At 43.2% G+C, this 72,089-nt stretch overlaps 1 protein-coding gene and 2 long non-coding RNA genes across 3 annotated transcripts in view; 2 read left to right on the plus strand and 1 right to left on the minus strand.

Annotated features, from left to right (window-relative positions):
* Positions 1-15,458: 15,458 nt before the first annotated feature.
* LOC144688583 (uncharacterized) lies at positions 15,459-34,369 on the minus strand. The gene is made up of 6 exons (XR_013578440.1): positions 33,713-34,369; positions 33,579-33,632; positions 32,282-33,504; positions 26,609-26,706; positions 23,320-23,520; positions 15,459-16,982 (listed from the first exon to the last, which is right to left on the minus strand). It is a non-coding gene; the product is annotated as an uncharacterized LOC144688583 (long non-coding RNA).
* A 620-nt stretch (positions 34,370-34,989) lies between these two features.
* Positions 34,990-37,399, plus strand: LOC144688579 (CCAAT/enhancer-binding protein beta-like). Its single transcript, XM_078555321.1, has one exon. It carries the CDS (start codon positions 35,187-35,189, stop codon positions 36,084-36,086), a length of 900 nt encoding a protein of 299 aa, XP_078411447.1. The 5' UTR covers positions 34,990-35,186; the 3' UTR covers positions 36,087-37,399.
* Positions 37,400-70,043: 32,644 nt separating this feature from the next.
* LOC144688585 (uncharacterized) overlaps positions 70,044-72,089 on the plus strand; it is an 11,802-nt gene continuing 9,756 nt past the window's right edge. The window contains exon 1 of the long non-coding RNA XR_013578443.1: positions 70,044-70,218. This is a non-coding gene — a long non-coding RNA (uncharacterized LOC144688585). The remainder of the gene's footprint in view (positions 70,219-72,089) is intronic.

The raw sequence follows: 72,089 nt of genomic DNA on the forward strand, positions 1-72,089 counted from the left end.
AAAGCATATAGTATCTTAGACTTTATTAATAGGGACATTGAGTACAAGAGTAAGGAGGTCATGTTGAACTTGTATAAGACACTAGTTAAGCCTAATCTGGAGTACTGCATCCAGTTCTGGGTGCCATACTTGATGGATGTAAAGGCATTGGCAAAAGTACAGAGGAGGTTCACAAGAATGATTCCAGGGATAAAGAACTGTAGCTATGAGGATAGATTGGAGAGGTTGGGACTGTTTTCCTTGGAGAAAAGAGGGCTGAGAGGAGACTTGATAGAGGTATTCAAGATCCTGAAGGGTGTGGACAGGGTAAATAGTGAGAAACTGTTCCCACTCGAGAGAACATCAAGAACTAGAGGGCACAGATTCAAAATAATTGGCAAAGGGAGTAAATGTGATGTGAGGAAAATTTTTTTCACCCTGAGGATGGTTGGAATCTGGAACAAAGTTCCTGAAAGGGTGGTGGACGCAGGTTCAGTCGAGGTATTCAAAAGGGAATTGGATTGCTACCCGAAAAGAAATAACGTGCAAGGTTATGGGGATAAGGCAGGGGAGTGGGACAAGGTGGAATGCTCTTTCAGAGAGCCAGTGCAGACCCGATGGACTGAATAGCCTCCTTCTGCACTGTAAAGATTCTGGGCAGAATTTTTCCGTCGGCGAGCTGGGGGCGGGGCCCGTTCACCGATGTGAAAATGACGCGGGATGACATTGGGCAGAACACCCAACGTCATCCCGCCCCATTTAAATGTTCAGGATGGCAGGCGGACAGCGCGATCAGCTGTCTGCCCGCCGACCTGTCAATGGCCAATTGAGGCCATTGACAGGATCATTAAGCCAATTAAAGTCTCTGCCCGTCCAACCTTAAGGCTGGCGGGCAGGCCAGGAGCCCCAGTGGGCTTCTGAAAAAACATGAAACCTCATCCACTGGCGGGATGAGGTTTCATGTCTGTTTTAAAAAAGTTTAATGAAGTTTTTGTGATATCTATTAACATGTCCCATCTTGTGTGACATTGTCACATGAAGGGGACATGTTAATAATTTTTAAAATATTCTATTTTTGAAGTTTGAAACGGTGTCAGCGATCTCCATGAGGCAGCACTTAATCTCAGGGAGATGTGCATGCGCGCGAAAGAGCTCACTCTGACAGTTGGGGAATCCCTCCCCCCCCGCACAGGAAGCGCATAGCGCTTCCCGTCGGGCGGCCCGCTGGGCGGGCCTTAATTGGCCCGCCCACTTAAAATGGCGGCCGGGCCCATTTCGGCGGCAGCGATTGGCTGCCCGCCCGCCGCCTAGCCGGTGGGGCCCGCCCGCCCATCAAGGGCAAAACTTTGCCCACTGTGATTCTGTGAAAAGCCTCCATTGCGGCCAGCAGGTAAAATGTTCTTTTTCCCACCCGTTACCGCACTTAGTGCAAACCTGGGGCAATTCTGCCGAGGGTTTTGTTGGAGGAAGTCTCATTTTCCTCTGAATCTCCGACTCCATGTCATTTTCCTTTGACATTTCTGAGTGTCAGAAATGCCTAGTGTGCAAAATGCATACCCAACAACAGTGAGGTGGGGCTCCCCATTTTAAACATGGGACATAAGTCAGATTTACTCCCACACATCACTTTCATCTGGTGGTTCAGAGTTTTGGAAGCCCATTAAAAGCATGCCAGATTTGAGAGTTCATGAAGAAAATGGAAAGCCTGCAGAGAAGTCTGGAACATTCTGAAAGGTAAGTGTAAAGTGTTTTCACATCCTCAAATGTCAAATGCCGCAGATGTATGTATCCATGACAGTATCGGTAGGAGTGACCTCTGCACAGCCCTCGTGAAGACGAAGTCCCATCTTCACATTGAGGATACCCTCCAACATGCTGTGTAGCACTACCACGCTAAATGAGATAGATTTCAAACAGATCTAGCAACTCAAGACTGGGCAACCATGAGGCGCTGTGGGCCATCAGCAGCAGCAAAATTGTATTCAACCACAAGCTGTAATCTCATGGCCTGCCATATACCCCACTCTCCCATTACCATCAAGCCAGGGGATCAACACTGGTTCAATGAAAAGTGCAGGAGGGCATGCCTGGAGCAGCATCAGGCATAGCTAAAAATGAGATGTCAACTTGGTGAAGCTACAACACAGGACTACTCGCACTCGAAACAACATTAGCAGCAAGCAATAGACAGAGCTAAGCAATTCCACAACCAATGGATCAGAACAAACCTCTGCAGTCCTCCCACATTCAGTCGTGAATGGTGGTGGACAATTAAACAATTCACTGGAGAAGAAGGCTCCATAAATATCCCCATCCTCAATGATGGGGGAGCCAAGCACATCAGTGAAAAAGATAAGGCTGAAGCATTTGCTACAATCTTCAGACAGAAGTGTCGAGTGGACGATCCATCTCAGCCTCTTCCGGAGGTCGCCAGCATCACAGATGCCTATATTCAGCCAATTTGATTCATTCCATTTGATATCAAGAAACATCTGAAGGTACTGGATATTTCAAAGGCTATGGGCCCTGACAATATTCCAGCAATAGTACTGAAGACTTGTGCTCCGGAACTTGCTACGCCCCTAGCCAAGCTTTTCCAGTACAGCTACAACACTGGCATCTACCTGGCAATCTGGAAAGTTGACCAAGTATGTCTTGCACACAAAAAGCAGGACAAGTTCAACCTGGCCAATTACCGCCCCATCAGTCTGTTCTCCATCATCAGTAAAGTAATGGAAGTGGTCATCAACAGGGCTATCAAGCAGCATATGCTTAGCAATAACTTTCTCACTGAAGCTCAGTTTGGATTCCGCCAGGGCCACTCAGCTCCTGACCTCATTATAGCTTGGTTCAAACATGGACAAAAGAGTTGAACTCCAGAAATGAAGTGAGAGTGACTGCCCTTGACATCAAAGCAGCATTTGACCGAGTGTGGCATCAAGGAGCACCCAGCAAGACTGAGGTCAAAGGGAATTGGGGGAAAACTCTACAATGGTTGGAGCCATACCTAGCACAAACAAAGATGGTTGTGGTTGTTGGAGGTCAATCATCTCAGTTCCAGGACATCGCTGCAGGAGTTCCTCAGGGTAGTGTCCTAGGCCCAACCATCTTAAGCTACTTCATCAATGACCTTCCATCCATCATATGGTCAGTAGTGGGATTGTTCGCTGATGATTGCACAATGTTCAGCACCATTCATGACTCCTCAAATGCTGAAGGCAGTCCATGTCCAAATGCAGCAAGACCTGTCCAACCTTCAGGCTGACTAGCGGCAAGTAATATTCGCGCCACACAAGTGTCATGCAATGGCCATCTCCACCAAGAGAGAACCTAACTATCGCACCTCGACATTCAATGGCATTATCATCACTGAATGCCCCATTATCAATATCCTGGGGGTTACCATTGACCAGAAACTGAATTGGATTAGCCATATAAATACTGTGGCTACAAGAGCAGGTCAGAGTCTAGGAATTGTGCAATGAGTTATTCACCTCCTGACTCCCCAAAGCCTGTCTACCATCTACAAGTCACAAGTCAGGAGTGTGATGGAATACTCCCCACTTGCCTGGATGAGTGCAGCTCCCACAACACTCAAAAAGCTTGACACCATCCTGGAACTCCTTTCTTAACAGCACTGTGGGTGTACCTACACCACATGGACTGTAGTGGTTCAAGAAGGCAGCTCACTACCATTTTCTCAAGGGTAACTAGGGATGGGCAATAAATGCTGGCCTAGCCAGCAAAGCCCACATCCCATGAATAAATAAAAAAAATGATGTGCCCAGGCAGGTATGTTATACCTCATTGAGCAAATTTAGGGAAACAACAACAAAAGCTTGCATTTATACAGTAGAATGTAGCAAAAGGTCCCAAGCTACTTCACAACAGCATTATCAACTAAAACCTGATGTCAAACCACATAAGGAGATATTAGGACAGTTGACCAAAAACTTGGTCAGGAGGTAGGTTTTAAGGAATATCTTAAAGGACGAGGAGGAGGTAGAGAGGTGGAGAGATATAGAGATGGAATTCCAGAGCTTAGAGCCTAGGCCATGGCTACCAATGATGGAGCAATTATAATTGGAGATGCTTAAGAGGCCAGAATTGGGAGAACGCAGAGACTTCAGATGGTTGTGAGGCTGGGGTAGGTTATAGCTGGTGAACGAAGGGGAAGGTGGAAGTAGGTTTTTTTTAGCTATTTTATATTAGTTCATCCTACCCTTAGTTCTTTATTCTAGTGGTACATGGAGGTTGGCTAGGAAAATTCAATAATTTGAGAGACAAGTAACAACACATTACAACAGTATTAGGTAAAATGTTACTTTAGTATTTATTCGGCACCAGTAGAATTCTCTTCATGTTACTTAGACACATGCTAAACGAGTGCTGAGTTACTTAAGAGTGTTTCAGGACAAGGAGTTCAGTTTCAATGGAACTTGTATATAAATATACAATAGTAGAAACACTGATTAAAAGCACAGTTGAAGAGGAAAGTTTTACAGAGGCTTTTGAAGGTTGGCGGAGAGATAGTAATGCAGGAGGAGACATAATAAGCTGAAAGGTCTGTTTCCAAAGCTGGGGTAGAGGAAATAAAGGAACACAGAACATGTTAGCATGTAGGGTAGGAGAAGGTTTACAGCAGTAGGATGGAGTTAGGTAATGGAGGAATTTAAAAACAAGAACAGGCAGTTTTAAAGGGTGAAGGAACAGCAGCTAAGGGAATGAAGTATTAATAATGTAATTGAGTACATTGTTTAATTCAATGGTAATTGGGTAGTTAGGTCTTGCATTGGGTGAGGGTTAAAGATGCTGGAGGTAGGTCTCACAGAGATGATGGATCCACTTTTCCTTCTGGGGTTGGGAAACTGACGTCAGGACTTTTTCAGGGTTTCGAGTTTCAATCCTGCCCCAGTGGGGAAGCAGTTACGGCCCCTGACTTTCACAGAGGCAGGCTGCTAATTAGCCAAAGGTTGGGTTAGGTAGCCAATTAGTGTCCTTGGGGGAGAAATGGAGGCAGGATTGAGTGTAGGCCCAGCTTAAATGATGCACGGCAGCCACTAATGTGACTGTTGTTTTACCAAGCAAATTGAAGAAGCAGTAATGGGAGAGGCAAAGGGTCAGCACCTGGGCAGGACTGCCCTTCACTTTGCCAACACTGACCTAGAGGTCCTCCTACAGTCAGTGAGGGAGAGTGGGGAGGTCCTCTTTCCACAGGGTAGTAGGAGAAGGCCATCTTCCCAGACCAAGCAAACATGGATTGAGGGGTTGCTGAGAATTTTTAAAAATTATTTGTTCACAGGACATGGGCCTCACTGACTGGGCCAGCATTTATTGCCCATCCCTAGTTGCCCTTGAGAAGGTGGTGGTGAGCTGCCTTCTTGAAGTGCTGCAGTACATGTGGTGTAGGTACACCCACAGTGCTGTTAGGAAGGGAGTTCCAAGATTTTGACTAAGCAACAATGAAGGAACAGTGATGTATTTCCAAGTCAGGATGGTGAGTGACTTGGAGGGGAACATCCAGGTGATGGTGCTCCCATCTATCTGCTGCCCTTGTCCTTCTAGATAGTAGTGGTCGTTGGTTTGGAAGGTGCTGTTGAAGGAGCCTTGTTAATATAAAGGAGTGCATCTTGTAGATGGTACACACTGCTAATACTGTGCGTCGGTGGTGGAGGGAGTGAATGTTTGTGGATGTGGTGCCAATCAAGCGGGCTGCTTTGTCCTGGACGGTGTCAAGCTTCTTGAGTGTTTTGGTAGTTGCACTCATCCAGGCAAGTAGAGAGTATTCCATCACATTCCTGACCTGTGCTTTGTAGATGGTGGACAGGCTTTGGGGAGTTAGGGGGTGAGTTACTCGTTGCACCATTACTAGCCTCTGATCTGCTCTTGGAGCCACAGTATTTATATGGCTAGTCCAGTTGAGTTTCTGGTCAATGATAACCCCCAGGATGTTGATAGTGGGGGATTCAGTGATGGTAATGCCATTGAACATCAAGGGGCGATGATTGGATTCTCTCCTGTTGGAGATGGTCATTGCCTGATACTTCTGTGGCGTGAATGTTACTTGCCACTTGTCAGCCCAAGCCTGGATATTGTCCAGGTTTGCTGCATTTGGACATGGACTGCTTCAGTGTCTGAGGAGTCGCGAATGGTGCTGAACATTGTGCCATCATCAATGAACATCCCTACTTCTGGCCTTATGATGGATGGAAGGTCATTGATGAAGCAACTTAAGTTGTTTGGGTCAAGGACACTACCCTAAGGAACTCCTGCAGTGATGTCCTGGAGCTGAGATGACTGACCTCCAACAACCACAATCATCTTCCTTTGTGCTAGGTATGACTCAAACCAGCAGAGAGTTTTCCCCCTGATTCCCAGTGACTCCAGCTTTGCTCGTGCTCCTTGATGCCACATTTGGTCAAATGCTGCCTTGATGTCAAGGGCAGTTACTCTTACCTCACCTCAGGGGTTCAGCTCTTATGTCCCTGTTTGAACCAAGGCCACAATGAGGTCAGGAGCTGAGTGGCCCTGGCGGAACCCAAACTGGGTCTCAGTGAGCAGGTTATTACTAAGCAAGTGCTGCTTGATAGCACTGTTGATTACCCCTTCCATTACTTTACTGATGATCGAGAGTAGACTGATGGGGCAATAATTGGCCAGGTTAGATTTGTCCTGCTTTTTGTGTACAGGACATTCCTGGGCAATTTTCCACATAGCCGGGTAGATGCCAGTGTTATAGCTGCACTGGAACAGCTTGCCTAGGGGTGCGGCAAGTTCTGGAGCATAAGTCTTCAATCTTATTGCTGGAATATTGTTAGGCCCCATAGCCTTTGCAGTATCCAGTGCCTTCAGCCTTGATATCACGTGGAGTGAATTGAATTGGCTGAAGACTGGCATCTGTGATGCTGGGGACCTCTGGCACTTCTGACTGGAAATTGTAGCAAATGCTTCAGCCTTATCTTTTGCGCTGATGTGCTGGGCTCTCCCATCATCGAGGATGGGGATATTTGTGGAATCTCCTCCTCCAATGAGTTGTTTAATTGTCCACCACCATTCACGACTGGATGTGGCAGGACTGCAGAGCTTAGATCTGATCAATTGGTTGTGGGGTCACTTAGCTCTGTCTATCACTGGCTGCTTATGCTGTTTGCCATGCAAGTTGTCCTGTGTTATAGCTTCACCAAGTTGACACCTCATTTTTTAGGTATGCCTGGTGCAGTTCCTGATGTGCCCTCCTGCACTCTTCATTGAACCAGGGTTGATCCCCTGGCTTGATGGTAATGATAGAATGGGGGATATGCCGGGCCATGAGGTTACAAATTGTGTTCGAGTACAGTTCTGCTGCTGCTAATGACCCACAGTGCCTCATGGATGCCCAGTCTTGAGTTGCTAGATCTGTTTGAAATCTATCCCATTTAGCATGGTGGTAGCACCAGACAACATGATGGAGGGTATCCTCAAAGTGAAGGCGGGACAACATCTCCACAAGGACTGTGTGGCAGTCACTCCTACCGATACTTTCATGGATGCATCAGATGCATCTGCGGCAGGCAGGTTGCTGAGGACGAGGTCAAGTATGTTTTTCCCTCTTGTTGGTTCCCTCACCACCTGCCACAGACCCAGTCTAGCAGCCATGTCCTTTAGGACTCGGCGAGCTCAGACAGAGGTTATGATTCCGAACCATTCTTGGTGATGGACATTGAAATCCCCCATCTAGAGTACATTCTGCGCCCTTGCCACCCTCAGTGCTTCCTCCAAATGGTGTTCAACATGGAGGAGCACTGATTCATCAGCTGAGGGAGGGCAGTACGTGGTAATCAGCAGGAAGTTTCCTTGCCCATGTTTGACCTGATGCTATGAGACTTCATGGGGTCCAGAGTCAATGTTGAGGACTCCCAGGGCAACTCCCTCCCGATTGTATTCCACTGTGCCACCACTTCTGCTGGTTCTGTCCTGCAGTTGGGACAGGACATTCCCAGAGATGGTGATGATGGTGTCTGGGACATTATCTGTTAGATATGATTCTGTGAGGATGACTATGTCAGGCTGTTGCTTGACTAGTCTGTGAAACAGCTCTCCCAATTTTGACACTAGCGCCCAGATGTTAGTAAGGAGGACTTTGCAGGGTCGACAGGGCTGAGAATGCCATTGTCATTTCTGGTGCCTAGGTCAATGCCAGGAGGTCCGTCTGGTTTCAATATTTTTTGTGACTTTGTTGCAGTTTTGATACAACCGAGTGGCTTGCTAGGCAAGAGTCAACCACATTGCTGTGGGTCAGGACTCACATGTAGGCTAGACCAGGCAAGGACGACAGATTTCCTTCCCTAAAGGACATTAGTGAACCAGATGGGGTTTTACGACAATCGACAATGGTTCCATGGTCATCATTAGACTTTTAATTTCAGATTTTTATTGAATTCAAATTTCACCATCTGCCTGTTATGACACAGTGGTTGGCAAAGGCTGAGTTATTTAAAATCCCAGAGGGAAACTTTAAACAACTCTCATAACCTATATTTTCAATTGGCATGTTTGAGAAGCAGCTCTTAATTCAGAAATGAAACCACCAAGCTCCAGAGGTTTTTTATATAAATCAAATTAAAATTTTATTAAGTTAACAGCAAATTTATACACATGCACTGGACTACAAATTACTACCATAATAACTTTTAAACAAATCCCCAAATTAATCACTCCCAGGTAATCTTCCCCAAGGCAACAATAACCTATAGGGAAGAATTTTTCCCCTGTTGGAGGGTAAGTGCAGGAGTGAACGCATGCAGGCGCTCCTCTGATCAGCGCCCCCAATCGGGGGCACGCCACCATTTTATGTGGGTGGGCTAATTAAGGCCTGCCCATCGTGACGTCCACCAGGAAGCGCTATGCGCTCCCTGTGTGGGCAGGAGGGGATTCCCTCAGCCGGGAGTGCGGTCTTTCGAGCATGCTCACGAAAGGGCGCACTCATTTCCCTGAGGCTAAGTGCTGCCCAGGGAGATCGGTGCCAAATTCAAAAATGGTCAATGCACAAAATTAAAATTTCCCTGACATGTCCCCTCATGTGACACTGTCCCATGAGTTAGGACATGTCCATCACTTTCATTCAAACTTTTATTACATTTTTAAAAACCTACATGAAACCTCATCCTGCCTGTGGATGAGGTTTCATGCTTTTTCTGAAGCCCGCCGGGGCTCCCAGCCTGCCTGCCAACCTTAAGGTTGGACAGGCAGGTCCATTAACTAATTCAATTACTTTTTAAATGGCCTCAATTGGCCATTGACAGGTTGGCGGGCGCACAGCTGATTTGGGTGCGCCCCCACTGACCTGAAAATTGAAATGACGAGGGGTGGCATCGGGAGTTCTGCCCGACGTCATCCCACGGTAATTTTATGTGTCTGCGAGTGGGCCCTGCTCCCCGCTCGCCGACCTCAATATCTTGGCCATAGACTTAAACAGACACCAGGCAAAGCACACTTTATCTTACGAATTCAAAATGAGGTTCCTTTCAATTTGTTCCTTCACAGACACATGGATAGGGCTTACAGGCTGCTTAGATCTCACATGCCTCTGACCCACACACACAACTCTTTTGTGTACATACCTAGCCTTCTCTTTGAATGCAAATTCTCATTGTATTACCAAGCCCTTTGAGCTCCACCTCTTCTAACAATAAAACCCCTTTCACAGTATCAATTTTATTAGTAATATAAACACATTGCTTGGTGTCTCCTAGCTAGGTGCAAGATTTCACCCCCGGTCTTTGAATGGTTTATTCAACAAAATGCAAGTGTACCCTTTACCTTACTGTTTAACATCTCAAAACTACAATACGTCAAAGCACTAGACTAGCTGCTTTAATCCAATTAAGACAAACACACTCGCACCCTGAACACAGACCTTACTACAAGTCCAATTTAAAATAATTTCCAATAACATTATATACATTAATAACTTCATGACACCACCATGGCAGGAATCAAACCCAGGTCCCCAGAGCATTATGCTGGGTCTCAGGATTACTAGTCCAGCAACAATACCACTACACCATCACCTCCCCATGTTAGAATGTTAGTAAATGAAGTGTGGTGAACAGGAATTTGGCCCAATGTTGGAAAAAGTTCAAGGACCTTTTTCACTCTGGCAAGATGAGTGCAATGCTAAACACACATGGCAGGCCTCTGGGTATTCAACCTCCAGCAGACACTTCAGTTGAGGGACCATCTGTGCTGCATAGCCCTGTGACATAGTCTGTCCCTACATTGACGCTGGTGCAGCAGCCGCTGGAGGTGCCTCCACTGCCACCTCCACATTGAGGACAGCTTCCACAAGCAGCTCTGCTGCAAGCAGAGACAAGCAAGCAGGCTGCCTCCAACTGACCCAAGGCCACAATGGGAGCTCCACATAGAAGTGAGAGCAAATGGGAGTTAGTGGGAATTATGTCAGCATTCAATGTCATTTTCAGTGACAATATCTTAGAACGATTTTAAACAATACAGTGGCACCTGGAATGAGTGATGATACCAGTAACGCCTGCATCTATCCCCATGCCGGAAAAACCTCTAGAAAAATCACTGTATCCAAAATGGTTGCTTTGACCACTGCCATTCAAGTGTTTGGTCGGGGGGTTGGGGAAATTTGGAGTGAATTATGTATATATAAATATTATGAGAATTTGTATAGGACACCGGTTAGGCCTTATCTGGAGTACTGCGTCCAGTTCTGGACACCATACAGGAGGAAGGATGTGAAGGTATTGGAGAAAATACAAAGGAAATTCACAAGAATGTTTCCCAGTGTGAAGTACTGTAGCTATGAGGATAGATTGGAGAGGTTGGGACTGTTTTCCATGGAGAAAAAAAGGCTGAAATGAGACTTGGTAGAGGTATTCAAGATCCAGAGGGGTATGGACAGGGTAAATAGTGCAAAACTGTTCATACTGAAGAGAACATCAAGAACTAAAGGGTACAGGTTCAAAATAAGTGGCAAAAAGGAGTAATAATGATGTGAGAAAAAACATTTTCACCCATAGGGTGGTTGGAGTCTGGAACAAATTTCCTGAGAGGGTGGCGGAGGCAGGTTTGATTGAGGTATTCACAAGGGACTCAGATTGCTACCTGAAAAAAAAGAATGTGCAAGGTTACGGGGATAAGGCAGGAGAGTGGAACTAGGTAAAATTCTCCTTCAGAGAGCCAGTGCACTTGATGGACTGAATGGCCTCCTTCTGCACTGTAAAGATTCTGTGATTTTGTGATGCATAACAGTTTCTGATAGTTTGGGGTCCTATCCTCTCTTCCTGGTGATAGCTTATGTGATCTTTCTGGTCATCATTTATTTTGCACATTTATTTTGGTGGCATGAAACAGGACTTGATTGTTCAATCATCTTCAGTGGTGATACATCCTACTGGAGTCCTTCTGGGACTCAGATCCCTGAGTGTCATGAAAGTATAATAATTTTCATAATATTTTTCTGGTCTATTGTGAAGTATGTTTATGGGGGTAAGTATAGTTGGGTTTGTGTGTGATTTAATTACATTTGGAGTCAAGTAGACTGCAAGTTTAAATCATCAAAAGAAGCTAGGTTCTTGACATGCTAATAAGTAAACATGGATGCTGGCTTAGCATGTAAGGTGTGAAGAGAATTTGCATTTTTAGATAAATGAAGGCATATTTGGATTTCAAAGGGATTTTAGTCTGTTTACAACTAGCCAGATAAGCAAGGTTAAAGGAATGTGTTTATTTTTCCCAAAGGTTACTGACAATACATAGTGACAACATGAAAGTTTTTATATTATGGGGAAGATACAGTTTCAAAGACGTATGGAACAATAGAATTTACATATTAAAAAGAGAGAAACATATTTAAAGGAGAATGAAAGGCTATGTATCAGGGGAAGACCATGTAAGATCTAACAAGAATGTGTGAAATAGCCTTAATGAAGCCGCCTGCATTTGTGATTAAGTCTGCTGTCTAACTAAACAGAAGCTGGAGAAAAGCCATTTGGAATTCCACTGTCCAGGGTATTGTGTTAACTTGCTGAGTTTGTTTTAAATCTAAAATCTATCTCAGACCGTTGCCTTAAAGGTAGTGTAACTGGGGGTCAGGTTAATTAGGAATTTTAGGAGTTATTATGGTAATAATTGTGGCCTTATGAAGGTGCTTGACATCTTTTATTTTGTTAATAAATATTTTAATTTTATTTTCTAAAAATCTCTAAAGGTCTTGGTGGACTTATTACTTCTGAATCCAGTACACACATTTCGTAATAAATACAAATTGCAAAACTGTTGTGATAGTGTGACCAAGTTTCCTTCGTGGATTTGGTTGGCCTGGCACACATCTTCTGCCACGTCATAACACTGAAGCTTATGACACCACAGCGCAGACAAATACCACTGGTACCCCTGGTCCTCAGATGGCATCGTGGCACAAAACCAAATTAAGTTTAATAACACCACAGAGAGGAACCAGTGGTAGGCATGGTGGTAAAAAGGACATTTTCTGAAAACATGAGCACAGTAAAGCCACTTTGTAATATGAAATCCTGTGCTCCAAGGTATGTGTGCTTTTTTGTGTGGTTGAGTGTTGATATGGAAGTCAGTTTGCAATGGGAGACAGAGTTCCTTGTGTAACTCCATACTGAGCTGTTGTTTCCCTAAACTACTTCTTCTAAGACATCATTAAGGGAACGGTGTAGCTTGTGAACTGTACCTCTTAGTTGCTCTTTCTCTCTTTAGGTAGTGCCTCAGGCGGAGTCTGGGCAGGGCTTCAATGAATGTAACAATAATGAGGTCCAGCCATTACGATAGGTTGGACCTCCCAGGTGCACTGCCTGTTGCAGGGCTCATATGAACTGTACCAGTCCCACTTAATACATCCCTTTGTCTGATTAAGCTAATTTGTACTTTATTCTTTCTTATTTTTCTTTTTCTGCCTTTCAGCCTTTCCAATAGCTGACGTTTCTTTGAGTTTCTGTTCCTCACCCTACTCCGTCCTTGTTCATTTTCCAACTTTCAAAAGGGCAAATTGTGCTTTTATTTTAAACATTTTGTGATAACTTTAGTTGGATCTGGACAGCAGCATATAAATTCCTTCTGATCCATGCTCTGCTGTCTATCATCAACAGCTGCTCTCAAACTCTTGTTCACAAACTGCTTCTTACTGCATTTAAAATAGTTTACAAGAGTGACCATTTAGCTCTAGTGGCTGTGAGTTGGAGTCTACTCAAAGGGCATAAATTTGAATTCCTTTCAATAGTCAAAATTTTCCAGCTAGAATGATGGAATTTTGCTGAATAGGAGGCAAGTCGACCCACCCTGGGCGCATTCCTTCTCTGAAAGAACAATTCATTTAATCTCATTTCCATGTGGTGGATTTTACAGCCCACCTGCTAGGCATGTTTCAGGTGGGGGGGGTGCGGGCACGTGAAATACGTGGGTGGCTAGCCCACTGTCTTCCTGCCAATCCCCGACCGGGACCCCATAAAACGAAAGGTGGGCTGGCGCCGATATTGGCAGCCTGCACGCTATATTTTTAAAAAATACTTAACAGACAATTGAGCTTGTTAACAAGCTAATTGACCTGAATATTTTGCAGTCCATGCCATTATATGTTTGGCATCAGCAGGCAGACCGCCTTTTTAGTCCAACTAGTTAAAAGGCAGGAAGGAAGGTGGGGGATTATTCTTTGGCGGGGGCGGTGCCTTGTGTGCACCAGGGTCACCCCCCCACCACCAAGATGATAACATACCCACCTTTATACCTCCCCACCTGGCCTCCCAAACCTATCCCCAGCCCCTCCTCGCACCCCACCACCCACCTTCCTTAGGGTGCCTGATCCCTTCCTGGCCTAAAAGCCCAGTACTTATCTTAGTCCAGGATATCCATTGCTCCTGGGGCTTGCTTGCAGTTCTGACAGTGTCCACTACTGAGTTCTGGCACTGCTGGGACTGCCAGAGTTGCTGGCCAATCTGATTGGCCGTCAGCTCTCGAGGGCAGACTTCCTCCCACTGAGGGGTGGAAGTCCCATTATCGACTCCCTTAGGCCACACCAGCGTGCTGTTGTCACCTTTCTTTATGTCGGTCAGTTTGAAATAGACTTTTGTAATTGGGGTGGTTGTGGGGAGGGTGGTGGGGGAGGTTGTGATCCATTCGCCGCCCCATAAAATTCAGCCCCATGTCTTTTCTCTTTTAGACTTTTCTCCTGCAGGTATTTATTTTCCAGAGAGCTACTCTGCCATTGTGGATGAGGACTACTTCTGAATCCAATCAAAAGCAGAGTATTACTTAAACGGAGAAAAGTGAGGGGTGATTTAATTGAAGTATATAAGATCCTGAATGGTTTTGACAAAGTGGACACGGAAAGGGTGTTTCATCTTGTGGGTGAGTCCAGAACTAGGGGGCACTGTTTTAAAATCAGGGGTTGCGGTTTTAGGACAGAGATGAGGAGAATTTTTTTTCTTTCAGAGGGTTGTGTGACCTTGGAATTTCCTGCCCCAAAAGGTGGTAAAGGCGTGGTCATTGAATATTTTTAAGGCGGAGGTAGGTAGATTCTTGTTAGGCAAGGGAATCAAAGGTTACTGGGGGTAGATGGGAATGTGGAACTCCAAACACAAACAGATCAGCTGTTATATTATTGAATGGCGGAGCAGGCTTGAGGGGCTAAATGGCCTACTTCTGCTCCTATTTTCGTATGTTCGTATAGGATTTTAAGGCCCCAATAGGGCCAGGATCAGTTCAGGTGAGCGCTAAAAATAGTACCGCTGGCCAGAGTACCAGTTCCCAAGCTCCATCTCGCCCCTGGACTATTTTCCCAGAGGTGGAATGGGCAAGGGCGGGGCGGGGGGGGGCGTCATCAGTTGGGTTACACACCTACAGGCAGCCAACTCAGCTAATTAATTGTCACTTAAGGCCAATTGACTGGGAATTTCCAGTTGGCCTTCAGACCCCACAGGCGCCGGGAGACGGTCCAGCTGCCTGGAGGTGGCCTCCCGGTCGCAGACAGGGGTAGGGTGGTCAGCACTCCAGGCAGGTTTCAAGGCCCTCCCTGTCTGCCAGCGTTCAACAGCAGCTGCAGGTCACCCTGTGAAGGGGCTCCCCTCTACCCATTGTTGGCCAGGGAGCTGAATATATTTAACACTTTAACTTTGAAAAGGTCAAGAAAGGGTGCCTTCATTTTGGGGCACCCTCACTCTCCCTCATCTACCATAGGGCATCCTGCTGCTGCTTTCAAGCTAGAGGGCCTCTGATTGGCCCTTCAGCTTCGAGGGCTACCTGATGTCCTTCATTGGATGGCAAGCCCGTCCGCTGGCCATTGATTAGCCGATCAGGGAAAATTACAGGTGCGTCTCTGTTTCTGACACAGTATCTGCTCATGACCCCCTTTTGACCCCGACAGCAGGGTCTGGAAGCCCATAGGAAAATCTTTCCTCAAGTAAATCCAAATGACGACAATTTGGAATTATTTTGAGAAATTGACACAATTGAGATAATCTGAGTTTAATCACTCCCTTTGCTTTAGCAAACCAGTGCTATGCATGTTCAGTTTGACAATTTGTAAGGTGTTGTTTATTGTGTGTACACAGAATGCTGGCATGTTTGTGAGTCTCTATGGTAGCATTTTTATTATTGTCAGATTTTGATATGTCTGATCTATCTTTGTTTGTTTCCCACAGTGGATTAATGGTTATGCAATCAAAGTGTCTGTTTCTATGGTTGTGTCTGTGTGTATGGGAGGTGGCCAAGATCCCAGTTACTTCGTTGATCTTGGGGATTTAGGCATAAAACACCACAGGTTCCTTAATTAAATAATAGACGTTAGGGGCTATTTTCACATTGAGGGGGAATATTTACACTGTAAATACTCCCTCAGTATTCTATCTCCTTGAATTCTTAACCCACGGTAAAGAAATATTAATTAAAAGCGTTGCTAACAAGAAAATTGCAAGTGCCAGAGACAACTTCAAGATAGAACACAACAACTGTAGCAGATCTGTATTACATCACTGGGAGAATTGTACATCACTGGGAGAGCTGAATATCATGTTATTATAATGATTTCAGACACAAGCAATGCAATAATGTTTTGAACTGAATTAAGTCATTACGTTGTGTGCTCATAAATAGCACTGGAAAACTATACGAGTGACTTTCTGACAGCTATGAATGTCCCTTTGGGGCCTAATTGACTTAACAAACATACACTTACAAAACATTCTCTAAAGGTTATTGAAGCAGTGGCTCTAAATACAAATGACAATGAAGCCAGGTTACACTTAACTGGGGAATAACAAGAAATACCCCAAAGGGATTGTGTACATGTAGCACCTGCCAGATGGTTCCAGGGCTCTTGAGAGAATAGTTATTAACATTAAATTTATTAAACATTACAGCAGTGATAACACTTCAAAAAGTGCTTCAGTGGCTGTAAAGGGCTTTGAAATGTCCAGTTGCCAAGAAAAGCATTATATAAATGCAAGTCTTCCTTTCTTTTAAAAGGCAGCTCAAGAGGTTACTTTTTAACATGGAAAACCAAGGACATCATCAATGTTAGTAAAAAAAATATAGATGGGAAATAAAATAAGACCACTTTCTGTCTTCCTTTCCCTTTTTCATCATTCTTCCCTCTTCTCAGCCTTTATCCTGTTTGTCCTTGCTTCCTGTTGTCTTTTTGTGGTGTTGGTAGGAGTTGATCCTTGGTTTCAATGGCTTCTGCAGTTGATTAGTCGGTGTTTGTCTTTTTGGGTGGACTCAGCAGACCAAGCAGGTTCTGGGAGAGAGAAGATTTCTTGTTCCCACTAGTTCTGCAGTTAAAACACTCGAAGATTGCCTGGCTTCTTTCAGCAGAACAGCAGTTGATTTCTTAAACCCTTGTTCTTTGACTCCCAGTGGCAGAGAGAAAACCCCTCTGATGTCTGAGAGTTCTTCTTGGGGGGGTTCCTGGCTGTTTCCGCTGAGAGCTGTGTGCTGCTATTGTGTCTCACACACACAAGATGGCTTCTTACAGCCTCCTTTATACAGTTCAAAAAACACAAAAATTACTGCTATATTAATTTTCAGTCATTTTTTCACCAGGCAAAGTAGTTAATTACATTGTGGTCCTTTGAAGTCCCTTCCTGCCTCCTGTTCATTCAGAAGCCAAGGAGTTTTTACCCCTTTTAGAGAATACAATGGGGATCCCTGGAGAATGTTCATTGTATCCTCTAAAAAGCTGTGAAAACCCCATTTTAAATGACTCTTCATAGCCAGCTCTAAAGATATGAGGTTTGAAGATCGAAATGTATCTTTAAAACAGTTGCCCTTAAAATCTGTATTATCATAATTACATGTTCATGACAGGAGCAAATCTGGGACTTCAAAAAATTTGTCAACATTAAAGATAAAAATTCACCAAAATCAAATTTTCTCTAATCGTACATATGCCATTTACTGTTTTTAACAATCAGAACAGTGGAATCAACCAAAGCATAATAAAAAGACATTATATTTAACTTTTAAAGGCACCTACAACTGAGAGGAATAGGGAAATATTTGTTGATCATACAATGTCCTGTAAATTATGAATGTTATTGCTGGAAATGAAGCAGATAATGCAGAATGTATGGAAACAGCCCAAAACAGCCTTATTTTAAAAATATACTATAGATAAAATCTTGAAGTTAGCTCTGCCTCAGTATCATTTCATCCTTCTTCTGACATTAGTCTAGCACTACCTTAAATATTTCATGTTTTAGTTTGTCTTTTTGCAAAATGAAATGTCCAACATGCCACCCACAAAGTGGTTAACATTGAAATGTCACAATCTGACTTACGGGTCAGCAGGAAGCCTTCTGTTACCCGCACAAATATGACCGGATTATGAAATGTGAAACCCCATAATGGTTAAGAACCAATGGTTAAGATCCAAGAAATGAAGCTCAACAGAAAGAAATCATTCAAACAACTTGGATTTAGATAGCACATTTAATGTAGCAAATTATCCCAAGGTGTTTCACACCAGTGTAATCAGGCAAAAATGAACACCAAACCAAAGGAGGAGGTATCAGCAGCTGTGCTAACTTAACTGGTTTCAACCAGGGTGATGGTAAGAGATATAAAATTGAATATTGTCTGTTGAGTTCCCAGGTGGGGCTAGGGTTGAGAGAGAGAAAAATGATGTTGAAGTAGAAGATCAGTCATGATCTCATTCAATGTCTGAGTGGGCTCAAAGGGCTGAATGGCCTATTCCTGTTCCTATTTCTTATGTTCTTATGTTCATTATTTTGCTAATACACAACCATATATAACTGGCCCGTCTTTCCAAGTGCCATATAGAGTGAAGGTTGTTGGGGAGGTGGGGGTTGGGGTATTGGGGAGAAACTAGAATTGGGGCAGGTAGAGCAATTCAAACTCTGGATCAAAGACCAGAATAGATTAGAATTGAACAACATAGGCTACTTTGTAGGTAGATTGGCAACTGGAGCACTCAGATTGGGATGAAAGAAGAAAAATGACACAAGAAACCTGAAGAGCAGTAAGGAAGTACAGAATCAATAGTTAAATTATAATGATTATTGCTAGTGAAAATATAGGTTTCTAAACATTTCCTGATGAATTGTTTTATTTTTCTCCAGCACTGCTCTAGGGTCATCCTCGATGTCATTGCTAATGTTTGTTGTACAGAAAAGAATGCACTTCTTTCAACTTCAGGCCAGCACTTTCACACTGGCTGGTCGCTTTACATCAAGATTATAAAGAAAGAAAGGGTCTCAGTGCTTTCAGGAAAGGGCACAGGTCTGTGAATTATTAGCACTTACAAGCATTGCTCAGGTTTTATTGATTGTTTTTCATTATTGTTGGCTACAATACAAATGGGGTTAATAATAGTCTACTAGAGTCTGTTAGCTGTTTCTCCAAGGTACTGAAATACATATTATAATCCTACAGCTGAAGTCAATCACTATGCATTTCAGTTCTGGTTTCTGTCAAAAGGAATGGGTTAACATGGGATTAGAACCACTGCTTGTGTGGAGGATAACCACTAACAGGGGTTGGTTGGGCTGAGTTGCTCGTTTCCATATTGTAATTTCTATGTAATTCAACGTAAATGAGATTTTAACTATTGACCAAATGCACATGGGTTTGTGTTCTATTGGCATCTATTCAATGTGCTGATAATTATGAGAGTTTTTGGTAAAATAAATCTGAAAAATATCCACTGGTTCGTAACTGAAAGAGATAAACTTAAGACAGTCACCAAAGAACAAAACAAATAGTTAGATTTTTATTACACAGACAGTTGTTGACATGAAACAGTGGTGGAAGCAAATGCATAGCAGCTTTAAAGGGACAGCGGATAAATATTTTAAAATAAAACTTTTTGAAGGGTATGGGGAAAAAGCAGGTGAATGGCACTAAATGTGGAGCTCTCTGAGAGCTTGCCTAGGTGCGATGGGCTATGACCTTTTTCTCTACTGTAAAATCCTATGATACTATGAACAGTGCCTTTGGTAACTGGCTGGACAACCAGTTATCACAGGTAGTCAAAGTATTTGGCTCAGGTCTAATAAAGCTCTCATTTAATTCCAAACATGCTATGTAATTGGCAAAATATGATCAACCATTTAATATAGTTAAGGAAATTCAATTTATTTTTAAAGGAGGCTTGGCAACAGTACCTGCTTAGAAGATCTGAAATTATATTTTAGCTGGCATTAAATAATGCTCAAATTCAGCCAGGTTAAAGTTTATGAATTGAGTTGCCAGTGATAATGGGGTCAACTTTAAACCTCCCTGTCTGGCCAGTGCAGTATAAAATGAGCAGTTGCTCGCTTGCTTGGACTTGATTGCCCATCCCATGTTAGTTCACCCCAACAAACTACTTCAAGGTCCACATGCAAAGCATGGCCACTAGGGGGAGGCTGGACTTGGCTGCTGGTGCTCATGAAATCGTACACCAACATGAGTCACCAACATCATCAGAGGAAGGGGTGGAATCTTAGGACAGAGGTTTCTGGAATGCTTTAGTGTGTTCAAACTCAAAAACACATTTCCCTTCTACAGGCAGTCCTCATAATTACAACGTAATTGGTTCCTGAATATCGCGTCTTAATTCGAAACGTCGTAACTTGGAACCGATTTTCCCATAAGAACAATGTTATAAATGGGGAATTGGTGCCTGAACCAAGGCCCGATACCCAATTTTCACCTAAATAACCCAGAACTTTGTACTCAATCAATTATAGATGAGTAATAGAGCAACATTAATGTATTTATGTTGCAAATAGCAATCATATTGACATAAAAATCACATAATAAGCTAAAAATATATATAGAAATTTAGTGCAATACTGTAGTAATGGCATCAGAACAGCAACTGAGCATTTTGAGTCAGGGAGATGGGCGGCGCAGAATGTCAATGCGCACTTAGGAACATTTGAACTTGTTTGCTGGCGTGGCATTGTAAAGTCGAAACTGACATGGAAAGTCAAAACAGGTTGTCAATTTATAAATGTCGAAAGTGCCGTTCATCGTAAGTCCAACGTCGTAAAGTCAAGGACTGCCTGTATTAAAGATCTTGGATAGGAACAGACACATAATTAATCAGCATTTATATAGGGCCTCATCAAGTTAAATTACTGCATACAATTATTTAGTTTTGGAGTGGTTTTATGTAGACATGCATGATAGGCATCTTACAGTTACCAGCATACCAGAAAACAATGATATAAATGACCAGTTGATTAATATTTTGAGGGAAATGACCTTTTTGAGTGATACGCAGTCTTGAACATCAGGTAAACAGGGCCCCATTTAATGTTTCATCTGAAAGACATCAATGCTAATAATGCAGCAGTCCCATGGTGCCAAGCTGGAATGTCAGACCATATTATGTGCTTATGTCCTGATGTGGGACATGAACTCCTTCTGGCCCAAAAGGTCATAAATGCAACTAAATAACCCAAGCTGATATGCATACATGCTCACTGAATATATTGTGTATTTGCTCCATAAAGAATCAGACTTACATTGAACATATTTAACCATGTCAGAACATCCTACAGCACTTCATTTTTAAAAATTAATTCATAGGATGTAGGCATCGCTGGTCAGGCCAGCATTTACTACCCGCCTGTAGTTGCCCTAGTTCAGAGGGCATTTAAGAGCCAACCACATTGCTGTGGGTCTGGAATCACATGTAGGCCAGACTGATAAGGACAGCAAACATCCTTTCTTAAAGGACATTAGTGAACTAGATGGGTTTTTACAACAATCGATAATGGTTTCATGGTCATCATTAGACTTCTAATTCCAGATATTTATTGAATTCAAATTCCACCATCTACTGTGGCAGGATTCAAACCCAGGTCCAGAGCATTACCCTGGGTCTCTGGATTACTAGCCCAGTGACAATACCACTACACCATCACAGGAAGCACCAACTTCCTGGGTAGCAGAGTCTACAGGCAGAGGATTAGCTTCCTACGGGTCTCAGTGGAGCAGTGCTTCTAAATGTTGCGATTGTCAGTCCGGGGTGGCAGATATCTGCAGCCCCCTAGAAAAAGCCCTGTTCCCTGTTGCACCTGGTGGTAATGCATTACCAGTTGGCTGTTAAAGTGACCATTGCTGTCAACTTTTTTGCCTCATAATCCTTGCAGGGTACTGTCAGAGACATATCCAGCATCTTCCAGTTGGCTGCACACAAATGCATAAGGCAGGTCACTGATGTAGTTTGCGAAGGCTGGCTTTATGTTAACTTCACTTGTGATGATGCCAGTCAAAATAAGCAGATGTTCAGGCTTGCATTTCTAGCTGGCTTCTCACAAGTGTAATGTGTCATTGACTGTACACAGATAGCAAACACCCAGACCCATTCTTAATGGAATATTCTTAAACCGCAAGAGCAGATGATGTGAAACAATGAGAAATTTATTCAGGTATGCAACAGATTCCTGGGGAAGTGCCAGGATGCTGCATCCCCAATTGATCCCTGTCAATTCATCTTGCAACGCTCCAAGCTTCCTGATCTGTTTGCACCTGTAAGCAGACTTAAAGGGTGGCTGCTGGGAGACAAAGAATATCTACTTCAAACTTAGTGCTGACACCTGTGAGAAACACAACCAATGAGGACATAGATTTAAGGTGAGAGGAGAAAACTTTAGAGGAGATGTGTGGGGCAAGTTTTTTACGCAGAGGGTAGTGAGTGTCTGGAATTCGCTGCCAGAGTTGGTGGTGGAAGCAGGTATGATAGTGGTGTTTAAGAGGCAGCTTGACAAATATATGAATAGGATGGGAATTGAGGGATAAGGACCCCGGAAGTGCAAAATGTTTTAGTTTGACAGGCAAAATGATCGATGCAGGCTTGGAGGGCGGAAGGGCCAATTCCTGTGCTGTATTTTTCTTTGTTCTTTATTTTTTGAAGACCAGGAATGGTAAAATGAAATCCGTATAACTACCCAATGTGTTATTGACAAAGTGATAAGCATGCTCAACTTGTGCTTCAGGTACCTGGACAGATCTGGTGGTGACCTTCAGTATCTGCCAGCCAGGATATTCAGAATGGTATGGTGTGCTGCACTCTGCACACATTCCCTAGCAGTGAGGATTGAAACTGCAGAAGGAACGAGGTGCAGAGCACATATTGCCTGCAGAAGAATCCATGGAAGATAAATAAGAATGTGAAAAAGGTGGTGACCCTAAGCACCAGCCGCTTAGTTTCCTGCCCAGGGTGCTTGGGATTCCATTACAGCTGTGAGGATCAGTTAGTTACCACAACTGGACCCATGTAATAACTAGAACTGACAGCTATCCTGCTTTCCCAATCAAAAGGATCCTTTGTCTATGACATCTTTTGATTATCTGCTCCTATCACTGCTTGCTTGTCCCTACAACCACCCCACCATCAACTTCTCTCCCCCCGCCCCCCACCTTAAACCAGCTTATATTTCACCCCTCTCCTAACTATACTTCAGTTCTGTTGAAGGGTCGTGTGGACCCGAAACGTCGACTCTTTTCTTCTCCACCGATGCTGCCAGACCTGCTGAGTTTTTCCAGGTAATTCTGTTTTTGTTTTGGATTTCCAGCATCCGCAGTAGTTTTTTGGTTTTATGGACAGAATTTACTTGTTCCTTTTTACTATCCATGATCAGTAAGTTGAAACAGGTGTCTGCTTTCTTACTCTTGGAGTATGTCCAAATTAAATAATTCAGCAGGAAGCTTTTATGAGTTTAAAAATAAAGGAGGTTATTTATTATCACACTTACCCCGAAATACCACAATGTTTCACTCACTTGTCCCACACATACTCTCAAACACACAAAGATTAGGTACAGTTGAAGGTAATATAGAGTTACAACTTATAATTACCTCAGTCTCTTTTGTGGCAGGCCTATAGTTTCTTAAATGCAGTTGATGCTTTGTAGTTGAAGTGAAAGCCTTATAAAGCGAAGGATTATCAGCTGGATGTGAGGTCTCTTGTAGTCAATTTCTAAGAGGTTGGTTCTCAGGTGAACTTTAACTGGATCAGGTTAGGGGAGTCATTCTCTCTCTCTCTGTTCGAATCTCCCGCTTTAAAGGTATTTGTTGTTAATTACCTTGGCTACTTGAACAACTTGCATCTAGTTTAATGACTTTCAATGGAACTCCCTGTCTACAAGCAGCTTCCAGCCGATTTAAACAGAAAACATAGCTGTCGTATCACGTGACCTTTTACAAGTTCAAAGCCCTTTTCCAAATAAGGTGGGTAGTTAGGTTGATTATACACCTTATACACCTTATGTTGTGGGTTTCACACCTTGAGTTTGAGACAGCCAGGGCATTTGTGTTTGAATGGCCCATTCAATTTGTTATACTTTTTTTTGTATTAGTTTCAAGAAAGGACATTGAGCCAACATCAGTCTGGAATGTTCCTTCTGTTTTCTTTTGAGACAAGGGAGTGGTTTCAATCCATAAAATGAGTCAGGTGACCCTTAGGAGGCCATCTTTTGTAGTTTTTTGTGTTCAGTTTTAAAATATAAATTTAGTTTGAAGTTCAGAATATACTGGGGTTTGGCATATCCATATACCCTTACGCAACCATGAAGATTTCATCTTCCATTTCCTACCATTTCTAAATGATGCAACTCTTATGGCTTTAGCAGAGGTAGAGACAGGCTGCTCGGTTTCCTGCCCCGATTGCTGGGAAGTAACTGCCCTATGCCCTCTGGGTTTTGGAGCCCCTGAGGGCCCTGCCAAAGACTGCCCCCCTTATACCTGGAAGAGCAGGTATGGCCATCAGGAGAGGATATGGCAACATAGCAAGTGAGAAACTGACTAAGGGAAGGATGAGAGGGAGAGGAGGGGGATTCCAACGGATGAGAAGTGAGAACTCTCTGAGTGGAGTTTTCATTTCCATGTCCCCTTTTGTCATTATGTGGCAGTCACATTGCACTGCTACCATTTATCTGGACAGCAGTTTGATGCAGATCCATGAGGTGCTGTAAAGCCATGGCTCAGATTTCTATCATCCTATTTAAGGTGCCATATGTTGATATAAAGATATCCTCAATGTATCCTGTGACACTAAACCACTCATGCTTGAGCTGGAGTCCTCCATTTTCTCTGCAACTGTGGGCCATTTGTTTTGATGGCATGTCAGTATGTCACAGATTTTCTACCACCCCTCAATGATTATCCTTCCCATTGATGGTGCCCAGGCCACAGCAACTTTGTCCAGCTGAGCAGGGTTTGGAGAGGGCTGTGCCCCCAGACACAGGCACTCCACAGCACTTCCTGTCACACTGCCTGCTCTTGAAATGTGAGGTATCAGGTGATATCCCAACTAACTGTCAAACTGGGCCCACTGAAGTGCACACATTGAGCTGGTGCATGGGAAGCATGAATACTGTGATGGTGCACCCTCATAAGGAATCGTCCACAGATTATTGTTGCATGCATGAAGGCCTTGATAGAGAGAAATATATGAATGAACACAAGGTAAGAATATTGCAACTTATCATTATGAAGATGATTATATTTAACCCATTGCTGAAATCAAGTCAACATGATTGAGTATTGTATGGTATATAGATCAATATTTAATTCTGTCACCAAGTGGCTTGGGGATCCCCATTTCTGATGGCCAGGGACACTGAGACACCCCTGATCTCGAGCATTTCCTTCTCTGCAGTTGTCAACCATGAGAATTGTGGGGGAATACCTCTGGTTCTCTCCCTCATCTTATGTTTGGTCTCTTCTCATGTAATGGGGGTAAGAACAGACCTATGAATGACTTTAATATCATGTGTTCAACCAATGGATGCAGTGCATTTGGTGAAGGTGACTATCAGAGAGACGTATCAAACTGTATAAAGATCAGGATGAGTGGGAGTGTTGGATGGATAGTGGGAATTTGAAGATGTGCATAGAAAGAGAAGGACTGGTGCGCTTGCGAGCGAGGTAAGTGTGAATAGTAATGTGATGGTTTATGCTGAGTACTGAGTACAAGGGGCTGAATGGCCCACTCCTCTCCTAAAAAAAACCCCTGCAAATTGGAGCAGTTGGACCAATGCCAGTACAGATTTGGTGCATCCTGCCCATTTGAATACGTTGCTTCCATTTGCTTCCAAAGATTGGCTGCAATGCATACCAATTTGTAACCCATGGTTTCCAACACAGATTCAGTTTTTCCATCATATGAATCTCCAAAGTCTCAGAACTGGCCAGAAGCCCATCCAGAACATTATCCTATTTTTCTCTTTCAGTCAACTAACCTATCATGTGTGATGGTCTCTGTCAGGTAAGGCGTGATATGTGTTGAACCATCTGCACTTGGGAAGCATGTCCTATTCATAGAAAGAAAGGTGGAGACCTTCCAATCAAAAACCTCCTATTCCTTAAGACAGTTTTGATAGCTTGTCTCTTTGTCCAAACATTTGGGCACCTCTTCAAAATCTCTCTATCTCAGCTCTGCATTTGCTTTTTCCCCCTGTCTCTGTGGAGCAACTTGGAATTGGTGTTAAATATTCATAAGCAAGTTATCACTGTTTCTATTTCTTGTATAATGCTGTTTGTGAAAGGCAGTCATGGTGAATGGTCTTCATCATGCTTAAATAGCAAAGAACTAAAATATAATTTATACCTCATTTACTTTCTGCTTTGTGAGGCAGTGCTAGTATATCAGGTGAGATATCTCGGCAAAAGCACATTAGATAGAATGCAAAAAATAACAAAATTTAGAAAATATAAAGGAATTTTAGCTATTTGGAGTTATATGGCATTACATGGCTTTCCTTCAAATATCCTATGCCTTTTTATAACGATGCTTATGGCTTAAAATGTAAAATATTATGGGCTTTAGCCAATAGATGGCGCCAGTTACTACATGGAAGGACTTTTCATCCACATCTCCTGACAAGTTAACATATCGTCACTGGAATGCTATATAGTATCTTAAGGTAGAACAATTACCAACAAAATCTGAAAGAAATCAAAACAAAACCCCTGTTCCTTTCTCTATTAAAGTTCACAATTATTTACTGAGTACTTCCACCTGGGTCTGATGCCCAATGTTTTTTCATTGCAATAAATTTAAATGGACTCCGTTAAAATCTACATTTAAACAGAGCTGCAAAGGCTTCAGTCATAAACAAGGCAGTTTTGTTTGTGCCGGTTCTACCTTATTTCAAATGCATCTGAGGCGGGCGGGGCAGGAAATGAGTTGGGCAGCTGTTCTGCTGCTTCCCATCCAATTATCATCACCTCTGGGATTTTGCACTGGAAATAATGACAGACAATGAATATGTCAGACCAAATATGGGTGACCATATTGTTATGATCCCCTTAGAAACTGATGATGTAAAAATATTTGAATTTTGAGTAACTGACTGGAAGGTTCAGACAACCATATTTTGAGTTTTTAAGACTTTCACTGTAATAAACAAACTAAAAACATTGTTTGAACACTATTCAGTTGGAAACTTATACTGTAAACTAAAGAAATGTTTCCCCCATTTAACTTTTAAAATGACTGCAAATCCCCCTCCACGGTTATACTTTACTTGTGGACTCCTTAAGTGGAGTCTTCATTCTCCAGGAACCAGTCTAAAGCTATTATCAGCTCCCAATGGCTTGCTTCCTTTTACCTTTTCCAGCCAGGTAACTACTAATCCCTAAACTGACTTTCACCGTGAGGGTTATCCTAAAGATTCCTCCCTCTTTCCAAAGCTAGGTGAATCTTCCAGCCTTGTTCAAATCCTCACAAACTTGCTCTCTTCAATCAGAGCACAATCTCCCACCCACAATCACCATGGTGAACAATAGAGATTGGTTACCTCTACCTCTCTGTTCTCTCTCTCTCTCTCTCTCAGATTCAGGGATATTTTAAGAAAAACCCTGTAAGCTGATATGACATGGTCATCTCCATGGCAACATGAATCACATGGGCCTTGTATCAATAGAAATTTGAATTAGCTGTCCTTTAGATCCCAACTCCATTTTATCTTGAAATTAAGCAGGCGGTTTAAAGTATAACCATTTACAAAACCTGATATTCAGAACACCTGTGAGACTTGGAGACTAACAGTCTACCCACAGTCATCACAGATGCCCTTGCCATTGTCTACCTGTGTGAACATTTTGCATCTTCTCCCCAGTAAATCAGTCTGGACCTCACTGTCCCCATAGCAACCAAGCCACCCAGGTTTGTTGTCAAGCAGGATTCAAAGCAAGTCACAATTTCCTTCACTAGCCCGTTTTACCTTAAATTAAACAGACAGTCCCAAAACATAACAAATTTATAAACTTTGTATTGAACAAAATTCAAAATAGAAAGTAATAACAGTATAATGTCATACATCATATGTTCCTCTATTACTGCCAGAGAGAAGCTGAATACTGAGACAGCAACATGTTCCTTGTGTCTAATGCTGCTATGGCACAAGGAAGAGGATTTAAAAATTAGCAACCCTTGTAAGGAATGCAGTCATCCCCTGAGTTTTCAATGCCCCAGGCAGCTGGCCGCACTCTGCTGCTGGTGCTTAAGGCCTCATCCTTATACCACTCTCCTTCCCTCACCTCTCCCACAGTGGGCTCTCCAGCTCACATCTCACTTGGAAGCCCACCAAAATAATAATTAGGCTGATTCTGGTAATTTTGCTTCTTGAGGTCACTTCCTGGCTAAGTGATTCTATTGAAAATCCAAAATTCACTTAGTTGTTCTTCCTTTAAGATTAAAAACTTATCAACTGTGAAGTACAAATACTTAAAATTAATCAAAATGCATAATTGTTCATGTGATGATTCAGAAATCTTCCAAACAGCACACACCTGGACAATTCCCCGAAATACGCTATCAATCTTGAACATCAACATGTTCCTTTCAGGTTTTTAGATAGGAATCGCTAGACAAAAAAAGACCAAGATCCATCTTCTGACATCCTGATATATGCAAGATACAGCAATGATGGAGTTGTTGACTAACCATAGCAGTCAATCTATATCAATTATTCTACAACAGACCCAGGCATGAAGTGTTGAAAGGCCTATTGGTGCAAAACTTTGGGAATCAGAAGTCCAAAGACATCTGCTTCACCCAAACATGATACACTTACCACATAATATATCCCTAAGGAGTATGTTCTGTAGATTAGCCAGTCGCTCACTGATAATGTTTCTGCAGATTAGTTTTGAATTTACTCCACTTCAAGCACAGGTTAAATCCTCTAGTTCTGCTGTTTTGCTTGAGATGAAACAACTTGTCATGGTCTACAATAACTAGTCCGCCTACAATCTTAAAAACAGCAATCATATCCACCTCGCAAATGCTTTTTTCCATGACAGCATGCCAAATTTACATAATCACTCATCTTAATTGAATCTCTCCATCCCTTCAATTGTTCAAATCCACCGGTTGCTTATTCTATTCAGCTTTATAGCAGTTACATGTCAGGTTGCTGCTCCCATATGATTGCCAAGCACTTTCAGACCCTCCCCAAAATGAATGTCACCCGACCTGCTACTTGAGTAGGCACAGGGCTAAAATGTGGTGTATGGGAGTATTCCTGACCTTCTGCCTCACCTTTCTCTCTCTGCACCCATGGAACACCCAAACTTGGCAGATGGGCTTCTGCTGTGACTGTCTATGAACCGGAGATGTGAAGGTTCTAGGAGCACCCTTAGGAGACATGCATCATTGTTGCTCCTCCACTACAGAACAATTTTTGTGTCTCAAGCCCTTTGAATTGTTGCTCCCCAGTGCCAGAGGGTAAAGTGGAGACAGCTCTTCTGTCAAGCTTTACCATTTTGCTGCCCTCTCCTCTTCCATCATTCCTAGTTCAAGACCCAACCAGCAGATGGATCTGAGCTAGGAGTATCAGGGAAATGAAATATACTTAAACAATAATTGTGCATATGTTGAGTGAGGCCTACTTGTTCTTGGTTAAAAGAGTTAGTGAAAAGATAGTCATTCTTTTTGGTATCACTACTTTCTTTATTACTGTTAATTTGCTTAATTTTTGTAAGTTCTGGTCACTGATTCAATAAATGTTTACTTGGCGTATCTGGAATGTACGTTCATATGTTTATATGCTGGCCTCTTCCTCTAGTGTAAACACTGATACAAAGTATGCTTGCTATTTCCTTATTTTTATTCAAAATATTACTACTATCATTTTTAAAGGGCCCACATAGCTCCTGACCACTCTCTTTTTCCTAATATAATGGTAAAAATATTTTGTGTTGAATTTGATATTTTTTGCCAGTTTCTTTTCATACTCCCTTGCTGTATCTCTTGTTATCAGTTTTGTTACTTATTGCTTTTCTTTGTTCTTTTCCATTTAGCAGGATCTATGCCACTTTTTGTATGGTTTTGCTTTTAGTTTTATATTGTCTCTTACCTCTTTAGTCATCCACGTCTGACATTTTGACAAGTAGAGCTTTTGTCTCTTACGTTGGTATAAACTGGTTCTGTATCACAATAAATGCTTTTTTGAACACCTCCCACTGATCTTCCATCAAATTACCCATTAACCGATTTGTTCAGCTTACTATGGACAGTCTTTGTCTCATCCCAATGAAGTCAGCCTTATCTAAATCTAGAACCTTACTAGCTGTTTCGCTTTTCTCCCTTTCAAACACAACATTGAACTCTGTTATAATCGTTATTGTATAAATGTTCACACACCATTAGACTGTTAATTAAGTGTGGTTCATTAATCAATGAAGAACTTTAAAGAACACGGTCAAGTAAATGTTAAATGTTGTGGATTGGAAAAGCTTTGACCTCTGACTTGGACTTTTATAAGCTGTTACATGTCACTGAGTCATTCTAGAAGGTACACTACAATGAATGTTCGAACCTCAGGTGATGAGACAGTCACTAATCTTACAGAAGGGAGACTATCAGAAATTACTCAGCCTTCCACACAAGTTCCTGTTTTTTCATGTCCTTATTACACTCTTCAAATAGCTAAGACTTTAAACCTTCAATAAAGTACCAGATGATATTAAAGTCCACACCGCTCCTTGTGGCGATTTATTATATGTCATTATTTGTGGACTTAATTAACAGATTCAACTCATGGTTTTAGAGTTGGAAGCTATACAATCATGTTCCTATGTAGTATCAAATCATACACCATTATTGGGATTGCATATGTCTATTCCATGTGGTAATTGATTAAAAATACCTGTTTTCTCATAAAAAATCTTGTTCACAATTATATCTTTTTTTCAGTAACAGCAACAAAACTGAATGTGTTCAACAGAAACATGATGGGTGAAACATGCTTCTGAATCACCTGATTTCTGACTAACTTTTATGCTTTCTTATTTTTACAGTTTGCTAAAAGTCCTCCCTTCCCTCTCCCCCAACCTCATCTCCACAGCCAACAAGTTTTATCCCCTTGATGCATGTGAGACAGTTTCTGTTTATACTCCTGTCTCTTCCAAGATTGCTAAATATTTAATGAAGATTAATTTATGATGAGTCAGGGCTTATTGGTACAGTATTTAATGTGTTCAGATGGTGGTATGGGAATAAGAATTCATCTGCTTGTTCTGTTCAATATTTCCAGCACATTATATGTTCATAATATCACTACACATGGAATCCAGAAACACTGGTGTTATGTTAGTGGGGGCACATAAAATCCAGGACTTAGATTCTAAAGTATTATACATACTTAGGTACAAAATGCAGTTACATACTGTAATAACTAAAAGCTGTTTTGACAAAATTACAGTAGTTCTCAACTATATGGCCAGTTTGCAAAGAGAACTCTTCTATTAAACCAAGCTCAGCCATTTTTGCTTTTGACTTAGATGTTTGTTGATTCAAGTCCCACACTAATATTTGAGCTGCAACAATGATGGAGTGTGGCTTCATCAGAAGTACTTGGACTGACATATCTCATATAAAGATCCCAAACTAGAACTTTACACTCCTGCACCACCCAGCCTGCAATTTTGCACCCCTTCATTTTAATGGGTGAAAAATTAGTGGTGGGATAGCACCAAAGTGGAACACCCTGGCTGCCATGTTCAAAGAGGAGAAAGGCATTCTTCTGGGATCTTGGTTAGCAATCCTTTCTGGATCAGCATCACCAAAAACAACTTAATTGGTCATTTATCTCATTGCTGTTTGTGTGCAAAATGCCTGCAGTGTTTGCCTATAAAACAGTTGCTGTACTTCAAATTCATTGCAATGCAAGGTCCTTTGGGGTCATGTTAATGCTGCATTTTTTTTCTATGTCCTGCTGATTTTACACAGTAACAGCAGATCACCAATAGGTGTCAGTATAGCTGTGTGTGCTTATAAATCTTTTGCATCACCCAGAGTCTCAGTGCAACACCCAGAAAATCATGTTAAGGCAGTAATTAATGAATCAAATTAGTGTGGAAAATCCCAAGTATTCATTTGAATGGAGACGATAGATTTATCATTCCAATTTAAATTAGGGAAGAATATGTGGTTAATTTGATTCAAACATTTCAGAGATAATTAAATTGTGTTATGTTTTTCTCACACCAAGGTCTGTAAGACTATGTTCACATACATTTTATATATAATTTTACAATTGGTATATAAAGGTATAGGTGCCTGGGTGAATTTACGCAAGTGAGAAAGATCGCAAAGATGTTCATTCATCCTCAGCTTTATTTTTAAAAGTATTATGTCCACTATAATTACATAATGTATCACTTAGTATATACCAGTGTACATTAATAAAATTTTTTGAAATGTACTAACTCTTCAGAGAGAGTTCAGAGGACATTAAATAACAAGTTATATTTTAACCAGTCACAATTGGTTGTAAAATAACAAATATAATAAAGCAAAACAAAACCTTACTGAATCAATTTGCTTTTCCAATTTTATTCTGAAGTATAGCTGTGTTTACCAGTTACAGCTGGCCATCAATGTTTTCTTGTTACACTGGTAAAACCAGAATATTTATCAGATGTAGCCACTGTGATTGAACTACTGAAAGCAAATGACACAGTTAATTTTTAACGGAATGGTAATTCATTAACATCACATTTTATTTTTAATCTTGCAGCACCATACTAATAGCAATAATATCAATCCTAAAAATAAATTAAAAGTAATTTTATTCCTGAAAGTCTCTAAGGGGTGATCCTTCTATCTAATAAAAAGTAAATGCAGTACATCCATAATAAAGAACACATTTCTTCATTTAAAAAACGTCCTTGTGAATTGTGTACTTAACAAGTGTAAGTGTTTGCAGAAAGTTATCACAAAAATACCTAATGCTTTAGGAGACAGCTCAGTATACATTTTAAAACACGTTTCTAAAAGAAACAATAGGGCAAAGTATAACCCAGGAGGCAACCACATGAAACAAGCAGCTCTCTTAGATTGTAATATGCTGCAGTTTGGTGTTAACAACATGTGAAGGAACACAAGTGGGAGGAGCTCATACTCTTTCTCAGTAAGATTGAGACCATCTCTTCCTTTCCCATGTTCACCAAGCCAAATATCCCCCAAGCTTTCCCCAATGCCTTAGCTCAGAGCTTGCATCATTTGCTAATTCTTTCCTTCACTCCCTCTATGAGCTCATCTTGTTTATGAGACCCACCTCCTACTGTCGTGATCCTATTCCCATTAAACTGCCAATCACCCAACTTGCCTTCCTGGCCAGTTGATATTGTAAATGGCTCCCTTTTCTCAGCTACTGTCCCTCCATTTCAAATCTACCATTAACACCATGCTCCTCAGAAAACCTACCCTTGACTCCACCTTGCAAACTACTACTGCAACCTACTACTGCATCTCCAACTCTCCTCTCCAAAGTCCTTGAATGTGTTGTCACTTCCCAAACCTGCACCAAGGTGTCGACCTTGCCACATTAATGAAGTGTCCTAATTAAAGTGACTTATATACATTGACACCATACAGCTCTATCTCACCATCGCCTCTCTCTCTCTCTCAATATCCAGCTCTACCTCACCATTGTCTCTCTCTCATTATCCAGCTCGACCTCACTATCGTCTCTTCTCTCAATATCCAGCTCTACCTCACCATCGTCTCTCTCTCACAATATCCAGCTCTATCTCACCATCGTTTCTCTCAACATCCAGCTCTATGTCACCATCATCCCTCTTTCTCTCTCAATATCCAGCTCTACCTCACCACTGTCTCTCTCAACATCCAGCTCTACATCACCATCATCTCTCTCTCTCTGTCTCTCAATATCCAGCTCTACCTCACCATCGTCTTTCTCTCAATATCCAGCTCTATCTCACCATCATCTCTCTCGACATCCAGCTCTACCTCACCATTGTCTCTCTCAATATCCAGCTCTATCTCACCACCACCCCACTTGACCCCTCCAAAGCGTCTGTTGCTTGTCCAAATCCAGTCCTAGATGAACTGAAGTTTCATTAAACATTGGGAAGACTGAAGACTTTGACTTCAATCATTGCAACAAACTCCATTCCCTAGCTACCATTCCCTCACTGGCTACGGTCTCAAACTGAACCGGATTATCTGCAATCTTGGTGTTCTGTTGAGCCTGAGCTGAGCTTTTGAACCCATATCTTCGCCAGCACCAATTACCTCCATCTCCATAACATAACATTTCTGCCCCTGGCTCAGCTCATCTGCTACTGAAACCCTTGTCCATGCTTTTGTTACCTTCAGACTCTATGATTCCATTGCTCCCCTGGCCAACCTCTCACCTTCCACCCTTCATAAACCTAAGCTCATACAAAACACTGCTGCCTGTATCCTAACTTACCTCATGTCCCATTCACCAATCACCCCTCTGCTCATGGAAAGACTTGATTTTTAAATTCTTACCCTCATGTTCAAATTCCTCCATAACCTCGCTACTCTCTGCCTCTTTCCCCATAACCCCATCTCTACCATGCACCAACTCTGGCACATTTTCTACTTCCTTCGTCCCAGCACTGCTGGCCTTACCTTCAATTACTTCCACCTCTGAAATTCCCTCCTTAGACCTCGCTCTCCACCTTTAAGGCCTGTCAACCTTTCTTTGATGTCGTTCCTGTCTGCGAAATGTTTTACCTTGTTAAGTAAATACAAATTGTTGTTGATGATGCACAACAAAAAGGAGCATATGGTTTGGGTGAATTCTTAAGCCTTGTGATCGTGCATTTTGACAGAATGCAGGCAGTTTCTAAGCACAGACTAAAGTTTCGTTTTAAAAACATGCACATTACTGTAAGTGACAGCTCCCCACATGAGGGTTAGATTCCAAATAAGGCTAATCCCAGAATATAACATACTTTAAAATAATCTTACTTCTACTCCAATCTCCAATTATCAGTTGGTTTATCGAGTAAATTCAAGCTGTCTATGAAGTCGATCCACACTCCTCCCTAATGAGCTCGATTTTAAAGGCGATAAAAACTGGGCAGATATCAGGAATAATAATTGTTTTAAACGGCGGCGCCACATCTCCTCGATCTGGCAGAGAGGAGTGAGAAAAAAAAGTTGGAGGTAGTGGCAGGGTGCCAGCTGACGTCAATGGCAGGAGCTCTGCGGTTATAAATATAAGAACTGGCGAGAGCTTCCAGCAGCTTCAAACCTCAGCACAGTCAGACTCCAGGCACACTGCATCTCAGCTCACCTAGAGGTATAGAGTACAAAGTTGAGACAGTGCCATCTAACCGATCGAGAGGACTTGTTGCTGAGCATTACTTACTCTTAAAAGTTTTTTTTCGCGAAGGGTTGGTAACCCCTTCTTTCACTTGTTGCAACCACGGCTTTCATGCAAAGTCTGACCAGTTGGGACTCGCGTTGCGACTCGCCATGTTTCCAGACGGCTCAGACTTACACTAATTTGATGGAAGTGGCCAATTTCTACGAGTCGGACTGTTCCCTGAACAAGTTGCACCGCGACCGTTCAATGACAGATCTGGGCATCGGAGACAACGAGAGTGCCATCGACTTCAGCTCTTACATCGACCCGGCCACCGCCTCGGCAGCAGGGGGCAACTTTGAGCTCAGCAGCGACCTCCTGACGGATATTATGCTGTCAGAGGAGTACAAGAAGAAATCCCTGCCCGACTACAACACCTACTTGTCCATGATGCGCAGCTCCTCGGCCGGCGCCAGGCACCAGGGCAACATCCTGAGCTGCACCCCGCAGTTCCTGGAAACCCGGCTGGACCCGGTGTTTGAGCAGAGCCCGGACGGTAAAAGGGTCAAGCAGGAGTCCAGGGAGGAGGACGGCAGCGGCGGCCTGTCGGCGGCGTCGGCCTCTTCCTCCTACGTGAGGCCGCTGCTGCAGTACCAGTGCGTGGCCAGCGGCAGCAACAGTAACCTGTCCACCTCCTCCCTGTCCTCGTCCACCCCGCCGGCCACCCCCAACTCGGCCGACTCCAGCCGGGCTGGCGGCAGCGGCAAGAACAAGAACAAGAAGCTGGTGGACAAGCACAGCGACGAGTACCGGCTGAGGAGGGAGAGGAACAACATCGCCGTGAGGAAGAGCAGGGACAAGGCCAAGCTGAGGAATGTAGAGACTCAACACAAAGTGCTGGAACTGACCGCCGAGAACGAGCGGCTCCAGAAGAGAGTGGATCAGCTGAGCCGGGAGCTGGCAACTCTGAGAAACTTGTTCAAACAACTGCCCGAGCACACCCTGCTCAGTGCATCAGGCAACTGCTGACATCCAGTGCACAGCTCCCAATATTTATAGATCTTTTCTTTTTTTTAAAAAAAAAATTAAAAAGGAAGGATACCGTTGACTTTTGCAAAAGAAGGTGATCAAAGGACTCTTTGTATATAGAGGAATTCTCTCAGTGTTTACAGCACATTGCAGAAACCGAGGTTATATATCGTTTAGATGACCTTATCTCTGCGTTTGAAACTGCAGGGAGAGGGATGAATGATGTTTATTGAAACCAGAAATGTGGATTTTTTTTATATATATTAATGTATATAAAATGATGCCGTGCTTAACTGTGACTTTGCTCAGTCGAAACACATGACGCAACAGCGTGTAACTTGCCAAGTGTGAGATTCATTGTAATTGTCAGATGACAGAAACGTTTTTCTTATTACAAATGTCTCGGGGCCTTTTTCCCCCACCAGAAATATTCTATTTCTTTATTTCTTACGTATGTATAGGTTTGGAGGGGGGGTGAGGGGGTTCCTGCTCCTATTGAGACGCGTTACACAGCATTACTGTAGATGTATTGAATATTTTTTAAAAATATAAGTATTATTTTTGACACAGAAAGTGCTTGAACTGCCGTTTTGTAACTTCTCGGGTGGCGCCGCCTGTCCCCCAAGAGACGGGTCGAGGCTGCTGCTGTGAAATAAAGGTTATCTCTTCCACATTTTATACTGGCTCCTCCCCCCCCCCCCCCTCCGGTTTTTTTAAAATGAACTCGATATTTCGGACGTAGTTTGTTCGGCGGTGGAGCGGCGATGTTTTCAGCAGTTTTTAAATCAACGCTGAAATGTTTTCATTTGAATTGCGTCACTCCAGCAAGTGACTCAGCATGCAAGTGTATTGCAGAACATTTTATTCTGTTCACTTCAGCACTTGAATTGGGTACAAAGTTGGGAAATAAATGGTAGATATTTACATTTTAGGAATATATGTTGATTGTTGACTAAAAGCTGCAGTATCCCTTTTCCAACCAAGTTGCTGCCAGTTTGGGTAAATTCTAAACCGGTTAAAAGTAGGTCATCTCCGGATAGATTGTGAAACAGGTCGTAAATGAAGATGTGCCGATCATTGTGGCTCTACGAAGTTACGTAAGTTATTAAAGCGAATAGAACTTCACTTGAGGGACCAGGTGTTCTGTTAAAGATTACGTTGTACGATAACCAGGAAAAGGAATGCTGCAATTTTAAATCAACTTTGATTGTGGGTCAAAGAAATAGCAGAAATTATTTTTATCAAATGAGCAATATTGTATTTATTTTTCTCTTTTCAAATCGAATTAAAATCAGTTTTAGTGCAAAAGCAAATATCTGCCTCGCCCCCTTTATTTATTTATTTATGGTTTTTTAGGTTTATATTGGAGACCCTATGCTTGGAATGACCCATGCCATTTTTCTGTTATGCCCCCATGCTGTCAGGCCTCCACTTTCCCTGAACTAATGAAGAGGAGGATACATCAGAGCAATGCAAGCAGAATTGTCTTCTGATGTTCCCTCGGTTGGGGAAAGTACCTTTTCAGCTGGTGCCTTTTTACGTTGCTGCTGGGAGATCTGTAGATCACAGGAGTAGATTCTGCAGCTTAGTATACCAATGTAATTGCCCTCTCCTACAGTCTCCAGTACAGTGCATTACCACATGTCCTACCATTTTGCAGCATAGTTTCTCAATGCAGTTAACCTCTGTGGTGTCATTCTGCAGTATACTCACACTGCCCTTCTATTTTTACAATTCAGCACTCTATCCCATGACATTCTGCCCTGTACAATCACAGTGATTTGTTCTATTTTGCAGTGTTGGTGCACTAATCCGTACCCTCATTAGTGTGTTGGAGCACTGACTGCAGCTTCCAATGGTGTCAGCTGTGGCTCAGTCCATAGCACCCTCGCCTTTGAATCAGAGGGTTGTGGGTTCATGTCCCACTCCTGGAAAAACCAAGAACTGTGATTGTACTCGAAAGAAGTTGCAATCTGTGACTGTTGGTAACTCGAAAGAGTTTCCAATGCAGTGCATTCTCTACTATTCAAGGTAGCACAACACTGGGTGCTCACACTGCAGCACAGTGTATTAGTGCACTAACTCATTGTCCTTCCATTCTGCAATGTAGTGGGTTGGTGAACAAACACTGTATCCTATTTTTGCCATAACATTAACCAAAGTCCTCCAAATATGCAGTGCAGTGTGCCAATGTATGAACCCAGCTCCTCGCTTTTTGCAATGCAGTATGTAGACATACATGCCTACTGTAGTGTACTGAAGTACAGTATTATAGTGACACAAGACCATATCTCGAGCAAAGTAACAACAATGTCCTGCAGTATTGTAATATGTGCCAGTGCTCCAACCCAATTCATTTATTCTGCACATTAACCGATCCACATGTTCTCCCACATTGTGACCTGATGGCAAAACACAAATTTTCTGTTTTTTATTGTACTTTCATGTCTTTAAAGCATTTTGGGATGTCCTGAGGTTGTGAAAAGAACCATATAAATGTAAGTTTTTCAATACAACTTAACTCTTGTTTTTAAAAATTTTTTTCATGGGACATGTGCATCGCTGGCTAGGCCATTTTTTTTGCCCATCCCTAATTTCCCTTGAGAAGGTGGTGGACTGCTGCAGTCCATGTGGTTTAGGTACACCCACAATGCTGTTAAGGTCCCAGGATTTTGACTTAGTGACAGTGAAGGAACGGTGATATATTTCCATGTCAGGATGACATGTGACCTGGAGGTTCAGGTTCCCCTGCATCTGCTGCCCTTGTCCTTTTTGGTGGTAGAGGTCTTAGGTTTGGAAGGTGCTGTCTAAGGAGCCTTGGTGAGTTGCTGAAGTGCATCTTGTAGATGGTGCACACTGCTGCCATTGTGCGTCGGTGGTGGAGGGAGTGGATGTTGAAGATGGTAGATGGGGTGCCAACCAAGTGGGCTGCTTTGTGCTGGATGGTGTCAAGTTTCTTGAGTGTTGTTGGGGCAGCACTCATCCAGGCAAGTGGAGAGTATTCCATCACACTCTTGACTTGTGCCTTGTAGATGGTGGACAGGCTTTGGGTGAGTTACTCTCCACAGAATTCTCAGCCTCTGACTTGCTATTGTAGTCACAGCAATTATATGGCTGGTCCAGTACAGTTTCTGGTCAATGGTAACCCCCAGGATACTGATACACCATACATACATCAATACAGTCCGTTTGGTAGACACTTATCTTGAAAATATTTAAGTCACCAATGCTGTTTAATAAAAAAAGATTCAAAATCTGCAATAAACCACACCACTCTCCTATTGCCATTATTACAGTAAGGAACTGGTTACAAATCATCATTGCCAAACATGCCTTTACTTTTGTCAGAGAAATGACTGTGAAAGTGGAGAAAGCAGAAGAGAATTGTTATCATTATCATGACTTTTGCTGTTTTTCTTCCCTCTTTGAGCTCTCACAGATACCACAATATTAAATACATTTTCTTTCACTGATGTTTTGTGCTTTGGCACATTTTACTCAACTATTTTTACAGTTTGTGTGTTGATATTGGAAACAGATATTCAAATAACTGTTTTACCTCAAGCTACCAGTTATTTAACTAATATAAATTAAGGGTTACAAACAAGTCTCATACAATTGACTGTGTTAAAGTGCTGTAGAGGATATCAGTTAATTTAACAAGTGGGAGGTTTCATTTTCAATAAGCAAGACATTTATCAAAACACTAGGGTTGCAAAATCTGTAATTATCTATATAAAAATACTTTCAGACACAAAAATATCCTCCCCAGCCATCATGTGCATTCTAATATTTGGATAGAAAATATCAGAAGATGGTTTCTAATCTGTGAACACTGTACCCAACTCAAATACAGTAAACACAAATCTTCAAATTATGATACATAGTATTGAACACACAGCACTTACATTTCAAAATGAGAACTCATATTAAAATACTTTGATACATCTACTTTTGTATGATTTGAATTTATTCCTTATCAATAGTTAGCATCAGAAAGGAAAGCATCAAGCTTCACATGGAAGCTTACAGTGAAAAACTCATGGCTTGCTCATAGATAATACTGAAGGACTTGGCAGCAGCAACAAAATGAGCAGTGAATCAGATTAATATGTCATGGGTACCCACGAGCAAGAAGCATGCAAGGTGCAAAAATTGTGTTCCTACAGAAACAGGATAATCATGTATAATCAGGCGATAATAGGATAATCCTATTGTAAAAGCAGAAAATGTTGTAGATACACAAAGGTTAACATTTTGCTTGTAGGACCTTTGTTGTTGAAGGTTCTAGACTCGAATAAGGCAATTTTAATTTGACCTACTGGGCGGAAATCTCATGGAATCAGGTTGAATGCTGGTTTTACACTCCATTGAAGTCAGTGGGAAGTAAAGTTAAGCATGGAGTAAAACCAACTTTTGACCTGACCCCATCATGTTCTCTCCTGGCAGGTTAGGTTAAAAGAACCCCCACAATATTATCTTGTCTTTTCACAGATGCTAATAGCTTTGTTGTGTATTTCCAGCATTTATTTCAGTCTTTATTTCAAATTTCTAACACTTTTTTCTTTTGCCAATGCCTATCTCTGTAATTGATGAAAAAGCTTTTAGGTGTGACACTTAACTTTGGCTAAAGATTATACTTAGTGCTTTAGCATTTGACCAAAGGCATTATATTATCTTTACTTTCTGTATTCTGTTGTCATGGCCCAAGCTTAATTTTTATAACTCAGCAATATACTGTTACCTGAGGTGAATTTTATTGTTGTTTGTGGGAATCTGCTGTGTGCAAATTGGCTGCTGTGATTCCTACATTACAACAGTGAGCACACTTCAAAAGTATTTCATTGACTGTAAAACACTTTGGTACATCCTGTGGTCATGAAAGGCTCTATATAAGCCTTTTTCCTTCTCATTTATCACCTTTCTTGCACTACTTATTCTTAAGATGTGGATCATTACATCTGATGAACATTTTTGACATTTTCATCAACATTTTTGATGCATTTGTTGGAGTATTTTAAGGGGAAGCTCTGTTAAAGTATTGTGTTATTCTCTGGATAGCCCTTCCTCCATGAAACTGATGGTTGCTTCCTCTCTTCTCCATTAGCTTCCCACTCCACCTCACCAATCTTTCTCAAGAAACACTGCTAGCATTTCTTCAGTTGCTAGTTCCTGGTGCCTGAAATTTCAACTTGCACTGCTCTGGCATTTACAGTACATCGAGTGACAGGCCAGGAGCACCAAAAACATATTTAAATGAGCGGTCGCACAACTGTGCACAGGCACATATAGCACTTAAGGGATAATCATGTCACCTCATAGATAATTAATAGAACTACATGATTGCATAACAATGTGCTTGAAAAAAAACTTTTCCTTCCATTGCCATCTTTAGTGTACTAGTCTAGAACTCATTGATTTGTGATAAAACCAACAAACATGAAACCACAATTACAACCTTTCTTTTTCCAAATGCTGATGGACCTGTTGTGTATTTCTAGCATTTCTGTTTTTACTCCAGTTATAAGTAGCATGGCGTATTTTTAGGCACTTCAATCAATTATTATCGACAAATTAATATACATTTACAAATTGAAAGACATTATACAAATATGACCATGTGAGGAGGGGTAAAAATTGCTCCCCTATTCTACTGCTCCAGCTCTGACTGTAACAGGGTTTTTTTTTTGCGAATTTAGAGAGGATATGCTGTCACAATACTGTAGGAGTCCCACTATGTATACTTTCAGGTTATAAAGAACTTGTCAGACAGGTTTTCTGAGTTTAAACAAAAAACAAGATAAGTTTATTGAAACTACTTCCTGAATTAAAAAAAAAGCTAGGTAAATCGCAACCACCACGCATACGTCACACACATTCTTGGGCCTACACACACACTAGTACAGATGGTAAGATAAGAGATAGGCTTTAAGGTATTTTTTTACAGTTCATGAAGAAGATAAAACAAATGAGTATATGGTTAGCTGTGCTTTGGCTGGTCTTGATATGGTGATTCCAGGTTGTGGCTGTTTCACTCATTTGTCTTCCTGGGTCTAGTTGCATGGTGCAGATTTCCATGTTTTATTCCCAAAATATCTTGGTCTGTAGTAGATTTCTCTTCTCAGGATGGTTTCTTTGCAAATCTGAAAACAACACTTACGAGAGAGTGAGAGAGAGGAAATAGCTTCTTTGTAGCCATTCAGTACATGCTGATCTCTGATCTTTCTGGTGTGATAAACAGTCCTTAAATTATCCTGCTGGCTGTATATACCAGAGAAATTTTATTAATCCATGTCTGCTGTAATCAATATTCTTAGAATAGGTAATTGTATTTTGACATCTTATCTCAGAAACTTTTGAAAAGTTTTAGGATAGCTTTAGCCAACAGGAGATGGGGTCTTCCTTGCTCCCCAGGGGTTTGAGTGTCTGTTCCTTTTCATCTCACTTGGTGGAATACAAGCTTGTATATTGTAGCTGGCTGGTAGTACTCCATTGTCTGAATAGCATTACAGTTTATAGTTTAAAACAAATACAGCCAGAAAAAGAAGAATTAGAAATAGTATCTTTAAAAAAAACACATCCTTGTAATAGCAACTATAGATTGGAGGATATTAGTAGCATTGGTGAGTAATGACGGGAGAGAATTGATTGTTTGGAGACTGGAAGAGATGTGAAGGATTGCATCAAAAAGTGCTACAACCTAATGCTTTTTGGATAAGCTATTTTCTAGATTGTTTTCTTTAAATATGTTGACAAGGTATAAACCTTCTATTATTTTCTCTTTTTTACAAGCCTCTTCTTGTAGCATGCCACAAGATCAATTGCTCCCAGACTGTTGCCTATATATATATATATATATATACATACACATATATGTATGTGATAAGTTGATGGCCTAGCACATTTTCCTACCCATTTAGGATAGGATCATGCTGTTTGCTCTGTTCATCCGTCTGGATTGGGTGAAGAGCAAACTCAATGTATAAAGGAGCAGACACTTTTTCACCTGATTGTTCCGTTTTGTTTTTGCAGAAACTTATGAATACTGGTTTATTTTTTATTTGGGTGGGGCTAAATAGAAATTTACTTCAGAGTATGTAAAAGTAAAAACAGCTGAATGTTGTTTGCAAACTCACAAAGAGGTCAGCTGCAATTAGCATAGGTAAGAGGCCAGCAGAACAGGAAGATGAAAAAGAAAGCAGGATATGAAATTAGAACTCTTAGAGTACAAAGTTTAACTGAAGCTAAGGGAATGCCAAGTGTCTAAGTGCAAGCTACAGTTGGCAGGGCAATTTAAACTATATAAGGATGATACGGGTTTTGTGAAAGTGGCACAATATGAAACACAGTCATCCGCATACTGGAGATCTGTTATGGTTGTGTGTGAGACTTTGGTCTTCGCTTTCAGCCTTTGGGGATTGAAAAGCTCCCTGTTGTACTCAATTTGGACCCCAGGTGGAGGGTGACCTTGACTATGTCGGGGATGGCCACTAGGAAGATGGAGATAGGGGTGGGCCCAAGCACACATCCTTGCTTGACACCAGTTCTGACAGGAAACGCATCAGGCTCCAGTCCATTGCAGAGGATGGTGGCAGTCATTTCATTCTGAAGAAACCGTACAACCTCAACGTATTTCCGTGGACAATGTGTTATCCTGATGGGCACAAAAGAAGAGCTGCAGGCCACCCTTGACCAGTTTGAAGAAACATATTGAGCCCTGGGGCTGCATCTGAATGCCGATAAGATGAAGGTTCTCCCCCAGCCAAAGCCGGGGCTTGCACCAAACCACCCCCCCAGTGTCACGGCTGCGAATCACCACCTGGAGGCAGTGGACTACCTCTGCTATCTCAGTAGCTACATGCCCCGGTTAGTAACCATAGATTCTGGAGTTCCTGCACAGGATCCAGTGCATAAGTTCCTCCTTTGGGAAGCTGCTCAGGTGAGTCTTCATTAACCATCACCTGCTGATGGACACAAGGGTCACAGTCTACAAGGCATCCTGACACTCTTCTACACCTGCAAAATCTGGGTGACATATTGCCACCACCTAAGAAAACTTGAGACATACCATCAATGCTGCCTACAAATGACCCTACAAGTCACCTGAATGGATCACCATATGAATGCAAGCATCCTCCAAGAAGCAGGCATCCTGAAAATAGAGGTGGCCATTCTTAGCGACAGCTGCACTGGACAGGCCATTGCATTAGAATGCCAAACACTCGCCTTCTGAAGTGCGCCCTCTACAACCAGCCCGTGACTGGTCAGAAATCACAGGGTGGCCAGTGGAAATGTTTTGAAAATACCTTGAAAGCCGACTTGAATAAGATTGGCTTTGACCTCAACAGCTGGAAAGAGACTGCACTGGACCACCCATGATGGTGTGCCTTGCTTCATCAAGGTTTGACAAAGGCAGAAGACGTGAGAGCAAGAAGAAACCTCAAGAAAGTGTGCAAACCCTAATGACTGACTGCCAGTGTAGAATGTGGATTTTGGATTTACTTTCCTCCCCTCTTAATGCTGTTTTTCCCTTAGCCTTTTACTTTCTCTTTTCCACCTCCTTTACTCTGCACTCTCTTCAGCCCTATCTCTTTAGCCTCTCTTTTTTTCTCTCCCCCTTTCTTTTTCTCTCTCTCACCCTCCCTCTACTCTACAGCTCCGTGGTAAGCATCCTCCTCAATCTGAGGGATTGCCAAGCATTAGAACAATATGAAATTAGTCTGCCAGGGAGATCAGCTGACACCAGAACTGGGCAAAGCACAACCACTGTTATGGCCTTGACTACATCTGCAGGGCCTGGCACACCTAAATGGCAATAATTGAATGCAATTGCCTTTAAAGCCCCTGGGTCAGTAGGGAAGCAGCACTGTTAAATGGCCACATTTCTTTTCAATATGTCAAATTACTCCTTGGCAAGCTTCCAGGCCAAGGCTCAATCCAAGCTGGGAGCTCAATGACTATGTGCAACGGAAGCTGATTTGAAACAATGTCAGCCATTTCTAATTTGCGTGAGTGCAAAGCTTGCTGTGTATTGATACCGTAACCTGAGAGCCAGGACCTGCAAGTTTGGAAGAACAAATAATGACCTCATACATGGTTAAAGGAACCTGACTACATTCAAACATTTCCATTCCCCAATAGCCACTGGGAAAATAAACCATGTTAATAACATGTAAATAAGAGGACACAAATCTTCAGTGACCTCTTTCAAATTGTGCATTCACTTATTAAAATGAGAAACCTTAGTGAAGGGTTATGACCCATAGTGCAGGAGGTCACTAAGGTTAAATAATGTAGACTGACATATTATAAACCAAGAGATTTGAAATTAGTTGATGCAAAGCTTCAGTTCTAAAAACCTATAAGCTTCAGGAGAAAGGAAAGTTTGAAAGACAGACTAGATAGGTTAGGAAACATCAAGGGTTTCATGTGTAAAATTTAGATCTATGTTAAATGTCAGGAAGCTTTTCTTTACGCAGATAGTTGGCAGCACTTGGAGCAAGAAACCATCTCATGTGTTGGGGAAGGAAACAGTTAACTCACAAGGAGTTCAATTGTTAATTATTAGATAACAACCTAAGTACCCATTTGGATGTATAAAAGTGATAACAGGTAAGACAGGTTCTCTCCTTAGAGAGTTTTATACATCAGAAATAAAGCTGTATTTGAAGGAGTCTGTTTTGGCCTTGATTGCCAAACAACTATTGAAGTTTAACATCATGTAAAGTAGAGATTTGTTGCAGCATTTCAAAAAGAGCTGCATAGGATTTCTTACTGTGACTAATATCACTGCATATAAAAGGTAGGTGGGACATTGGATATGTAGCTCATGATCACTGTGATCTTCTGGAATACATTTTGACCTCCTTCAGCAGAAAGGAATTTCTGAGATTTTTTAACCTGAATTGGCCTTTTTTTTGTCTTTCCCCGGGGATTACATGATTACAGATAGGAAGGTACACAGGGAGCCCTCATGCATAGTTGTGTAAATCCATGAGAATAGATGGCAGTCAGTATAAAGGGGAACCCAAAAGTATTTTACCAGCAAGTAAATAGTTAGCAGATAGCAAGAGATAGAGTGGGCCCTATTAGGGATAAAGAGGGTGGCATATGCTTATAGGCGCAGGGAAAGGCTCGAATACTTAATTCATTCTTTGTATCAGTGTTTACTAAGAGGAATCTGACAAAATATTGGTCGAATAGAGATAGTGGTGGCAATGGTTAGTGTGAAAATTGAAAGGAAAGGCTGGCTATGCATAGGGTAGATTAGTCACCTGGTCCAGATGGCTTATACCCCAGGTTGCTAAAGGAAGTGGGGTTGAGATAACGGAATGGCTTGCCTTAATCTTTCAATCCCCCCCAGATATGGGGGCAGTGCCAGAGGATTGGAGGGTAGCAAATGTGACACCCTTATTCAAAAAAGGGTGTAAGGACAGTCCTAACAACTATAGGACAGTTAGTTTGACATCAGTGGGTAAGGTTTCGGAATCCATAATCAACAGAAAACAATCGAGGCACTTGGAGAGGTTTGAGTTAATTAAGGAGAGCCAGCACGGATTTGTAAAAGGCAGATCATGCTTGACTAATTTAATTGGATTTTTTTGATGAAGTAACAGAGAAGGTTTATGAAGGGAATAAGGTGGATATTGTCTATATGGATTTTAAGCAAGTGTTTGATGAGGTACCACATAAAAGGCTACTTAACAAAATTGAGGCTTATGGAAAGGGAGGGTCAATGTCCAACTGGATTTTAAAAAATTGTCTTAAGGACCGAAAGCAGTGAGTTGTCATAGATGGTTGTTTTTCAGACTGGTGGATGGTGGACATTGGTGTTCTCCAAGAGTCAGCGCTAGGACTGTTACTTTTTTGTTATAAATAAACGACTTGGATGTTGAAATATGGAGTAAAATTTCAAAATTTTCCAATGATGCCAAACTTGGAGGAGTGGCAAATGTTGAGGATGATATGAATTACCTGCAACAAGATGTAGATAGGCTGGCAGAATGGGCATACAAGTGGCAGATGAAACTTAATAAAGACAAGTGTGAGGTAATGCATTTTAGCAGAAGGGATAGGGAGAGATAATCCAGACTTAATGGCACAATTCTATTGAATATGCAGGGACAGAGGAACCTGAGAGTGCATGTGCATTGATCATTGGAGGTAGCAGAACATATTGAAAGAGTGGTTAGCAAAACATATGGGATCTTGGGCTTCATAAATAAGGTATTGAATACAAAAGCAGGGAATTTTAAAAGCTCTGTTTAGGCCCCCAACTAGAGTATTGTATCTAGTTCTGGCCACCGCACATTAGAAAAGTTGTGAAGGCTATTCAGAGGGCACAGGAGATTACCAGAATGGTTCCAGGAATGGAGGGGTCTTAGTTAACAAGGTTATGCTGGAAAGGCTGGTGTTATTTTCCTTGGAACATGGAAGATTAAGGGGAGATTTGATAGAGGTGTACAAGATTATGAAGCGCTTAGATAAAGTAGACAAGGAAAGTCTGTTCCCATCAGCTGATGGTATAAGGACTAAGGGGACACAGATTTAAGATTTTGGGAAAGAGATATGGGGGGGATGTAAGTAAGAACTGTTTTATGCAGTGAATGATAATGACCTGAAACTCATTGCCCATGAGGGTGGTGGAAGCGGACACAATCAATGATTTTAAAAGGAAATTGGATGGGCACGTGAAGGAAAAACTTGCAGGGCTGCAGGGATCGAGCAGGGCATTTGAACTGACTGGATTGTTTTGTAGGGAGCTGGCATAGACTTGATGGGCTGAATGGCCTCCTTCTGTGGCATAATGACTCTGACTCTAATGAGTCTACAGTTATAAAGTGCTGGGTCAAAAAGTCATTAGAATGACAGTACAAAAAAACCTTGGCTCAAAAGTGTAAGGATGAAATCAAAATAAAATACTTTATAAACTTGGCTATGATGCCAGTTGCCTTTAAAATACAAAAATAGTTTAAGTTATTGTATAAAGGTAGAGAATAGGAGAAAAATTAAAGGTTAAATATGTTTTATCTGGGTTTCTCCACTTCCTTCACTTTCCTTTTACAGGTTGTGTCCCAAATGTGTTTAAAATGCCTCTGATTGGCTCATGTCACACTTAGTTTTTCGGCTAATTAGCAGATGGAGCAATACAGTTTGATCTGCTGTATTATTGAGAGAAATGTGGTGAAACTAAGTGAAAATGGAGGGAATTTGCAGAACTATAGATAAAGAACAGAAGCTTCCTGCTTTTATATTTACATTATCATGTAGTCTTACAATTAAACTTAACTGACCTATTTCCTTTGTAAAGAAAACCATGCAAAGATGCTGAAAAGTCTGGATCCCCATTATCTAAAAATGTGTTGTTTAGTGTTTTAGCAATTATAATAATGGACCTTTTCTTCACTTTCTTGAGGCAGTTGAATGAGGTAACTCTAGAGGAAAAGATTATCTGTTTCTGTAATTTAATCAGAGCAATAACCAAGATGTGGCTTAAAGCAGCTTTTTAGCCAACATCTTCTCCTTGGATAGTATGTCAGAGGCTTCCAATGATCACTTGTACACAAAGTAGGCATCAATGTACTTTTAGGTCCCTAAGCCCAGTGTGTGAATAAGCGTACGTAAATGTCAAAAAATGGTCTTTGTAATGTGCTGTTGTACCACAAGAACCCAGAAGAGATAGAGGCAGGAGTAGACCGTATGGCCCATCGAGCCTGCTCTGCCATTCATTATGATCATGGCTGATCTTGGGCTTCAACTCCCCTTTACTGCCTGCTCCCACCTCCCTTGATTCCTTGAGAGACCCGGAAATCTGTCTATCCTAACCTTAAATATATTTAACGATGGACCATCCATAATCCTCTGGGTAAAGAATTCCAAATATTCACGATCCTTTGTGTGAAGAAATCTTTCCTCATCTCGTTCCTAAATGATCACCCTTTTATCCTGGGACTGTGCCCCTGTGTTTTAGATTGCCCAGCCAGTGGAAATAACCCCTCAGTGTCTACCTTGTCAAGCCCCATCAGAATCTTCATCAACTTTATTAAAAACGTTAAACTGCTAGTTTGATGCCCTTGACACTGCATCATCCAACCCCTTGAACAAGCAAGCAAATGTCAACATGAAATGCAGCAAATGAGAAATTGGGAAGGAGGCTGCTTTAGGGGGCAAAAGCATTGGGTAAGACCGAAAAATGGGTGCAGGTATTGCGGTGCACAATTAACCCACAAACTGAGCTGCCTGCTAATTTAAATGGTAGCAGCAAGCAGCCCAGTGCTAAGCATGCTGCTGAGTGGCTGCATGCCTCAGCAGGGGGCCCAAGTTTTTTGTGTGAGGCTTGCATCACATAAATCTAGTCGGTACTACTTAAAGCCAGCCTACACATCTTTGACTGAAGCAGATGCTGGAAGGAAAGTTAGAGCAGAAAGAGAAGAGAAAGTGGAGCAACAGGTCAAAAAGCATACTCTAAGATCTCTGATCCAGCACTGAAGGCCTTAAATGGAAGAGAGAGGTCTTCTGATGTCAGAGGGCCAGGAAACCCTCCAGACAAATCCTAAGAAGGCAGTGGGAGGAGATAGCAATCATGGTCAAAGCAAGTTGTTTCACTCTGAGAATCAGGAAGAAGAGTTGCAAAATGTCCAATGACTTCACACAAGTCGTCTAGGTCAGCGACTGCGTCTTCAATTATCATACCCTTATAAATGGACCACAATCCTCACACTCCACTCTTCACACCCGCTTCACTCAACTACTACTAACAGTCTCTACGAACATGCCTCATACTTATTGTTCATAGCCTCACCTCACCCTCACATGTTTAACTCTGCTGTAAGCCTCATACTCACATTTAACAGATTGCACACATTGCCAGCTATTCAACCATTAAAAAAGATCCTTAAACAGAATATTAATATATTCATGTAGCCCACTGCTGCCCCATCCACTGTTGATGGCTAAAAGTCACCTGGTCTAATGTGGAAATTGTCACAATTCCAACAAAGTTTGGACATAGCCAATCATGATCCAAAATTTGGAGATTTTTCACTGATTTTACACCAAAAACACAGATGAGTGGAAATTTAATTTCTCTGCCATTAAGTGCTAAACCTGATATTACTCCCAGACCTGTTTTAACTTCATCTTAAGTGAGTTCCACACCCTCTATAGTATGTATGTGAAATCCACTCCTTCCTTCTAATGTTCAGCACTCTGTACTTGCATATAATGCTTATCTACAGGTTTGATCAAGCTGTAGGTCCCAAACTGCATTTTCTGACTTATTCACCCTCCTCCTTGATATTATCAGGAAACCAATTTTCATACTGGATTTCTGAATCTAAATTTTTAGTTTAATTAGAAGATATACAAGGGGGTATTATAATTCTATTAAATCATAGGGCAGAATTTTCCCGTTGGTGTGCAGGGGTGGGCCCCGCACGTCCGTGCGTAAATTGACGTGTGGTGACGTCGGGCGAGCATCCCGTCGTTACCAAGCGCCATCGCGATGATTGAGATGATATCTGCTGTGTGCCCGCCATTAATTAACAGGCCACTTAAGGCCCTTGACACACCAATCGACGCCGATTTTTTGGCGCCCGTGCAATCTTCGGGTCGCCACATGGGCACAACGGGCAGGCGGGTAGGGCACATTTGTATAAACCTCATCCACGGGCGGGATGAGAGGGCTCACTGGGGTTGCTCTCTCAAGTAATGATGTTTCAAAGTTTTTGAAACTTGCCTGTGTGATCTGCAATACTTCAAAATGCATACCAGCTGCTTTGTCTGGACTCTTAACCCTCAGGTCAGCACTCTGCAGTGAGGAATTTTTTTGGGCCTGCAGGATTCAGGAAGCCTTCCCATAGCCTGGGAATGGGAGCTGAAGGCACTGGAGGCACCTCCTCTGAGGAGGGAGGGCTAGAAGGGGGGAGGCCAGGAATGTACATGCAGCCTCCAGGGGAGCCACCCTTGGGAGGACAGGCGCAGGCACAAGGGGCACAGGACCAAGCAGTAGACCAAGTCAGAAGGGGCCATAGAAGATGCCACTATCCTGTTGCCAGGGTATACAGGCGGCGAAGCAGCTACCTCAACATGTCTGAGGTGTAGTGCCGAAGGAGACTCCGTCTCTCAAGGGAGACAGTCAACTCTATATGTCAGATGCTTGGGCCTGAGATCACCCCTAACTGTGTGGGTGGACACAGCTGCCCTCAACTTCTATGCCTCTGGCTCCTTCAGGGGCTCAGTGGGTGATCTTTGTGGTGTCTCCCAATCAACTGTCCCCACTTGTGTCAAGCAGGTTACAGACGCTCTGTTCGGGCGTACATTGACCTTCATCCACTTCTGCTGGGACTAGGCAAACCAGACAGAGCGAGCCAGAGGCTTCGCGGCCATTGCTGGCTTCCCCCGTGTCCAGGGTGCAATAGACTGCACACATGTGGCTATCAAGGTGCCAGCAGGTGAGCCCGGTGCCTTCATCAACAGGAAGGGCTTCCACTCCATGAATGTGCAGATATTGTGTGATCACAGGATGCTGATTCTACAAGTCTGTGCAAGGTACCCAGGCAGCTCCCACGACACCTACATCCTCAGACACTCCCAGGTGCCGGGGCTCTTCAGTGCTCCAGCCCGGCTTGATGGATGGCTGCTGGGTGACAAGGGCTATCCCCTCAGAAGGTGGCTCATGACGCCTCTCCACCATCCAAGAACAGAAGCTAAGCAGCGGTACAATAGGAGCCAGGCCTCCACAAGTGCTGTGGTGGAGAGAATCATAGGTCTTCTCAAAATGCACTTCAGATGACTAGACCGCTCGGGGGGCGCATTCCAGAACCCCCCAGATCGTGTGTCACTGATAGTAGTTGCATGCTGTGCTCTCCACAATCTTGCGCTAGAAAGGGGGGACACAGTGGACGATGAAGATGTCAACGCAGTGGCTGCGGCTGCACACGATGAGTCCAGCAGCGAGTCCGAGGATGAGCATGCACAGGGAAATGATGAGGGGGTAGATGCTGACCCGGGCATACTGCAGGGAGGCGGGGACACCTGGGAGGCTTTAATCCAACGCACCTTCAGCTAGCACACCACAGATGGACCTCCAGGACAAGCCTGGGCTGTAGGCTCCATACTCGATACCTATGTGCCAAATCTACCAGGTTAGGAACAGTAACTAAGGGCCTTGCTAATAAAGCTGAATGTCCCACAGAGCACTCCTAACATTTTTGGAAACCATACACATGCAGTAGAAAAGAGGCACCCTCAGTCATGGTCACATGTCTGAATTTAATATCACAGGCAAAGAAACTTAATGAAACAAACTGACAAGGATGTTTCAATTCAAAGCAAATCATAAAGACCTCATCTCGGGCGAACACAAAAGCACCAGTGATAAACCCGTGGTGTGCCTAAGGTGCCTTATGTTTACGTTTCCGGGTGCTAGGTCTTGGTGCTGCCCCATCGCTGGGAGTGGCATCTGAGACAGCCTGCTGACTCTGCTGTCCTGTTGGCCTCGATGACCTTGGCGGTTGTCCTCTGGCCCGTGGAGCCTGTGCTGGCCCCGCCTGGGAGGGAGCTGCCTGTTCCACAGCTGGCATCTCCCCAGTCGTTGCAGCCTCACCGGATGCTACCGTCACTGGGAGAGGGGCGGAGGAGCTGCTGCCCTCATCCAGAGCACCCTGAGAGGAGCCCGCAGAGACGACAGGCAGCCGCTGCGCAGATGTGAGGTTGCTTCCGACCTCCCTGCTCACTGTGGATGGATGGGCACCGAGCTGGGAGACTTGGTGCCCACACCATCTCCCACACTGGCACTGACCAGCTGAGGTCGATGTCGATGTGAGGGCTTGCTGGTCAGAGCGCATCCCCAGAAAACCCTGACGGGTCTCCTGGAGTACGCTCTCCACGAGAGTCACCACTCTCTCCATGGAGGATGCATGGCGCTCGGAAATGTGGCTCATTGCTTTGGTGATCATCCGCGTAGACTCCTCCACCACGGAGACCAAGCCAAGTATAGCCTCATGTATCTCCCCCAGAGGCTCCCGCACACCTGGCCGCATTTCCTGCACCTGCTGCATTGCGGACGACTCCAGAGGCACATCATCAGGCACCGACTGAGTAAATGCCTGGTCCCCTGTAGTCCTCTCACTGCTGGCACCATGGGCACTCTCTGTCTCTGCCAGCTCCTCCAGCGACCGTGAAGTGTCCTCACCGCTGTGCCCCGGGACACTAGCCAATGTTCTAACTCCCACCAAGGTGCTAGTATCTGCACTGGTGCCTGCCTGGCAGAGATGGTGTGACGCTGGTGAGACTTCAAGGCCCTAATTGTGAGAGGGGGCTCTGCTGCTCCTCCTCCCGGTCCTGCTCCGCTGATACTGAAAGGAAGAACGAGGACATTGTCTCCACGTTAACTGATCCAATGACAAAGTGCATCCCTGTCCCCCGGATCATTATGTGCTCATCCTTCCATAAGCAATGGTCAAGCCATGTTGCAAAATTAAATTATTTAACATTCAGCACTGCTATGGCTGTTGGGAGAACAATGCTGACCTCACTGCTGGGCATACATACCTGGCCGTGGCACCCCAGCCTCACCGACACCAGTGGACCTGGATACATGGTGCCTCTCCATATCCAGGGCTCCTGCTCAAACCAGCTGAGAATGACTAACTGTGCCTGGCCGCTGCCAGCCCTCACCCACTCTGCTGCGGTATGAGCATTCTTCTCCTGAAAATGAGAGAAGAGCATTGATTTGTGCAAATTACACATGGACTCTCTTCGCGCACCAGAGTGGGACATATTAGGGCTCCAGTGCCTCCTCACCCCGCTGCTGCCAAACACTCACACAAAGATGCTAGGCCTGTTACCCACCACCACTCTCCCCTCCTTGGCCACATGCTGCCTACATCACATTAGGCACCACACAGTATATCCTTCCATAGCAAGGAGACGCAAGCATGTGGAGTGCAGAGGGCAGCAGATGGTTCGTTGCTGCGCCACCTTGAAGCTCCCCTGCCAGCATGTCATCACCCTGACTTAGACATGTCCTGCAGTTCAAACACAGCGTCTAGGTGCAGCTCCTTCAGGTTGTCCCCAAAACAGTCATGTGGGTCTCAGTGTACCACATGCTGTGGGGGAAAAACCCATCTCTTCGTCATCCTCTCAGGGTGACCTCGGCATGGGCAATATCTGCTGACCGACCCAGCAAAGGACACATGCCATCAATGATTCAATGCACTCAGATTTGGGGGGTTGTGGGGGCAGCAGGGGTGAAAACTGATCTGTTGGGCTAAGTGACCAATGCCAACATTGTCCTCACCCCTCCAGAGTGCAACAAGTCGTTGAAGCGCTTGCGACACTGGATCTAGGTGCGCCCCATGTTGCGGGAACTCACCACCTCCGTCACCTCCTCCCAGGCACGTTTTGTCATGTGTGGGGGGGGCCTCCTCCTCCCGTCCTGGGGAACCAGCACCTTTCCACCATGCTGCCACCTCCTTGAGGAGGGCTGCAAGGCAATCATCGGAAAAACGAGGGGCACACTGGCCCCCCTGCCTGGCCTGCCCCGATGGCCTACCCTCCGGACTTGAATAACCTCCATTGCCCCTCTGCAGAGCTCTTCGCCTAGCCATTGCAGGCTGCCAGGGCCTTCCTTTATACAGGCCGCCGGGTCGCCATTGGATCTGGTGGGCTGAGCGTACCTACCGCCGCCTACCCACTCCCGCTATGCACGGGAGTCGTGAAGCACGCTGGGCGGGCCTTAACTGGCTTGCCCGCGTAAAATGGTGGCGTGGACCCGATTGTGAGCGGCAATCGGGTCCACGCCCGCCCGCACCCGCTCCCACTCCGCCCCCCCAGCTATCTAGAAAATTCTGCCCATAGAATTAATACTGCAATCCTGTTATAAGCAGTGATACGTGATATAGTGATATTGGCCCTGTGATTTGTATTGCAACTAGTTTTAGTTTCAAGCATTGTAACTTTATGGAAAGTGAAAATGGAAGATTACTTTCAATCTATAGTTTCTGTTGATGTGTTCAACCTTTTCTTCAGGCACTCCTTAAAGCGTGGAAGATGTGCATGAGATGCTTTTTCTTCACCAGCTGCACATTGATGTAACACTCTTAGATCAAATTATATAAAGAGGCTGTGACAGTCACCCAGCAGGTTAGTTATGCTGTCATTCAACTCACTCATTCATAACCACACATCGTTCTAAACACAGCTCGGACGTCCCAGCAATTGGAACTTCTGGAAATCCCCTGATGACCAGTGCTGTAGGATTGAGAGGGCTAGTGTGTCACTTTAATTAGAAGCTGATCCTGTGTGGTTCCTTTCATTGAATTTGGCTTAGTGGGGGAAAAATTCACCTTGGCCTGGATTTTCATCAATTTGGGATGACTTGGGAATCCTTTAAAAATGTCAGGCTGGTCCTGATTCCGGGATTACTGACCGCACTCCTAGGCTGTCTGATTTTCAGCTTTAAAGATGCGGGCTGGTTCCTGTCAAAAGCCTGCATCCAGCACTCCTGACCTGTCTGGCTCCTTTGTGGAGATAGGCATGTCCTAGTCCTCTGCAATTTTCATGCAGCTGGGCCAGATTTTTAAAGAATAGTGGTTCATCAACAATCAGAGGAGTCATGAACCCTAATCTGCATGAGGGGATCTTTTAACAGCCAAGTTCAAAAGATCCTCCTCATGAACTTAATGCCAAAGTACGCCCCATGCCCCTGATAACCCCAATGCCAAGCTCTGCTGTTCCAAATACCCCCGTAGTACTCATGTCACCTATGCCAAGCTATGCCCTCCACCCACTCACTATGGCCCCCCATATCAATAACAAAAAGATGCAAGCCCTTGAAATCACTTAACTTTGTGCCAATAAACATTCTAAATTGACAGCAGAGATTAGGGATCCTGAATTATCAATCAAGCAATATTTTCGCTGGGGCGCAGCTGTTTCAACAAGAGTAATGGTTGTCTGCACTCTCGGCCAAGCATACATAAAATGGTTTATTGGTACTTCAATGGTCTGGAGGATGCTACTTTTATTGCTTTCTATTGAAATGGCTTTTTTAACATGATAGAAAATTATGAATAAATTACTTTTTTAAAGCTTTTTTTTACACATCCTACTGTCACTAGAGGGTTCATTGGTTCTGTACAGTGTATGGCATGGATGTGCCATAGCTTGGCATGGGATTATGAGGGACCATGGGGGTGGTTGGAAGGACAGAGCTTGGCATAGGTGGAATGAGGGGCCATGGGGGTGGATAGGGGCATGAAGTGGCATGGATGGGCATGGGGAGCATGTGGTGGGTGAGGGCAGGAGGGCGTTTGTGTTCTTATTTTAACATGAGCACTGAGCCGGCCTTTTAAGCAGCCCACCTAGGCAGCCAGGCTGCCTCCAAACGTTCTCCTGGCTTGGCTGGCCCAACTGCAGCCCACATCCGCCCTCCAGCAATGACGATCTCACCTTTGCAGGCACTTTCTCTGGAGGCGGGTGGGTTGAGCCTGGAATTTTTGCAACTCCCACTACCTGCTACGAGTTTAAAAATTCAGGCCCTTGTGTTCAAAGCAGACCCAAAGACGGTGGAGCAATTACTCCTGGTCCATGTCGCCCTGAGCCAAATTTGGCTTCCAACCTCACTTATATACTGCCAGCAAGCAAGGGTTGCCAAATAGGTGCCACACTACATGCCAGAGGTTGGGAAAGACGGGAAATCGGCTGACACATTGAGTCTGGTGGGTGCGAGGTGGTTCTGGTGAGGGCTTGAACATGGCAGTAGTGCTGACACCATGATGATTGGATAGCCTGCTGACACTCACTGCAGAAGCTGGAGAAGGCTCAAAGGGCTATTGACATTCCTGAAACCACATTCAACAAGAGCCAGTGGCTGCTATTTTGGTGACAGGGTGAAAACAAATGGTAAGTGAGCGCTGTGCTAATAAGAGATGCCTGTTTAAAAGTCTGCTTTTAGCCTATAATTTTGGTGCTAATTGCTGATGGCCATGATTTAAACACGCCTGCAGGTTTAGCATTCAATGTGTAGCTTCCAGAGATCTGCTTCCACTGAGGTGTCGAGTGCATTGGAACAAGATTTTAGGGTGGCTCAGGGACACAGGGAAAGAGAGCACAGGTTTTCAGACAAGGCACAGGAGGCCCTGGTGGAGGATGTAGAGAGGAGGAGGGATGCCTGTACCCGCAGGTGGCAAGGAGGCCACAGAGGCAGCAAATGTGACAGATGTGGGACAAGATTGCCGATGAGGTCACAGTCAAAAACACTGCCCCCAGGACATGGCTTCTGCAAGAAAGTTAACAACTTGACATGACCAGTCATTGTAAAACCCCATCTCACAAACACACAGCTCAATAACTACCCCCAGCATCACAATCTCAATGTACTGCATTCAACTTCTAATTATACACTAAGATTTGTGCATCTCACACCTTTGGATTCTTCACATGTACTACTCACACCTCAGACACATCTTACAGCTCTTCAACAATGTCAGGCATCAGAGACACAGAGACACAGAAACAGACACATACAGTTTTGGATTCCTTACTTTAAGGCGGATATATACTTGCATTGGAATCAGTTCAGAAAATGCTCACTTCACCGAGGGGAATCTAGAACCAGGGGGAACATTTTAAAATAAGGGGTCTCCCATCGGATAACACTCATCCACAAGCATCACTCTCTTTTCCAGAATAATATCATTAGGAACAGGAGTAGGCCATTCAGCCCCACTAGCCTGCTCTGCCATTCGATAAGACCATAGCTGATCTGATTGCGGCCTTAAGTCCACTTTCCTGCCCTATAATGCTTAATTCCTTTGTCAATTAAAAATCTGTTTAACTCAGCCTTGAATATATTCAAAGACCCAGCTTTCACTGCTCACTGGGGAAGAGAATTCCAAAGACTAATGATCCTCTGAGAGAACAAATGCCTCCTCATCTCTGCCTTCGATGGGAGACTCCTTATTTTAAAATATGCCCCCTGGTTCTAGATTCCCCTCGGTGAAGTGAGCATTTTCTGAACTTATTCCAATGCAAGTATATATCCGCCTTAAAGTAAGGAATCCAAAACTGTACTGTGCTCCAGGTGCAGTCTCACCAATGCCTTGTACAGCTGTAACAAGACTTCCCTTTTACACTCCATTCCCCTTGCAATAAAGGCCAACATTCCATTTGCCCTCTTAATTACTTGCTGTACCTGCATGCCAATTTTTAGTGATTCATATACAAGTTAGCACATAATAGGCACCAGATCAGGGAAAAGGAGGTATTACTGCATGATATTGGTCTCTTTGAGGATAGGCAGTGATTGGGAACAGTGTAACAGAAACCACAAGTATAGCAGGGGCAGATTGTGTTGAGGTACCTGGCCACTCCAGCTTCTTTACAGATCTAATTAGTCTGGATCCCTAATCCCCCAAAACTATCCTCCCTCCCAAGCTCCCTATGGTCTCAATGCCAATGTTCCCTCCACTTTTTTTAAATGCATACCTCGTTCATTGAATATGGGGTACCTTTAAATTATTTTGTGGGCATCTTAAAGTGGACAAGTTATGAATGACCCTGTGCAGTAGCTTCTGGGTTGCAGCGCGCACACGCACACTTAGAGGGAACATTGCTCATTGCACACATCCTCCTTTAGAGGCCACACATGCTGCACCCTACCTTCTAGCTTTATCACTGCAGACTCCCAGGAGCAAGATCCACTTTACTTGCACCTGCAGTATGCAACTCCCCTCCAATCCCACAGGAAGAAGAAGAGGAGGAGGAGAGTGAAAAGGAAGACACTGAGTCAATCAGTACCATTGTCGCAGGCACCTGCTTGGAAACTGGCACTACATGTAACTTAGAGGCTCGGGTAGAACACAGCTCATTGTGGGATGCACCAGACACTATTGGGCTGCAGCCACAAGCGTGGGAAAGACATCACAGGTGCCAGGGGTGGCGGGTGGGGTGACATACTAGTTCTGCTGAAGACAAGATGAGAACTTCTCAGGCCAAGCTTCAGAAGAAAGGTTTGACAAACCAAATGCTTGGTACAATAGCAACCTTCTTGAAAGCTTACAGAAAGTGGCTGGGGGAATGGTGGAGATAGTTTCCAGATTGACCCATGGTTTGATGCAGAACTTGAATCCATCCTCTCCAGCATGATGAGACTGGCCAATTCCATCCAGTGACCTGTAGAACCAAACATCAAACAGCAACTGATTACTGAGGTCCCAGCTTCCATTGCAGTCAAACAGAATGCATACAATGACAAAGTACTACAGTAGAAGCTTAGACAGCTTCCATAATGGCTCTGGGCTTCTCAGTGGAAAGGAGCTTGCAGAGTGTCTCAATTGCCCATAGACCTGTCCTCCAGCAGTGTGGGAATCATAGAGTAGAAACCTACTGGCCTCTCTCCAGATGGCACTCCACCATTGCTTTGGCCATTGCCTCTCAAACGGGCAGCCCAGGTTGAGATGATGCAGTCTGAGGTGGAACATTATGGCCCACAGTCTCTCAAGGACATCACAGGGGGATATCTGAACAACCCTCTTCAAAGTCTCAGCAGTAACCAACCTTGCCTGTTGCCGCCACTTCGATGCATTTGGTAGAAGCACCAGAGTAGGCAAGAGCACTTATAGGACAGTCACTATACGTAAGCACCAGAGGGAATAATTTAATATTTATAAATGCTGTTGCTTGTGTCATATGTTCATTGTTTGTTTCTGTTGTAAATAAAGAATGAATATGGTAATCGGATAGTGGTGGAACTGATGGTTTTTTGTGATCTTCATGGGGAACAGGTTGAAAGCATTGAGTGTAGATGGTGAACTTCCTGATGGGTCCTTAATCCTGGATGGAAGGCATGTCCCAACAGTACTTTGACATCTGATAGTGGAGGACAGGCCTGAAAAGTGTTCTTTAATTAGATGGCAGTGAGGCCTGAAAAGTGTTCTTTAATTAGATGGCAGTGGGGCCTAAAAAGTGTTCTTTAATTAGATGGCAGTAAGCGTTTCCACCAAGTGTGAGCTTTCTAACTGGAACCTTTTGGTGTAACTCCTGGTCCCCCTTGTCTTCCTCCTTCTCATCTGCATGTGGCTCCTCAGTTTCTGGCACGATCTCTGGTGAACATTCCCTGCAAGGTCAGGGAAAGAACTCCCTTGTAATTTGCAACTATCTCTTTCTACCATTACTATGATTATGGCCTCATCACAAGCCTGCTTCCAAATCAGCCTATCGCCTTTATTCAAAAACTTGGCCTGGATTTTATCATTCTTTAGGTCTCTAAGGTCGATTTCTAAGTGTGCGTCATATCCAAAGTGACGAGAGAGTTTCTTTAGCTTGAGCATGTAATTTGCAATAGTCTCACTTGGCAATTGTTTCCTTTGACTGAATGCAACTCTCAGTGCAAGTTAGTCCAGAATCTCTTTGATTTCAGCATATTCCATACTACTGAAGCATTGCAGGCAACATTGGACAAAAACTATTTCAAAAGCATCTGGCTCTATCATGGTGAGGAAACCATTTACTTTACTTTGTCTCCTATATCATTAATTTTGGGCCAAATATGAAACCTTTGTTCATAATTACACCAGTCTTCTTTGTCAGGGTTGAATTCCCACATTGTCCCCAAATATGTCTTCAGTGCTAGTTTTTAAAAAAAATTCAATTACGTAACATGGTGACTCATGAGTTGTAAATGAACATGACGTGCACACGGAGCAATCTTTAAAACTGCTCAAACTTCCTCAAAATGAACTTCAGGGGTTCCAAAAATTGTGTCACAATGTTCTTCAGTTCTTAATTTCTCAAATTAAATGTAAAAAAACATTCCATCCTAGTCTCGTCACCATCTTTCTACATTGAGTACGACTAGCACAGGCTCAATTGCGAGAAGCCATTATTGAACTAACTTTATTTACACCTCCCCAACATAGGGGGCAGCAGAGAGGGTATCTGTAACATACTACACTTTCAAATTATTTACATTAACAGGCAAGTTTTGTTGAGCTGTGTGGATGGAATCTATTTGATTCTATCTACATTGATTTCTTGTGTCATGTTGCTGTGACATCAGACTTCATATGTTACAAACAACTCAAGGTGTCTGACCTTATAATCTATTTCTGTTGTTTTAGCTTTTTTTGTGTGTGTCTGCCAGCTTATCTTTGTACTTTTGCACAAGTCGTTAAACTTCTTGACCTCACTAGAGGGCTGGAGGGCTGTGGACACAGGTTTAACCCAGTTTTCAACTTTATGCCAAGCATGCTGATAATTGACCTTCATAGTATTGACACGCCCCATTGTCCTGGATAGAGCTTCTCTCCTTTCAAAGATCAAGTCTGCACGTCTGGTTAGAGACCAGTCTGTGAATCAAACTTTCCTTGTATGTGGCTGAATGATACTAGCCCTGAAATTGCACTTTCTGTAGCTGTCAATATGCGCAGCCAATGCAGTAGTATGAAATGAGTTCACCTCAGTAACTCAGGATTAGTTAAAATTCCAGCCATTAATACCAAAGTGTGAACAATTGCAATGAGTGAGATAAAAGGGTGATTTCACATAGAAGGACATTAAAGTCAAAAAATGATCAATTAACACACCTAGAGCCAAAATAAAAAAGAATGCTATTAGATCACTCTGAATCACTTCTATAATCCTAAAATTAACACTCATGGAAATAAAGCCATAGGGATAATTTTAACCTATCATGCCCTGCAGGAAAAGTTCAGGTGAGACTCCCATTTTCCACCCTGTCTGATTTTACACTTCATTTCCAACAATGGATGATGCAATCAGAAGCAGTGTAAAACTATCGTCCCATCCGAATGTTCCTATCAGTCAGATTATCTTAAAAATAGGCTTATTTCATTTTCATGATACTCTTTATGATAGGAGGTTAATCTATCAATTGGAAGGAAATTTCCAGAAGACACATTCCCAGTTTTGGGTGAACCTACACAGATGTGAAGTTAAGACCAGATGGCCCCGCACAGGGAAAGAAAATTCCTAGACATGTTGCTCTTCAGTGGCCAGTTACAGAATAGCTTTGGAAAAGGCCTGAGGGCAATTTGCCTGCCATTCTAATGTTTAATGGTGGCGGGCGATCCCACCCTCGAATTAGTTGGGTGTAGTAATTTGATAATTGTGGGTGCCAAACCTGTGGTGAGTAATGTTTTTACATTATGATAGTCACCCCAACAACACTCAAGAAGCTTGACAGCTTCCAGGACAAAGCAGCCCACTTGATAGGCACCTGATCCACAAATATTCACTCCCTCCACCACTGACGCACAGTAGCAGCAGTGTGTACCATCTACTGAGGAACTCACCAAGCCTCCTTAGAGAGCACCTTCCAAACCCATGAACATTACCATCTAGAAGGACAAGGGCAACAGATAGATGGGAACACCAGCACCTGGAAGTTCCCTTCCAAGTCACTCACCATCCTGACTTGAAAATAAATCACCATTTCTTCACTGTCGCTGGGTCAAAATTCTGGATCTCCCTCCCAAACAGCACACGCCACATGGACTGCAGCAGTTCAAGAAGGCAGCTCACTTTCAACTTCTCAAGGTCAATTAGGGATGGGCAATAAATGCTTGCCTAGCCAACAATGCGCACATCCTGTGAATGAATAAAAAACAAACTCAAAGTTGTATTACATTAATCACTGGAGCCTCTTACTGAAGACTGTAATTGTCCCAAGTAGAGTAATAAGGAAATGATTACACCCTTGGAGGGAAATCTTGAATTTAATTGTCTTTTTGTCAAAGATATTTACAGCTACCTCAGTAAAGTGTTGGCAATGACACAAAGCAATAATGCCCTTTGAGAGGCAGAACAATATAGTGACTTTTGGGGCTAGGTTTTAACTCCAGGCATCAAACAGGTGGGCAATGGGCAGGATGCCTATCCACTCATGCCATTTCATTTTGAGGACCTGGGTTCATTACCATGTAAATGGCGAGCTGCATTCCCTGAAAGAGCACCTCACAGTTGCTTCCCGTCTCCAGGTCAGCACAACATAGGATGGCTTGGATGCTGAGCCTGTTGGTAAGCAGATGATTCAGGAAGGAGGGGAAACTGATCCTAGAGGGAAAGAGCCAAGGATGGAAGTGGCCCACAGTTTTCTCATGAAGTTTTTTTGTAGAACACTCCTGCTCCCCCTGACCCATAAACAATATTCTGCATTTACATTTTCTCCATCGCTACTTTGTATAACAGGGCGAGTGTAGCAAACACTCCGGTGCCAACAAGGAGAACTAAGGGCAAAATAAATAGATAAATAATTGTACCTGCTTATGCAAAAAGGCCTGATGCATTTCCTTTAAAATGTGTGGGCCTTTATAATTTCTTCCTGCCTGTAAATTTTCTTGCTTGGTCAATGCCAACGCCCTGCACCCAGCGCCGCTACAGGATGAATGGTCTTATCTGTTCCACCAGGGTAAGTCACTGTTCTCATCACTCTCAACTCACACACTCACAAACCCATCACACATTCACAGGGATCTCACACCTCAAGGGACAACACCACTAACTCTCACACACACCCTCACATCTCCATCAGGCTCATATCCTCTCGAGCTTGCATTCTCATTCTGTCCATGACTCCGCTCACCACACAAACATACCAGGCAGTGCCATGTGCCCTGCTCACACTCTCTACATCTGTTTTCATGTAGGAGAAGCCTGCTCACACCAGCAGGGAGAGGTCCCAGACTGGGGGTGGATTGACCCACATTATGCCCCTCACTCACTTTGAAGAATGTGCCATTGCAATGACTGGTGACGACGTGGATCCTGCCTGCAGCGACAGTGAGGTCGGTGGTGAACACCCTCGTAAGGATCCTGCACCATATCATCCGTCTCTCAAAGCAAATGTGAGTGCTCTCTTAATTATCTCTACTTTGGTTCACAGGGAGCTCTGCCAAGTGACCGACACCCTCAGCCAGCCATGTCCTCACATCCAGCCAAGAGGACACCTCCTCCATTGAAGAGCTGGAAATAAGCAGCCTGGAAGACCCATCACAGCGCTTACCCACACCCTGCACTAGTGAAGATACACACGCCTTGGTGGGTCCTGGATCTAGAGCAGGCTCGGGTTCACAATCAAGTGGTCACCACACGGACGTATGTCCATAGCAGCAGGAGACAGGTTCGTGCAAGCTCCCCGGCACTCAGAGGACTTCTGGGGATCAGGCACCTGTGAGGTCCAAGGCAGGTGACGAGCCTCTAGAGTTGGCCTTTCAACTCATCCTGGAGAGTCAGAAGAAAGAACACAGCAAACACAGGAATGGAGAGGAGATCTGGAAAGGCTGCCCCCTGGATCTCTCACTTTACCTGCATGTCCTGTTGCGGATCTGAGGGCTGCAATGAGCTGACCTATCCCAAGGATGGAAGGAAAAAGCCAACCTCTCAAACCAGAAATGGAAGTGGCCAAGGAAGTCAGCAGCAGAAGTGTGGGCCCTTCAACCTGGAGACAGTACATCGAGGATCCAGGACGTCAGGAATGTGGGAAAGGCGAGTGACTTGCAAGTGCCAAGCCCCCACTCTCTGACTTGCTCAGCTTTCTCCTGTTCAGATCTCCTCAGTACAACACATCTTGCATCTCCACTCATTCCTTTCTCTCCAGGCAACTGCCCACATCCCCATTTGAACAGCCAACATGAACACTCACCCTCATCCTATTGTGCTGTTGCACCCATGTCTTATAATCATCCTCCACAAACGTTGCCTTCCCCTCCTATCTACATGTGCCATTCCTAACATTCAACTCTCTGCTTTCTCTCATTGCAGAGAGCATACAACTTCAGGGTGAAACATAGGTCCTAACCGGTGAGGTGGGGGTGCGGGGAGGTGGCTGTGTTGGCGGGGGTGACCCTCATTGGTAATGCATGCCCACCTGTTCCACTGGAAAGGAGGTTTTGTTCTGTGAGGTTACAGATGTCAGGAACGACCTGCCACGAAAGCATGAGTCTCCTGAGGAACTGGTATTTGTACACGTCAAGAGAGCTGATCCTCTGCCTGTAGAACTTGTGTTTGGGGTCTCATTTCCTTTGAGCTGGATCACTGTGTACATGCCTTCTGCCCTGTGGCTGAGAAGAGAGCTGGTGATGGCGTTGCTGGTGGCTGCACCTGCTGCTGCTGTTGGTGTTGCTGCTCCTCTTGTTCCTTACCGGAGGTGCAAGATAGAGCTGCAAAAGCTGCTCCCTTGCTGCAGTGAAGGCTGGCAGCAGAGAAGTGCACCTGAAGGTGACTGGAGTGTTCGGCAGGTGAAGGGACTTCCAGGAAGTTGGCAATCATCTGTCAAACTGTGGAATCACTTTCTGAGAAGAAGTGCTGTGAGCAGCAGCCTCTCACCTGGCCATGGCTAGAGTTCTTCAATTTCGCTGTCCACAGGTTTCACAGCTTGTCAGTTTTACTGAATAAAACACTGCAAACTGTGCACTCGCCTGGTTGACCCTGGTGAGTTGCTGATAGCTTGAAAAATAGGTCTGCTGGGTGTTTAAGCCAGAATGGTTAGTTCAGACAGAATCAATGACCTGTTTGAATATTGTAATAACTTACCCGACTAACTAACCCCAAGGGGGTCCTCCACTCACCTGGAAAATCTGCTGGGATGAAACCCGGAAGTGGGCAGGATGATGTCACAATCCTAAACCAGTGTCACTTTTCGAGGATTTTAGTCCCCAAGCACACCCAAGCTCACCTCCCCTTTCCCCTTAAACCACGCCCCCAAATGTTTTAACATATGCTTCTTTATTTTTAATGTGACCTGAGAGAAATATTGGTGTGTGGGAACTTATGCAATGTTTCAGAAGAGTGGCTATTTATCCTGTGCATGTAAGGATGCCGTTGTCATGATAGCACTGGAAATATACTTCGTAGTGACTCAACACCATTATTCCAGCTGTCCAGTATTTGATTTAGCATCATGGTCACAGGCTGGAATACAGGACTAAAATAATGTTGGCAAGATTCAGTGTTAAACAACATGTTTAGAAACATTAATCGTGGGTAAGAGCAGGGTCACTAACATCTGCAACCCAAAGTAGAGGAAAACACAGAAATCTTTTCTTCAGTCTTTAGGTTCTCAGGAGTTAATATTTGATTATTGTTGGATGTCAGCTGATTTCATTTTCACCAGGCTCACTAATGATTTTACTTAAAAAATAATTTGAAAACAACTATTATTTTACTGATAAAATAGACATGTCTAAGCTTTTCGTCTTGCACTTATTTGCACACTTGCAAGAATATCAATATAAGGGGGGAAACAACAATTTATACTGTATGTGAAGAGAGTGCTGATTGGTTAGCAAGTGGCGTTGCCATGGAGAATGCACTACTGATGGTGAATGACAATTAACTGCCAAGCATTGTTTGAAATTTAAATTGGGCAGCTTGACCCTGACTGACCCTGACTCCAACATGATGCCATTACCAAACACATCTTCCCTTCACCCCCCCGGCGGCATTCCGTAGGGATCGTTCCCTCCGTGACACCCTGGTCCACTCCTCCATCGCCCCCTACTCCTCAACCCCCACCTACGGCACCTCCCCATGCAAATGCAAAATATGCAACACCTGTCCCTTCACTTCCTCTCTCCTCACCGTCCAAGGGCCCAAATACTCCTTTCAAGTGAAGCAGCATTTCACCTGCATTTCCCCCAACTTAGTCTACTGCATTCATTGCTCCCAATGCGGTTTCCTCTACATTGGAGAGACCAAGCGCAGACTGGGTGACCGCTTTGCAGAACACCTTCGGTTTGTCCGCAAGCACGACCCAGACCTCCCTGTCGCTTACCATTTTAACACTCCACCCTGCTCTCTTGCCTACATGTCTGTCCTTGGCTTGCTGCATTGTTCCAGTGAAGCTCAACGCAAATTGGAGGAACAGCACCTCATCTTCGGACTAGGCACTTTACAGCCTTCCGGACTGAATATTGAGTTCAACAACTTTAGATCTTGAACTCCCTCCTCCATCCCCACCCCCTTTCCGTTTCTTCTCCCTCCCTTTTGTTTTTTCCAATAATTTATATAGATTTTTCTTTTCCCACATGTTTCTATTATTTTTAAATGTATTCCATCCATGGTTTATTTCACCCCACTCCCACTAGAGCTACCTTGCTTGTCCTGCTCTCCAATCTTAATTAGCACATTCTTTTAGATAATATCACCACCTTCAACACCTCTTTGTTCTTTTGTCTGTGACATATTTTGGTTATCTCTTCCTATCACTGCTTGCTTGTCCCAACAAACACCCCCCCTCCCCCCCCCACCACCCTTAAACCAGCTTATATTTCACCCTTTTCCTATTTCTATTTAGTTCTGTTGAAGGGTCATGAGGACTTGAAACGTCAACTTTGCTCTTCTCCCCCGATGCTGCCAGACCTGCTGAGTTTTTCCAGGTATTTCTGTTTTTGTTTTGGATTTCCAGCATCCGCAGTTTTTTGTTTTTATGAAAAGCCTAGACATGTCTCTTTTTTCAGCAATATTATTTTACTCTGATATTTGGTAGGTATTTTAAAAAATTCATTCTCAGGTATAGGCATTGCAAAGCTGGTATTTGTGTGCCATCCCGGTTTGTCTTCAGAGATGATGGTGGACTGCCTGCATTTGATACGACTGAATGACTTACTAGGCCCCTTCAGAGGGCAGTTAAGAGTCAACAGAGTTGGAGGACAGCTGGAGACACATATAGGTCTGACTGGATAAGGACGACAGATTTCCTTTCCTAAGGATATTAGTGAACCAGTGGGTTTTTACAATAATCTGATAGCTTCATGATAACTTTTAGTGTTACCAGCTTTTTATTTCCACACTTTTTTTTTGAAAACTGAACTTAATTGTTCAAACTATAGTTGTGAGATTTGAACTCATTTTCCTTGGCTTATTTGTCCAGGGCTCTGGCTTATTTAGTCTAGTAACATAACAAGCACACTACCACACCAACAAGAAATAGTAAATAAGCCAAGCAGATAAATATGAAAATGATAGAACAGACAAACTTGGCATAGAAGAGCTACAAAATAGGAATATGCTTCACCAAGAATCTGAAATAATTAGTTGAATTTATTAAGCAGAACACAACAAAAATCCTTTCTTTCATTTTATTTTAGCTAAAAACTGGGGCGTCAGTGAAACACTTTGGTACTTCTGATTCTTGTACCATAAAACCTGTATGAAACTACTTATTGAGATAGTGTCAGTTTTCTGTGCAAAAATGAACAGAGAACATTCCAAACTAAAGATTGCATCAGAAACAAGCTGGTCCAGCTGGGGCCCAAATGATTGTTATCGGGTTCAGTGGCTTCTCCAAAAATATGTCTGTTCATTCTCAAATCAGGTTTGTTTCTGTCCAGAAAGACAGTATCTTACAGGACACTCCACTTAAAAGGAAGTGGTTTAACAGCAATTTGCCCCACTCGGCACCCAATGCAGAATCAATTGGTAACAGCTGAAAGGTCCTGATAAGGAACATTTTTATGATCACCATATATTTTCCCCATTTAGTAATTTATCTCTAGGATCCTTGCTCTCCTTACTCCCTCCATGTTATGCACCATAATTAGACAAAGGACAAGCAATAATGTGGTATTTACCAGTGTTGCTGTTAAACTGACTGGCAGGAGAGCGTGTTTCTTGATACTGTACCTATATTTTCCTTTCCTGCTTCGGGGAAAGGGCCTCATCTCCAAGAAGCATCCCCCTGGACAGCTGGACTGAGATCAAATGGTCACTGCGGTGGGAATCTAGGATTCTGTCACTCCATGATATAATAATGTGAAGTCACCATGACAATGGTTTGCATCAAGAAACTTCTCCTTTCCCTATTAAAAAGTTTTCTCCAAATCACATTTATTTTCTTTCCTTCTTAGATTCTTCCCCCCTACAAACCACGTAATGTTAAGACAGATAAGCAATCTTCTAGCATGTCTTTGTCCAAGATGCAGAAGTGAGTTTGCTGGAAGATGCTTGGGGATGTGTAACTCTGAATGTTCCATCAATCCACTGTTACCGATGACACCTCTGGAAAAGTAAAGCAAAGATCAGCAGGTTGTGTAGGAAATTTCAACTTTGAACCCACATCCTGATTTGATGACACAGCGCATAGAATTACCATGCTAGGCTGCTCCATAGCTTCTTATAGCACTCAATGGCGCCACTACATTTGTTTACAAAATTCCATTTTTCAATTTTAAAGAACAAAGCTAAATTTGGAGACATAAAGCTCCGGTGTCAGATAATACACTGAAATTTTGCAAGATTTTTGTCAGTATTCTCAGGATTTCACTGATCTTGAAAAGGCGCCCATCCAGAAGCACCAGAAATTTCCCATTTATATCTGTTAGAAGCCACACAGGATGCAATCCTTCTCTTGTAATACCAGAAATATCAGTAATGATTAACTAGGTCATTTCTATTATCTGTGAATAAGATTGCAATATGTAGAAGGTTGAGCACAGTTTGAGGAACGTATGAGCTAAGCTAGGATATTTTACCCACAAATATGCAATGATAAAAGCTTTCAAAGAATTTTAATAAAACATATCATTGCAACAATAGTACTCAGCCAAAAATTGTAGATCTGCTTATGTCTGTGCATAGTAGTTACTGCAAACTGATTCACATCATTAAGTCTAGAGAGGAAAGTAATTCCATATTTCCAAATCTTCATACATAGTTCAACAAATCTTGTTTAAAATTCACAGATTCAAGCCATCTTACACAATTACACATTTTTTTTATAACTCAGAGGCCTAGAAGAGTGCTCATGCAATTATTCCGCTCCTTTACATAACACTATATTTTTTATAGCTGCAAATTTCATATGGCCCTTACTGCACATTAGGGATTGTATTTAATGGGGGCTACAGGCCGGCTTTGCCCTCCAGCTGGAGAACTGGTGAGGGTCTCGCGACATCTCTCCAGGAAGGCCCGCCGAATTAAGTGCAAATTAGGCACTTAACTGGGCAGCGGCGGGCCTTCCCTGGGATCAAAGTCCCGCTTACCTGGAGCATCCGGGCACTCAGAAGCCGGCAACTTTCTTCATTGCTTGACAGCACCGCCAGGGAGGTGGTGGCTGCCGCCGGTACTACACCCACCTGAGGCCTTGGATTGGCCATGGACCCAGGCACGGGTGAGTGATGGTGGGAGGGGGGACTGGCAACAAGAGTAGGTGACACTCAGCAGGCCTCCCCCTTTCTGATGCTGGTACAGTGATTTTGAATGAGGGGCTCTCCCGACCACCTCCCCTTACCTTGTCCCTCCCCCCCGGGAGCCCACAAGCAACTCCGACAGGGTTTTCCTGCTCACACAGTGAGTCTCCTGCTGCCACTGGACAAACGACAATTGGGAGTGGAGTGAGAAGGCAGTGCACAGGCTTTCCTCTTTTTAGTCCCTGTCCTTCTGTGTCTCAGCAGTTTGTTATCTCTGTTATTACACAGATTGGTTGTTCTTCACCATTTTTGGTAGCTGTTGAAATCCTTTTCTTCACAATGTTGGCTGCTCCCTCCCTTCAATTGGAAGCAATTAAAATTTTAATTCGTCTGTGTTCAAACTTGTTATCTCAATACTTGTAACCTTGCCTTCCACATCCAAACCAACAAAAGCAAGGTCCATAATTTCAAAACAGAAACATTGCAAGATGAAAAATATAGTATTCATGGAGGCCTGGATCATTCTACTGCCATTCATTATTGAGTGGAGTGTTACTGAAAATATCCCTTTTTCGAGAGTGGTTGAATTGCATTTAGCATGTATTCTATTGGGTTAGATTTTCTACTCTATTAATGGTTGGTAATGCTTAGTACCAGGGTAACTAGAGAGCTTATTAAGCTCACAATTAAAAGGTAAAACAATGGGAAAAGGTGCAGGTGTGATTTTCAATGAAAAATTTCATCAGTAAACATTGGCAGTATTTAACCTGAGCTGAAGTAGGGTTCTCCATCGTTAATCATTTTAGAACAGTTCTTTGAATCAAAGCCATTGAACTATTGGTTTTAATGTGAGTCCAACAGTTGTACCTTGAATGCTGAGTTTCAGCATAAATAAATTCCTTTGTTATTGCCCTAGGTTTAAGTTACATTGTACAATTTTATGAGGTTTTAGTCAAATGGTTGTCCAGGCTTACAGCCATATAGGTCTGTCACTGTTATCCCTTTAGTGATCTTGCAAAAGAAATTACTTTTTAATATTTATTCAATACTTATAATTTGAATTCAGTGAGCACTTTCTCTAGGTTGTCCTTAGTTCTTTGCTTCCTTTTAGCATTCACATTATTCCACATTAGTACAAAGTCAATATATGGTAAATATATAGTCAATGAACAAATGCATGGAAAAGAAACATCTGAATGATGAAAAACATAAGCTGTCATATTATTCACCATAAAAATGTACAGTTTGTGGCCCATAGTAATGCAATTTAGTATGTATTTTAGCAAAACTCTGGGACTTCAAAACTGCAATTCTTTTGTGAAAGGACAATGCATTTGTAGACAGAACATTACTATTCTTCTGTTAGCCTGTCTAGTAATTTTATTATCTAAAGGATTAACATTTAAATAAATTGGAAAATTAAGGCACATATAGTGACAATTTACATTCCTTATTAAAAGTCTGAGTCACTTCCTACAAAGAGTCAGCAAAAAAAATCCCAAAGTCCATCATGTGGAATAAAATTACAGTGAAACACTTGTTGTTAATGCAAACAAATACAGCGACAGTTTGCACACAGCAGGATGTCATGTGTCCTGACAGTTAATCTGCTTCTGCTGGAGGGAAGGATATTGCCCAGACTCCCAGGTAATCTCCCTGCTCTTTGAATAGGAACATAGAAACTAGGAGCAGGATAGCTGGGGCCCAAGCACTGATCCCTGTGGTACACCACTAGTCACCGTCTGCCACCCGGAAAAAGACCCGTTTATTCTCACTCTTTGTTTCCGGTCTGTCAATCAATTCTCAATCCATGCCAGTATATTACCCCCAATCCCATGTGCTTTAATTTTGC

The sequence above is a fragment of the Cetorhinus maximus genome, chromosome 13 (assembly GCF_964194155.1).
Source record: "Cetorhinus maximus chromosome 13, sCetMax3.hap1.1, whole genome shotgun sequence".
NCBI lineage: Eukaryota > Metazoa > Chordata > Chondrichthyes > Lamniformes > Cetorhinidae > Cetorhinus > Cetorhinus maximus.

Bases quoted from the DNA above. Each gene is read 5' to 3' on its own strand.
- LOC144688579 (XM_078555321.1), top strand. From the start codon at position 35,187: ATGCAAAGTCTGACCAGTTGGGACTCGCGTTGCGACTCGCCATGTTTC.